Here is a 72,089-nt window from a genome sequence, read left to right as displayed (position 1 = left end):
AATATCTCAAGCAATAATTGAGATATTTGACTTTACAAAAAACTTTAATCAAAATTTCTAAGTTAAAAAGGGGCATAATTCTGCCAATATTGTAGGTAGAGTAATCCAACTTGTCAATCTGATGTACCTTGTTACTATAAATAAGTATTGTAAGTTTCAATTGAATATCTCAAGCAATAATTGAGATATTTGACTTTACAAAAAACTTTAACCAAAATTTCTAAGTTAAAAAGGGGCATAATTCTGTCAATATTGTAGGTAGAGTTATCCAACTTGTCAATCTGATGTACCTTGTTACTATAAATAAGTATTGTAAGTTTCAATTGAATATCTCAAGCAATAATTGAGATATTTGACTTTACAAAAAACTTTAACCAACGCAGACGCCGACGCGGACGCTGACGCCGACGCCGGGGCGACTACAATAGCTCTCATATTCTTCGAATAGTCGAGCTAAAAACGTTTTTGAGATTGTCTTGTATGTATTGTGTTTGTGTGTGCGTATATGCGTGTGTACTTGCCGGGTTGTCTGATTTCCCTACAAAAACTGATCATGTCATTATGAGGTTGATAGATGAAAAAAGTGCTCACGATTACATGTTCTAAACAAGAACCAATCAACTTTTTCACGTGAGTATTTTCATCTTTGATGAGGGTTTTCTTTTAACTAAGGAAATTGTTTGATTTTCAAGTCAAACGACACTTTCATAATCAGCCCTCCGTTAAATATGTCCCGAACAAGCGTTATTTTGCCAGATTGGACTTGCAGGCAGCATTTAGATTTATAATAGATGATGGTTTTCTTTTTACTGAGAAAACTGTTTGGATCAGCCCTCCGTTAAATATGTCCCAAACAAGCGTTATTTTGCCAGATTGTACTTGCTGGAAACATTTAGATTTATACAGACATTTGTAAATTTAGTGAAGATCTATAACTCAAATGACTTTCATCTTTGATTTTTCCCCTGTATCATCACAAACAAAGGTTCATTGTTTTATAGAATAGGTTTTTAATAGATAAAAAAGGATCCTGAAGATTAACAGTTCATAGTCAGTCAGTCAGTTCAAAGATTAATAAAGGACATAACTTTGCATCTTAAGAATATACGCACTTGTGATAGGGCGTCAAATCTTGACAATGAACATCTGACTGGTGCATTTGAGGAATGATGATCCAGAAAATAGTTTTAAAAATATAAAAGATGCAGTATTCATTATCTATACGAATAATCTTTCGACTAGACACGAAATTTCTTACAAGAGAGCTTTTGCAATCGAACAAAAGAAAAAGCTCTGGTAAAAATCAAGCTCTGACAGAGTTGAACATTTTAGGAATGATTCTCCTCGTATAATTCAATCAATTGAACCGTTTCAATCCGATAAAAGCGAAGGAAATTGATTCACAATACACCGAGGTCGATACTAATTTAATTTGTATCTCTAAACTATGTGTACTCAGCGTTATAGCGCAATAAACCGAATTGGGATCGAATATTTAAATGAGTTGTATAATGTATTCATAATTGACAGGTCAATAAAATCAGACTATACTGATATGGCAAGTATAAACAGTTAATTGGGTAAATATGATACAATGCTATTAAATAACAATCTATCGTTGTCATAATTAACACATTAAACCCACCCGAATGGAAGAATAATTTCAACGCAGCAATATCTAAATTGAATAGGTTACACATGTTGTGTTTCTTACTGTTGGCTCAACAAACTTTTATTCTCTCATCCCGATATACCCAAACTTTATTATGAATAGTTTCAAAAATGGAGGCTGGAGGAGTCCTTGAATTTCAGCAGGTTATGATTTTTTTTATTTCTATTACTATCTTATTATTACAATTACTATTTTGGTTTGGTTATACGTCGCACCTACACACTATAGGTTATATGACGTCTTTCCAGCTTAAATAGTGGAGGAAGACCCCAGGCGTCCCTCTTTGCATTATTTCAGGCACAATTAAAAAGAAAAATGAACTTATCATAAAGGCAGCAAATTGTAAACGAAGTCGTATTTTGACTTCCGTACAAAATATATCTTGACTTCCGTACAAAATATATCATCACTGTAACTGTACCAATTGCCAAACAGTAAGGGACCCAAAACTTCCCAAAAGATGGTTTTGATATATGGTCAATATTCATCTTCACCGAAACTCAACGGCCTTAATTGCTAATCAAAGTCCGCAAGATACTGTAGCAGGTCAGCAAGTAAAAAAGTTTTAGAAGTAAAGATAATACCATTTTAAATAGAAGAAGAAAATACAATACGTTCGTACATATATAGTTATCACATGTAACCATAATTATCATGTACATGTATATGTAACCATTATTTTGCTGTGTACATGTATATAGAACAATCAGGTTTAAGACTGTGAACGAGGAGGAATTGAAGGAAGTTAAGGCACTTGATAACAAATTGAGAAAACTATTAACAACAATAACAGAAGCAACATCAACACCAGCAACAACAACCGTTACTATGTTTAACAACATATATGTCCCTTTTTTCAAAACAACAATATTACATTGCGTATGAAAGGTCCTATATAAAAAGTAACAATATATAGTTCTGTTCTGTTTAAAACTATGAATATCTATTATGGCCATCCGTCGAAATTATCAACACAAAAACACAGAAATATCTCGGGACAATGTCAGACTTATTCTAAAATACAACAAACCATTTTCACACCGTACCAGAAATGTCAAATGAATTATTATAAATGTCAATAAAGTTCGGATCAAATTCGTAAATCACCTTAAAATTAATATTAAAATGAACTTTGTACATAACGCTGAAATCTTCCTATTTTTTCAACGTTGAACATTTTCTCACGAATAAAATATTTTGACAGCTTCGAACTTGAACTTTCCGCCGTGTTTTTTGTATATTCAAATCAAGCGCATCTCTATAATTTTTTAATCAAAACCACCAACTATAAATATAGAGAATATTTAGCAGCCGTTTACGGAATGCCGTTAGGGCCATCGCCTATGAATGTGTTGATCTAAAACGCGATAGTCGATAGTACGATGGTGAAAACGCGAAATCACGAAACTACGATGGTGAAAACGCGAAAGCACGATGATGAAAACGCGATACTACGATGATGAAAACGCGATAAACTATCGTGTTTTCACCATCGTACTGTCGCGTTTTCATCATCGTAGTTTCGTGATTTCGCGTTTTCATTTTCGTACTGTCGAGTATCGCGTTTCAGATCAAACCATTCATAGGCGATGGCCCTAACGGCATTCCGGAATGCCGTTAGGGCCATCGCCTATAAATGTGTTAATCTGAAACGCGATAGTCGGTGCGATAGTACGATGGTGAAAACGCGAAATCACGAAACTACGATGGTGAAAACGCGATAGTACGATGATGAAAACGCGATAGTACGATGATGAAATCACGACAGTACGATGATGAAAACGCGATAGTACGATGATGAAAACACGACAGTACGATGATGAAAACGCGATAGTACGATGGTGAAAACGCGATAGTACGATGGTGAAAACGCGATAGTACGATGATGAAAACACGACAGTACGATGATGAAAACGCGAAATCACGAAACTACGATGATGAAAACGCGACAGTACGATGGTGAAAACACGATAGTTTATCGCGCTTTCATCAATGTAGTATCGTACTGTCGCGTTTTCATCATCGTACTTTTGCGTGTTCATCATCGTGCTTTCGCATTTTCACCATCGTAGTTTCGTGATTTCGCGTTTTCACCATCGTTCTATCGACTATCGCGTTTCAGATCAATACATTCATAGGCAATGGCCCTAACGGCATTCCGTAGCCGTTTACCTGACTTCATCAGTTTTAAAAAAAAAAGGTACTAGCTTCTCTCAGTATTTGATTTTTTTACATTAATCTGATGGCGGCAAATTCTATCTAAGCGTCCAGTGCTGACCAAGATTAGCCGGTAAATCCGTGTCGTCTGGTCATGCTATTCTGGGACTAAATTATGTACATTGTATTTTCAAATTTTCCCTAATTTTGTCCACATTTAAAGATGGAATCGTACTGTTTTCAAGACCATCATTTCATTGCATTCGCAGTCAGATTTGACTAGCCAGGATTTAAAATTATTTGAAGAAAAAATAAACAACATTGTACCACAGTTTAAAAGGTCTTTAAATTTGCGTGAAACTTGCCACTAAAATAGTATCACATTCTTTATCAAGATACAAAACACGGTTTTAATGATAATGGCAATACAGTGGAACCTGTCTAATCCGAACTCGTCCGGACCAGATAAAAAGTTCGGATTAGAAAGGTTTCCGGATTAGAAAGGTTTCCGAATTAGAAGGTTTTTATACATGTTTTTTCATGTTATTTGCAAAATAGTTGAAGGAAAAAAAACGGGAATGCATTTGAAATTGCAATTTAGATATTTTATTTTTGCAGTCTCTTATCGTTCATTTTATTACATGTGAATACAAAAATAAAGAAATAAAAATAAATAAATAAGCAAAAATATTATGTGCTCAAGGATAAGTTAACCTACGATGTTAAACAGGAGGCCGAGACATGATTAGATATTCGTACCAGCATTTGTCAATTGTTGTTTACTCTTATCCGAGTCAGCGCCTATCCGAATTCACTGACAGTTTCCATTACTTTTCATTACTTAATCACGTATCATTGAATCCAATACAAAGGACTAAAAGATATTTCTATTGCATTATACCAAAATATTTATAGAAGCTGACGAAAAACAACCAATTAAGCAATTTTAGAAGATATCAAGGCAAGCTAAGTGTAATTTTCACACCTTCGCAGATCATACGTTTCACCCATTAATCGAGCGAAATAACACTTATCAGTTTGGTGTATGTTTACACCTGCAAGATGTGCGATTATTTGTTATTTTGAATGAAGGTGTGACATTTGGCAAAATCTGTTCGGATCCGAGAGGTAAATTTTAGAGTAAAATAAGAACAAAAATTGAAAAAATCGTCCGGAATTCGGAGTAGACAGGTTCCGGATCCGAAAGGTTTTTTACTATTAAAAATAGAACGAATAAAATCGGGACCGGACACTTCGTTCGGATAAGAAAGGATTCCGGATTAGAAGGGTTCGGATTAGCAAGGCTCCACTGTACAATTGAAGAATAAGATGGATCGCCTTTAGCTTCCGGCCACTTAAAATATGCAACAAGTTTGTGTATCCTGTAACTTAATGTAATCTCTCACTGATAGTAAAGTGTAATTTGATCCACCACGTATATCTAAATTTTGTTAAAGAAAACGAAGGCAAACATAGAAGTATTCTTCTCAAAGATTGCCGAAACTTTTCGTCTCTTTTCAGCGAACTTTTCGTTATTTCTATAGTTATTGAATGTTGGGGATAAGGTTCGTAATAAATGCGTTTCTCTTTAGAAAATGATGAATTATGCTTATATGTATATAGACTGACTAGATATATTCAATAACAACCGATCTACCTCTGACCTTTAGCTTACTGTACATAGGCAACAGATTTTATACATGCGACCAGTGCCACTCGCCATTCAGTCTTTACTTATTTTGGAGTTTACCCCCCAAAATGGATCAAATAGAAAGAATGACAAGTCCATTTATGATAATAAGCATGGAAAGGGATAAATTATACGCAAGATAGCTACGCAATCACGATGATCCCACGTGTATTGCACAAATGCTCAATAAGAAGACCCCGTTATAAGCCTCAACAATTTAGAGGGAATATGTATTTTATATTTAGCCTTGATTCTGCCATAAATTTGCCCCCATCTTAATCATTGCGACAGCTGGCATTTCACAAAATACAAAATACCGCGAACATATCATTACTATGTAACTATATTAATAACACTAATTTTGTTCAGCAATTTTCTCCTGGCACTGTTAACAGATTAGACTTTCTAAATTTACATGTAATATGTAATAATATGACTCGAACATATCGCAATAATTTATTATTATCATTAATATTATTATAATTATAATAACACTGTAGTAACTGCAGAGCCTTTTTAAACAGACGGCTATCAATTATTTATAAATGCAAGAGAAAACATATGGCGGCTTCTCTCGGCACTGGCTTTTACATTTATTAACGATGTTATACATAATATATCATTTTATTACCCCTCACTTTTTTCGTAATGCTAATTTCCCATAGGCCTCTGGGAGTTATTTTTACTGTTAATGCAAGTGTACCACGTGACTAAGAATTTTGTACTGTTACATAGGTAACAGTATTTTTTAAGAGGTCACGTGGTCTATTTCCTAAATAAAATGAAATGAAATGGCCGCCATTTTGTTCTCGATTCATTCTTATTTTCAACGTTAAACCCCGATAGGACATCAATTTCTCCTCTTGAGTCCCTATGACACTCATAAAATTTAGTTGTTTGCACCCTGGTGAGCTTTTCGCGTATAAAATATCTTTTTGCTGAATAGTCGAAAAGTGAACATCCGTTTTCAACGGAAGTAATTGCAATGTAAATAATGTGTCAAACTGGAACATACAGACGATTTAAGCATGCAACAAAGGATTATTTAACAAATTTAGTCAGTGAAACGTTACAGATGTGGTGGACATAGGATATCATCGTTATTTTGTCAAAAACCATGCTAAGAATATTCTAGAAACAGAAGGATCCGATTTCACAGATCATAACCGTGTAAATGGGTTAGTGTTTTGTTTCCTAAATAAAACCTAGCTTATTGTATGTTTATGATTTGTAGATATCATCATTTGCTTAAAGAATGAAAGAAAAAGAAAACTTCTCAAGTAGGCCTACGGTAAAGTACACTTAAAACTTAAAAGGTAAGGACAGTTTATTGTTATTCTTGGTTTATTTTTGTTACAGTTAGATTTAGTTGACAATTTCAGATCATCTCAGTATTTTTGTTCGGGGTAATAAAATAAATAACACATGGGTTTGTGAGTAACAGTAAAAATATCATCCCTCGTAAAAATACTGTTACCCTCGGCTACGCCTCGGGTAACAGTATTTTCCTCGGGATGATATTTTTACTGTTACCCACAAACCCATGTGTTATTTATATACTAGCACGTGGCAGAGATGTAGATCACTGCACATGGTATGGTACGTTCACAATTCTGTTGAAGACAACATCCTGTGAACCATTTCAGTATTTATAAGCTGAGTTACATAAGAAACCAGTAAAATACAAAAACAGGAACACGTCTATATATAGACGAAATACAAAATTCCGTATAATTTACTGAGGAACGAATTCGTATCCGCTCGTATATATCACATCAACTGTATGAGGATCTGCATTCGCCAGAAAGAAGAAATAAAATAAGTTCACAGAAAGAAAATCGTATAAATTGCGGTACCATCCGGCATCCGATTGCCGTACTAATCGGCATCCGACTGTATTTAACATTAAACGCAGTTGCTTGCATCCGATTAATAATGTACCACTTCCTACACGACCCGGCATTCGGCAGCGAAAGCCGCTGTAAAAACCGTGTCAGACTTAAATAATTCTATTAAACATTCAACAGGAAGCCAACGCAAGCAATGAAGGTAAAATGTCCGGCGATTGAGAGTTAAGACCAACGTTTAACCCAACCAGCCGAAATATTTCCAGACAAATTATGTCAACGTATGACGTCCTTCATACATTCCTGAATATATGACTGATGAAATGACTTGGTTCCAAACTATGACAATGATTCAAAGTTACAAAAATAAAATGTTAAACTTTCGGCTGGTTCAGTCCTTCATTTTATCTGCATTCAGTAATGTTGTTAGCTAGTCATATTTGAAATACATGGTATTTCATTTACACTATTATGCAGCCTGTCATAGTTGCGGTCTCTGGTCCGGGCTTCAGGGTTGCAGTCCCCCCCCCCCCACAGCTCGGTCCAAAGATACGTTTACCAGCTGGACTGGAATATATTTTTGTCAGTGGCTAAAATAAAAACACGTTTCCACGAAACCCCAGTAAAAAATAACCAATGTACGAGCATCTGAATATGACTTCTCTATCGTTATCCATTCCAAGTGACTTGATTTCTTTTTCTGGGGTTTCATAATTGTGACGGCAGGGAACGTGTTTTTATTTTTTATTTTCGCATATTATACAAAAGACAAAGAACATCAAAACACGCAGCAATCTGATACAAATCTGATAGTCTCGGTGTCGATGCTCTTTGTATTAGTTAATGCATTTTCCATTAATTATATGACGTAACAAATTCATTCAAAATTTTGATGCTTCGAGCCGTTTCAAGTGGACTTTAGTCCTTACTTTTATCATAGGTTTATTACAGTCAAATTAAGTTAGCAAATATTTGATTATTTACATAAATCCCCCTCTTTGACTGTCAATCATTAAAATATTGATTAAAATCGCGAATATTTCTGTGCTGAAATTATCTATGTCTATAGTATATAATTTTGTCCCCAATCGTAAACATTTCCGTGTTCCGCATTTCAAGAAAAAAAATTCGACCACTCGAAATTATTCAGTTAGTGCTTAATAAAAAACAAACGGGACTTTGTTTATCTTTGCTGATCAAGGAAATGCATTGTTGTTTTCTCGTTTGTGACTATAAGTGCCCGGAGGGTGTGTTTATAATATCATGCACACAAATATGTTGACACAATCACGAGTGTTTATGCAATCGTTAACATGAATTAATATCATGATATATTGTATATTTAAAAAATGCATTCTAAAGTATTAAAGGCGATTCAGCAAGTAATGAAGGATAAATACTTCACTTAAGTAGACCAAGACAGTATGTTAACACTTACATACTATCTGATATAGAACTGTAGAATACTATTTAATAAAAGTATGCTAATTTCATTCAACCCGGCGAAGGGTCAACCATTTGCATACAAGTTTAATAATTAGATACCCTTACTGACACTTTTGGCCTTTTAAGCTATCTACAAATAATTGGCTTATAATTTCTTTTATAAATAAACATATTACATATTAGCAATTGAATGCAAGACTACTTTATTCATTTTTGACAATATGCAACGTACAGTAACACGTACGATGTCTTAAGTTATTTCAATTCATTTCGAGTGTAACTATTTTTAGATGGTATCATTTTATAGTACGTGCAGATATAACATAAACATCATTTTTAGATGAAACTGAAAGTTGCATGGGTTTATATCTTTAAAGCTTGGTGTGAATAACATAACTATCATATTTCTAGTGCTGGCCTAGTCCCATATTTTTTTGGTCTATTTTGGGGTAGTCCCATATTTTTTGGTCTATTTTGGGGACATATGTTAAATTTTTAGAATAATATCAAGTTTTCAACTAAGCCTTCTATTGAAAAGTGCATGCATATCTTAATCACGTAAATACGCCGAAATCTCGTGTAAAGCTCTCAGCTGAAAGGAATTTAGAGGTAAATTGTTGACTAAACAATTCTTTTTGTGATTGTGAGATTTAAGTCCATATAAGGCGTGATAATCATACCCTGAAATGCGTGGGTCTTGTACATTGATTGCGTTCCCACTTACTGACTTAAATCATTCAAAGGAAATATTAGTAATACAAATATGCTAAGAATGTGCGTAAAAGTTTCACTAATTTAAAAATACTCGTTTCATTTTTTCCTTAACGAGGCTCTTAAAGGGAAATCGACTGTGAGAAATAAAAATATACTACTAATAAAACAGATATAATCACGAAGTGAATTAAAGAAAAACATATAGTTTTGTTATATTCGGTGTTCTTAATAAAAAGCGTGAAATCAACTTAACCGGTTGTACAAGTAAAGTTACAATGCCACCTGCCGGCAAAAAAAGATCAAGGTGTTAAAACGTTACCTGTACAAGCCGGTAGTTGTTCATAACCAGGATGAACTAAAACGTGTGATTCTGTCGACATTTTAAATTATATGAAACTAATTTACCTGACAGTGAACTGTAATTAAAATTCCGTTAAATAAAGCTTATTCTGGTAAGAATAAATACGATCCAAGTTAACGATTGCACTGGGTTAAACTATTTAAACTGCTACTATCCCAAATATGTGTATGCAGTTAATATGTCAACAGAGTGGCAATCCCTTACGAGTTGGTACAGTCATTCACGTTAGGTGGCGCTTTACTAGTGTTAAACCCGGCCAATTTAAAAAAGTGGCCAAATAAAGGAAATAAATAGAATTTTGGCAAGACTACTAGCTAGTTTGAAAAATAATTGTAAACATATTTTATTCGGTATTCGGTAAATATGTTTACTGCATGGGTCTACGCCGGGATATTAAAATGACTAAATATCGAAAATATCAAAGTCTACGCTACTGCCGGATGACTGCGATATAGTACCAACATGGCATACTTCAAGGAGAGGAGTATATGTATCTGTCAAAATTCATTTAGAAATACATATGTGGGATTTAAACCATCATAAGTTGTTCTCCGTGATCTTGCTAGTAATTGTAGGAGAGCTTTTTTAACGATCTATCCTTTGTTTTTGAAAAACCAAACTTTTTTTATACAATATCCTATATTTATTAAAGCTAATGTATTTTTGCGGATGTAAGTTATTTTGAATTTTATTATCGATTTGCGACTTTTTTAAACGATAAATCTATTTTTTTTTTTTTTTTTTTTTTATTTTAGCCCCAGATTTCATAGAAAACAATGGTGGAGGAATTGTTATGACCTACACGTCGGCGTTGGTTAACCCCTTGATGACTTTTACTCGTCATACTGATTTTGATGTCAAAAGGTCAAAGGTCATGGTCAGTGTAATAAGTAATAGTTAAACGTCAATTTTCTCAAAAAACTATTAAAGCTATTCACTTTAAACTTTGTTTGCGTGTTCACCATAGGATCATGTGATGCAATATCTAAAAGGCAGATAACCCTTAAGTTAATGCAAAGTTATATATTTGACCTTTTTGGCCCGGTTAATCTTTTTGTAAAGGTCAATTTTCTTAAAAACTAGATGTATTAAGGATATTCACTTAAACATGTAATATTTATTCACTATAAAAATCGGAATGCATTTCTTCAGGACAGATAATCCAGATGGATATTTTTGCTAAATTATCTCCCTTTTCATTTCTATTATTTTCTCTAAAACCACCACATAATGAGATATTCACTTTTTCTAGTGAACAGTTTATTTTACATAAGAACTCACATAAATATGATCGAGGTTTAAATTTTGTCCAAAATATCGGGAATAATATCGGAACTTATCAGATAGTTAACTTAGCTTATGATTGTAATATTTTTAAGTGTCTAATATACATGTGTATAATATGATTATTGATGTGTTCAATTACAATGTTAATGTTTATAATTTTTTATATATTTATTAACAAATATTGTCTTACCGAGTGCCTATACTGTATATATTTACCGGACACATATATCTACAGGTTTGTTTAGAAACACATCTTAGTGTTCCATTTTTCGAAATTAATAACCCTACAAGAAATTACTATTTCATTGTCTTTGCAACTAACATAATTATATGCAAGTTAACATGGTTTACTTCGGCCGAGTATCTTTTTTAAAATTCAAATTTCTTGTTTGATTATTAGCGCTATATCGAAACTGATGACTCTGGAATAGATTTAATCAATAATCAAGAAAAAGTGTAAACTTAAGATATCATAAATTAACACAAATAAACGTCACAAAGGTCATAATTTAGTTCACATACTGCATTTGATCTTTAGCTATATAGTAGAACTTGTAATCACATCTTGTATCAGTTGGGGATGTGGCTCAGTGGTAGAGCGTTCGCTTTGCATGTGAAAGGCCCCGGGTTCGATCCCCGGCATCTCCACTTTTTTTTCCTTTCAGTTATTTTTACTTTTTTTTCTTTTTACCGATTTAATTAAATCATTTTTCTAAAAATTAAAGTAAAGAAAAAGAAAGAAAAAAAAGAAAAAGAAAAAAAAGGTGCATGAATGTTCATGAAATTGTTTTTTTTTGTTTATCTTTTTCGTGTGATCTCTCCATACATTTGTATAATTACATTTAGTGTTGTTACAGAAACCTTATTGTTTTAGTTTTTATGCCACATTTTTATAATTAACTGGCAAAACTTGGATTGAACCCAAACATCGGTGCTTTATAGTTTCAAGACTTTTCACGTGAGAACATTTTTCTTGTCTGTCAAATCTGACTGTATATACATGTACAGTATAGATAATATTAAATGAGTGTAGGTAAAACCACGGTCTTTCAAGTCAAATTCAGTACCTTTTATAACAATAAAACCATGACCCGTTCGAAGATGTCATATAGAACTATTACTTTTTTTGTCTAACTCTTACTCATGTTCTCGAGTGTTTATTCTCTATCTGTATGACTTTCAAACTTTATACATGCGAAAAATAATAACAAAAAGCAAACAATTACTTCAGGTAGGGAAGTGAAAATTAAAAAAAGTATGTGTGATTTATTTTCAACACTCGTCTTATTAGCGGTCCATTTGTTTACAGGGGCGTATCACGTTGGGGAAGAATCTGACCCGAAGCGTCTGTGATTTTCAAGCGCATTTATTAAGCAAGGTTTTAAGTAGATAAATAATTCATCGTATGAAACATAAATGGTGAACATAGTGATCTTATAGTAAATTTATTTTTGCGGTATAAACAACTTATCTTCTTTTACTTTATACAAGGGGCAGGACGTGAAGTGGTTGCACACTTGGTTCAAGCGAGCGAATTGGTTGCAAACTTGACAAAATGGCAAACACGGCGTGATTTTTTGAAACGGGTGAACGAATTTTTGCCAGGCAAGTGGATTTCTTTGTTATTTTGAAGTTCATTAGTATATGTCTATTCCATAATGCAATATATATTCCACACTCGGTTTAAGGTTTCAGCATCCTAGATTCTGTTTTGACGAAGTTATTGAAGATATAAACTGATCATGTAGATATTTTGAAATTTGACATGTGACTGTTCTGATCGGGGTTTCTCCTAATTTATTCGAATTTGTAAGTTTTGAACTGCATTTAACAATAACAAAATATGTTTCTGTCAATGCAGTACAAATGGTTTAGTTCGCCAGTCCGAAGATAACGTTCAATACACAAAAATATCTTGTTCAAGCACATTTTGGTTGCAAACTTATACTTCTTTGACTTGCCTGGCAAAAATTCGTTCACCCGTTTCAAAAAATGACGCCGTGTTTGCCATTTTGTCAAGTTGGCAACCAATTCGCTCGCTTGAACCAAGTGTGCAACCACTTCACGTCCTGCCCCTTGTTATACATGTATAATATAACGCATTTATCTCAATACAAAGATAATAAAAATGACACGTACCTTCTTGTTGTTTTTCCAGTGTAGCAATACAACGTGACTATGACGTCATTTTCGGCATCATTTCCATTCGGAAGTTAGTATACTACGTCATCGCGCACCTGCTGAACCAATCTAAAACATGAATAATTTTCAAGCTTGAAATCTTGGTTTTTAACCCTTTTCTTGTATCATAGTTTGGAGACCTTTCTGTTGAAAATGTGGGCAATATCCCGGAATAGTCTTTTCCTTTCTTTTTTTTACCACACGTAACACCATTAAGATTTGTTTACAAGTTTAATCAGGATCATGTAGACGCTTGCTTAAAATGTTTTTGTGCACATGCGCTAAATTACCCGAAGAATGCTAGCCAATAGTGAGTGGGCTGTGTGCCGCCTACACATTAGTATTACGAAAATCATGATTTTTTTGCCTGAAAAAATTGGCGGTAAAATTTATGTGTATGAATGTTATTTAGATTTTACTTGTTGCAAACATTGCAAAAAGAGGACAAAAAAGGGATAAATAAGAAAATTACAAATCTTTACAAAATGTACAAGTTTACTCCATACCAACCATTATGTTATAATGTAATAACATTCATTCCGTAAATTTACATTTTTTAATAAAATTTGAAAAATATACATAAAAATATCTGTTTTAATTAGTAAAACATACGGAATGAACACTATTTCATTCGAAAAATAAAAAGTCTCCGGGGACTATACCGGGATTATATATAGAGACAGAAACATTTTTTATTTTTAATTTTTTAGTTTTCATAAAAATATCATTCATTCCGTAAATAAACATTTTTAAATAAAAATTGAGAAATATATATATAAATATACATCCTGTAATTGGTCGTATATACGGAATGAAGACTATTTTAGTCGAAAAAGAAAAGTCCCCGGGGACTATTCTTTCAATTGGAAATGCCGTTCAAAAATGATCCCCGGGGACTATACCGGGATTATATATAGAGAGAGACATATTTCATTTTCAAGTTTATATCACATGCTACTGAAGGGAAGTTTTCCCGGGAAGAGGGTTTTCTTCGGGGGCCTCAATATTTTATAAAATGGGGCTTGGAGATGTTTTGGGGGGACTGTTTTAATTGGTCATATACGGAATGAAGACTATTTTAGTAGAAAAAGAAAAGTCCCCGGGGACTATTCTTTCAATGGGAAATGCCGTTCAAAAATGATCCCCGGGGACTATACCGGGATTATATATATAGAGAGACATATTTCATTTTCAAGTTTATGTCACATGCTACTGAAGGGAAGTTTTCCCGGGAAGAGGGTTTTCTTCGGGGGCTTCAATATTTTATAAAATGGGGCTTGGAGATGTTTTTGGGGGACTGTTTTAATTGGTCATACATACGGAATGAACACGATTTCAGTAGAAAAAGAAAAGTCCCCGGGGACTATTCTTTCAATGGGAAATGCCGTTCAAAAATGATCCCCGGGGACTTTACCGGGATTATATATAGAGAGAGACATACATTGTATTTCTCTTTCAAGTTTATATCACATGCTACTGAAGGGAAGTTTTCCCGGGAAGAGGGTTCTCTTCGGGGGCCTCACTGTTTTATAAAATGGGGCTTGGAGATGTTTTGGGGTGACTGTTTTAATAGGTCATATACGGAATGAAGACTATTTTATTAGAAAAAGAAAAGTCCCCGGGGACTATTCTTTCAATGGGAAATGCCGTTCAAAATTTAACGTTGGCTTAACGTTTTCCTTTCTAATAGCATTGCTGGTTATTTGTAAAAATATACATTTTAAGACAAAGTATGTCTTTAAAAAAAGAACTATGTACATAAATTGAAGCAAAGAGGATCGAGTTTGACAGATGACAGCTGTTGAATTCTGGGTAAGTGAAATTTACATAACTTATTTTTAGAAGCAAGCGTCTGAGTGATCCCGATTATCACTAAAAGTGAAGTCGGACATTTGTTTACAGTAGAAGAAATAGATTAATCCCCGGGGGGACTATTCCGGGATATTGCCAAAATGTGTCAGGGTTAAATCGTATACATATACATGCACAGTGCGTTAACTGGAGTGCGGGTATTAGTTACCCGCACCCCAGAGCATGCCCATTGATTGGCTCATTTTTGCTGGGGTTTACACATCGTGACGGCAGAGAAAGGGAAAGCGACAGAAATATCATATTCAGATGTTCGTTCATTGGTTCATTTTTGCCGGGGTTTCATATTGTGACAACAGGGAACGTGTTTTTATGTTTGACTATGATGCAAAAGAGAAACCAAAGAGAAACACCAAAACACTCGGCAATCTGATTTATACTCGGGGGCTACGCCCCCTCGTACAAATCAGATAGCCTCGTGTTTCGGTGCTCTTTCTATTACTTATAGTCCGTGTGGGAGCATTCAGAGAAAAACACTTATCAAGTTTTCAGGCCTAAACCAGGCAATAAATCTATAATTTTTTTTACAATTATCTCAAGTAGAATCTACTATAGCTTCTTTGGCGCGCTACAATATTTTTATGCCACCGCAGCATCTGCGATGCGGTGGCATATAGCGATTCACCTGTGTGTGTGTGTGTGTGTGTGTGTGTGCGTGTGCGTGTGCGTGTGCGTGTGTGTTATATAGATTATATAGTGAACTTCAATAATCTTCTTGTGAAAAACCACAAGTCCAATTTCAACCAAACTTGGCAGGATTGATTCTTGTGTGAAGGGCTTCCAAAGTTGTTCAAAGAATTTCATTCCATGCAGAAATCTGGTTGCCATGGCAACCAAAAGGAATTATAAGAATAAATTTAAAAAATCTTCTTGTAAAGACCCAACAGGCCTAGAGCTTAGATATTTTGCATAAAGCATTGTCTGGTAGACCTCTACCAAGATTGTTCAAATTATAGCCCTGGGGTCAAAATCGGCCCTGCCCCGGGGGTCATTGATTTTCACTATATGTACATATAGTAAAAACTTAAAATACCTTCATGTAAAGACCCAAAAGGCCTAGAGCTTAGATATTTTGCATGAGGCATTGTCTGGTAGACCCTTACCAAGATTGTTTTAATGATAGCCCTGGGGACCCCAGGGGTCATTGATTTTCATTATGTACATAAAGTAAAAGAAAAATATTTTTGTCTGAAGGTACAAGGCATAGAGCTTTGATGTTTGCTATATAATGTCATCTATATGTCCTCTACCAAAGTTGTTCCAATTTTTCCCTTGGTGTCAAAATTGGCCCTGCCTGGGGGCAGTGATTCTCATTATGTACACATGGTAAAAAACAGAAAATAAAACAAATGTTTTCTGAATGGGAGAAAGCTACAGCTTCGATATTTGACTTGAAATGTTGTTTGGTGGACCTGTATCAAGATTGTTTTGAATTAAACCTTTTGCCTTGCCCAAGGGGAAAGTCAATAATTTCTTGTCCTTTGATGTACAGCAATGGAAGTTTGACCATGTGCACAGTTTAAGTTGTAAAATTGAACTTTGATATCAGGTGACCTAGATTTTGACAAAGTGTCTTACTGTGTTGTCCTTTGATGTAGTCATGATATTTAGGCTGTGTGATATACCTTCACCACCAAATTCACTAGACTCAAGTGCATTGATATATTCCTACACTGATCTTTTATTGAGTTAATAACAGATTTAACCACTAATCTGATAATAAGAATTAGATAGGTCAGGGATCTATGCATTATGACAATCTTCAATTGTATAGAAACAAAAAAAATCTGTTCCTACACTACTATTTAGTGTTGTACGTATTAATGCGGTGGCATAGCATTTTTTTCAAATGCAATCTTGTTTGTTTCTGTTACTAGATTCTATTTCTTATATTTAAATAAAATTGTATTTTACCTTCAAGTCTGCAAAAAAATGGTCCGAGTGGGAGCATTCAACAGGCGCGCGATGACGTAGTATCCTACCATTGAAATAGCCGTAAGTATTTTTTTATTTCTGTAGGCCTACCAATGTACGGCTTGCCGCAGTATATTGGATTTACTTTAGTAAATGAGCCGTTTTATCAAACACTATATAACCGGACTTAATTAAGTTGCAAGCTATTTTTTTTTTGTTTTCTTGCATTATTTAATCTACGCCATGATTAAAAAGTCAGGTTAAGATTCTACATCAACCGAGAGTACGCCTAAATATGTTTGATGGTGATATCTATTTGAAAGACCCTGAATTATGTTAACCATGAATAACTTTTATTTTTTATATATACGATGCACACACGGGGGAGGAAGTGTTACACGAAGGATGGAGTTCTTATGATAACTTGTTCAGGAGTTCTTGTGATAGCTGTCACAGAGTTCGTCGGAAAACATCTGTGTATACTACAAAAACACTCGTTAAAAATGGTTATTTTCATCGTTCAAAAATGAGTTTAGGTGCTAAATTAAACTTTAATGATTAAGCTTTTCTTACATCTTGCATTATGTGTCAAAAACTAATTCACAGGATTAGTTTTTGACAAATAATACAAGATGTAAGACAAGCTTAATTAATCATTAAAGTTTAATTTAGCACCTAAAACTCATTTTGGAACGATGAAAATAACCATTTTAACGAGTGTTTTTGTTGTATATACAAATGTTTTCCCACAAACTCCGTGACAGTTATCACAAGAACTCCTAAACAAGTTATCATAAGAACTCCATCCTTCGTGTAACACTTCCTCCCCCGTGTGGTGCATATCCCAAAGAAATTGGTACAGAATTTGACATCAAATACTTTCTTTTTCTTTTTCGAATCTAGCAATATATGTCTTGGAAATGATGCCGAAAATGACGTCAAGTTCACGTTGTATTGCTATACTGTTATCCGTATCACGGATTTCAAATCTGCAGACAGTGTTGAGTAAGTGTTGACGTTTGTATGATCCCCGCCCACTCCCATCACCCACCCCGTGGGAACAGAGAGAGGACGCACGATTCCCTCAAAATGCTCCCTGGTGGCGTGTTAGACATATCCCATGCTAATTTCGCGCATGTATGGAGACTCAACTGTGCTCCTCCTCTATCCCCGCAATGACTAGGGAGTAGCCGAAACATAATTCAAACTATTAACGCATCACATTATGTTCATGTGTAATTGAAAAGGCACATTAACACCACGGAAAGTAAAGAATCGGGGTCAACTCGGCCCTAAAACTAAGCACGGGTAAGTACAGGAAACCAGCGGAACATTGGCGTCAGAACAAAAACATGGTCTGTGGGCTGATTAAATTGCATTTTTCTCTGCCTGCTCAGCTCAATAGCGACAACACCCGATAACAGGAGTCGCTAACTCAACCACTGACGGGAGGCGTAATTTGTCTGAGATCAACTATGGCCATTGGCGTTGAGTGTCATGGTCATTTTTTCTCATCGCTGACTTGGAATTCATGCGGGATAAGTAGTACATGTAGGTCACTTGCGGAGAAATTAGTAAAATTTACTTGTTAGTTATGCAGGTAAGTCGGTTCGACCACCGAAATATGACTAACAAATGTGTAAAAATCAATGTGAAAACTGGAAAGCAAAAACTACATGTAAATTGTTAACTTACACTCTTAAAAATTGTGTGTCGTTACACCGGAAAAACATCTGCACAGGAAATCACACTGCTTGCTGTAACGGTTACATACAATTTTAATTATTTTTAACTATTTCTATGGACATGTCTTTCCAAGATTTTAGCAGTAATTAACTTAGCCCTAGTTTTTATTCATTGTCAAGTCAACTGCTCACAAACAAAACCATGTGTTGCAATGTAGGGCAAGTCAACATATTTGAACACTCGAACCGACAATTGTGACACCTAACACTTTACTTAAAACCAGCTGCGTTTAGGCTTTTCTGAATACAGACATACTTAACGGACAGAGCGCTCCACTTTTCTCAAAGTAGAAAATGGATACATGTATAATTCCGGGAAACTGTTTGACCGAATATTTTGCTCTTGATATTTTTGATTTTTTTCTTGAAGTGTATATCTGTGAAAGTATCAAAAAATAAAGAGAGAGATACTTTAGCAAACAATAGCTGGTTAGAACCTGGTGATGCTTCCCGAATAGGATTTGGACACAGAAAGTACGTACACCTCTTGTAATTTCAGTTAGTTCGAAGTGCAATAACTCCAAAATTAGGCACGGCAGAGTAACTGTTTATTATTTTTTTTTGCATTGCACTTCTACTCAATGAGGTCTATCTATCGACTTTGTTTCTTGTTTATACCTCCTGTATTTTCACAGTAATATCCCCGACAAAGCTCACAGTAATAAAAAAGGGCAATAACTCAAAAAATAGGCAATGCAAAGTTGCGGTTTTTGCACTGCACTTCTACTCAATGACATTTATCTAATGTTAATATATCTTATAGTTCACAGTTATGTCCCAGACAAAGTGAAAAAGGAACAAAGGGCAATAACTCCAAAATTAGACAAGGCAGAGTTACGTTTTTTTTGCATTGCATATTTTCCCAATGAGATCTATCTACCTACAAAGTGTCTTGTTCATATTTATTATACTTTCAAAGCTATATCCTGGCCAATGTTCATATCCTGGCCATTGTTCAAAGTGTAAAAATGAACTAAGGACAATTACTCTAAAATAAGGCAAGCCAGAGTTATGGATCTTGTGCACTGCACATCTACAAATTTAGCTCTAACTACCTACAAAGCTTCATGTTGATATCTCTTATAATTTTGAGATCTATCTACCTACAAGTTTCACATATCTCTTATAGTTTTAGAGTTATGTCTTGGACATTATTTTTTTAAAGGGGAGATATGGTTCTTTGGCATTGAACTCTGCCCTCTACCACTGTGTGCAGTTTATACAAATTGTATCGAAGGGTTTTCAATTTATGCTCCGGACAACACAACGCGCGGACAGATGCACAAGGTGGCAACTACATGTATATGCTCTCCCTTTGGGGAGCATAAAAATGTACCTTTATGTTAACTTTTACCCCATGAGCATATTGTGAAAAGTGGCCGTTTTCATTAAAAAGCCTCCTGTTATAAGTTCAAACTGCTATGAAACTATGAAAAATGCTTCAATACTGATGAAACTTGTTGACTAGACCATAGCCTCTGTAACAGTATGCTCAATCGTAAATTTTAATTTACCATGGCAACGGTAGACGTCTCAAAATTGCTGAAATCACTATTTTGCATTGTTTTTTGTTTTTTTCCATCAAAACTGATTTCAAAGTGCTGCAACTTCTCAATGAATTGAGATAGAGTTAAAAGCTTTTCAGCGTCGGTTACTAGTTACCCTTAGATCGTCCTGAGGCCATTTTTAGTCTGTCACATGTCCAACATTTTCTTGACGAGGAGGGGGACTACCGCCCCCTTCAAACCCTCCAGACAGAAGGGGGCACATCCCCCTTCTGGCAACCCCCTAATGTATCATTTTGGTGGTGGGCGGCGCCGAAAAAGTGGTCACTTTTTTAACAACATTTCTCAAACGAAAAACAGTATTTGTGGGCTAAATATGACATTTTTTCACTGTTTGAGGCCTCAAAAAAAGGGGGGAGGGAGCAAAAAGCCGTCAAAACACGTCTTTATGAAGGGAAAGGTTAACAAAAAGGATAACCGTGGCTAAAAAGAAGGCGTTAACAAAAATGATCACCAAGGCAAAAAAAAAATCTGAGTCAAAAAGGGGCATAACCTTTCGTATACATGATGATAATAACATAACAACATGATAATAACATGTAAACCTCATTAAGGTGCATCCACCCCAGCAATTTCAATGTTTTAGATTTATTTGTATTAAAGTCAATGACTTAGTAGGTAATGGCAATACCTCAACTTTCTTAAAGAATGCAAAAATGATTATAAAAAAGCTCTTATACAAGAAATCAAGATTGTTTTAGATTTGTTAGTACGTTCATGTATTAAATTCAATGGCTGAGCTCAACTTTCTTATCGGAAATATTAAGCCACAAAAAATGCAAAAATAAACATAAAAAGCTCTTAAACCAGGAGAAACACGACTATTTAAGCCATCCCTACATGCAACAGAATTTTGAAACTATTGGTTTGCACCCACCTTTAAATATGTTGATCTTGAAAAAATAAATTTCCTTTGTTGATTTTTTTTTTGTAAGTTTAATATTCCATGGAAAAAGTCAAGACGGGGGCACACAGTCGTGATGACTGATGAATACAAATAGCTTAAAATGAATATGTACACATGACTATAGTTATATCTAAAGCATATTTATATCTAAAACAATAGGGCTATGATTGATGGCCTTGGATCACTCACATTGCTTTCATAGCTAGAAAAGCTCACAATTCTTGTTTTTCATTGTTACTCAGTAATGAGATTACATTGGGTTTGTCATTATTTGCCAAAGCTACCTATTTAAAAAAAATGAAGATGTCTCCTACAAATTTATTCATGAAAAATATGTCAGCTCTAAACATTTTAATTTCGCACAAGAAGACTTAAATGTATTTGCCTATTCTAGTCAATATAAACTTAATGAATGACCCCCAGGACCAGGCCATTTTTGGCCCAAGGGGCTTGACATACATAAAAAACACTTTTACTATAAAAGTCTATAAACTAAGTGACCGCCAGGGCAGGACCAATTTTGACCCCAGAGGTATGAATTACCGGTATATAACTTTTGTAGAGGTCCACTTGGCAATGCTACAAGTCAAATACCTTAGCTATGGGCATTGCAGTTTCACAAAACATACTTAAATATATTTTGCGATAAAAGAGATTTTTTTATAGATTTCATTTTTAAAGTCTATTTTTAGCTCCTGTCATCTACTTATGCATCAAACTGCTACCATTTTAATAAATTTTGTAGAGAACCACTAACGATCATTCCTCTGAAATTTGGTCAAGAAGTTTATAAGATGTTGTTCAAAGAAATTTAAGAAATGGCATAGTGCAATAAAAAAAAAGCTCACCTCTGAGTATTTTGTCAGCGGAGCTAAAAAGTAGGGAAAAGGAGGGCCAAGAGAAAACGCAAAGGAAAAGTAGCAAATGTAGCGCCCACCTAAAAGTCTGTTGAAAAATATAGGTTGTTTCAGCAAGTGTAAAAAATCATATTTAGCATCAAGGTCCTTGACAAGTGATCCATATTCCTACCCATGTACCTAAATATAAAATACATGGTCCTCTTTACTTTGTTCCAGTTTGGAGTCACTTGCATTAATGGGTCAAAATATTTGTCAAGGGGATTTTTTAAAAATGTTTTTACTATACATATATCTAAGCTCTAGCCTTTGTGGTTTCAGGAGAATAATTTTTTCACTATACATATAAGGAAAACCAATGACCCCTCAAGGCAGGTCTAATTGTGTTTGCTCATTGGAAGAATGTATATGTAGTAGAGCAGAATAATTCAATTTAAAGTGGTCTTTTGACATTAAAACTGATGGCTGAAGTGATTACAGATTTGAAACCTATGTGAATACTGATGGCTGAAAATAACAAAGGGCAATAACTGCAGGGTAGGTTATCATTCTTGTGTGCTGCACTCCTCCTCAATGAGATCTATCCACCTTGAAGTTTCAAGTTGAGATAAGCTCCAGACAAAAAGTATGAAAAATAACAAAGGGCAATAACTCAAAAATTATTAAGGGTAGAGTTATCATTCTTGTGCACTGCACACCTCCTGAGTGAGATCTATCCACCCATGAAGTTTCATGTTGATATCTCAAAGGCTTTTCGAGTTATGCTCTGGACAAAAATTAAGTTTGAAAAATAACAAAGGGTAATAACTGAAAATAATGCAGGGTAGAATTATCATTATTGTGCACTGCACTCCTCAATATGATCTATCCATATAATGTGGCTACTCTATTGTTCTCTCTATTGTTCTTTTTAGCCACTCAAAAGAAAATAGCCACATAAAAGCATAACTGTATGAATGACATCAAAGAGAAAGAACAGTTACCTATTGTCCCTCTAGCCACATTATTACTGTCCCATGAGAGTGGATGGACGGATGGAAGACGGGGGATTAAAGCTTTATGCAAGGAACAATCCTGCCATGTTTCAACAACATTGGCTCAATGGTTTAGAACAAGATATTGTTTGAAACAGAAGTTGGCAATGCACAACACCAGACAGACCCAGCAAGTCACCATAACATACCACGAGGACGTCATGCTCAGTAAAAACTTTCAAGGGTAGCCAATACCTGCCATGTACTTTCAATAATTAGCCATCCATGATCACTATGATTTTACAGTTATCTCAACTGTTTGCACTAAAATAATATTGTCATAAAAATTTTCTGTAACTTATAAATGGTAATTTAAATCTATACCAAACATTATCTTATGAATAGTTTTTCCATTTGATGCCACAAACAATCTTCTAAAAAACCTAAGGTCATTATAAGATCACTAAAATAACAATTGATGAAAACTGATAAATAGGTAGACACACACACATACATTTTTGCTATGGTGTAGAATTACATAAATGCCAAGATATTAGGATTTCATTTTGTATTTTACAGTTCAAAATTCAAGACATTGGGTCTACACATCTGATACCACAAGAATGTTACATTTTTTCACAATAACAAAAGGTCATGACTCTGTCGAGTTATATAACTTTTTACAATTTTTTTTGGCAAATTTTCTTTCCATAACCGAGTGTTTTTGAAAATTTGTCACCGACAGTTATTTGGGTAGGGGGCATTTGGGTTTATCAAAGACATTCTTGTTATTTTTCTATGAAATTGAGTTCATGGTATCAAACGTGTTGTTATGGACAAGCGTTTTTCATTGACCTCTAAGTATGATCTTGACCTTTGACCTAGAGACCTGGTTCATGTGCACAACACTGCTTCTCACAGTGGTGAACATTCCTATGAAGTTTTGTTTAAACTCCTCTCAATGCGGATTAGACAAAAATTGGATGACGCCCACCTCAAGGAGGGAAACTATTATTTGTCCTGTTTTTCAAACAGGCGTATAAAAAGTCTACTGTAAATACAGATAACCTTGACTTGTGACTCCCAACAATAGACCATCCAATGAATGTTTCCTCAAAATATGAAATATCAGTCAATAAATACTGTATAAGCCAATATGTAGAAGTCACTTTTGGCAACCTTGACCTACTGAACCCTAACACAATCCAAATGAAGAAGACCATGCAAGTTATATTCCTACCAAATATGAAAGACATCAGTTAAAAAATAAATGCTGTATGAGCAATATGTAGGAATCTATTATTGTCACCCATGACCTTGGCCCCTTATTCAATCCAAAGAAAGAATACTATGCAAGTTATGTTCATACCATATATAAAATACAATAAATATCTCTCAATAAATAAAGGCTGTATGAGCAAATATGTAAAAATCTATTTGAAACACTGTTGATCCAACTGACCTCTAAGTTAACTCCATCTAAAGGAAGAAGACTTCTCCAGTTATGCTCAACAAAATATAAAAGACATTTGTAGATAAAGGTTTCACTTGGAAAAGTGTAAACATTTATTGTTGGCATTGGTGATTTTGATCTTGACCTGAATGACTCCTAATTAAACTGGAAGTAAGAAGACCTACCTAGACATGAAACATAAAAGACATTTTAAAAATAAAGGCTGTATCTGGAAACATGTAAAAATTTATTGTTTACATCATTTACCTTGACCCCAGTGACCCTTTACTCCACAGTTAAGAGTATCATTAAAGTGTCCTACCAAATATGGAAGATATCATTAAATAAATGAAGTAATTAGAAGAAATTTAAGATAAAATCAATTTGCCAGAAAAGGTCAACCATACTAGGCACTATTTTGTGATGAACAGGAAAATAACTGGGAACTAGAAATGTGTTGTCACGCCACGGATGCCCACGCATGCAACCAAAGTTTCAGATGTTATAATATTTAGTTCCAAATTTGTTTGCACAAATTATATTTTCAAAGCCCTTAATATTCAATGTTAACACAAACCATTTTTATACAAAGTTCAAGGCACTGAAACTATTCAGTGTTAACCTATTGTAAATTGCATATTGCATATTTGAAGCCAAAATAATGGCTACATACATTTCCACAAAAGTATGAGTGCTGAAACTGAAAATTCAAAATTCATTTCCAACATTCAAGAAAGATAACTTTGTTCAAAATCATTGAGCTACGACCAAATTCAAACTTGAACTTCTTATTTCTAAGATGTATCTATATGTTAAATTTGAGTTGAATGTGTACAACCATTGGGGAGATAATGAACGGAAACTTTAAATTTCTGATTTTTTTTTCAAAGTTCAAGAGGGATAACTCTGTCAGCTATCATCAAACTATGACCAAATTCTAAATAGACCAATGCATTCTTATGACATATCCATATCTTTAATATGAGTTGAATATGTACAACTGTTGGGGAGATATTGAATGTGAACTGAAAATTTCCTTCTTTTTTTCAAAGTGAAAGGGACATAACTCTGTCAAAAATCATTGAACCATGACCAAATTCAAACTTGACCCGCTCATTCCTTTGATGTATCCTAATTTAAAATTTGAGTTGAATATGTAACACTGTTTGGGAGATAATGAACAGAAACTGAAAATTTCATATTATTTTCAAGGTGATAGGGGCATTACTCTGCCAAAAATCATTGAACCATGACAAAATTCAAACTTGGCCTGCGCATTCTTTTAACGTACTATATGTCAAGGTTGAGTTGAATGTGTAATACTGTTGGGGAGATAATGAACGGAAACTGAAAATTTCATATTATTTTCAAAGTTAAAGGGACATAACTCTGCCAAAAATCAATGAACCATGACCAAATTCAAATTTGACCTGCTCATTCCACTGACGTATTTATAAGTGACGTTTGAGTTGAATGGGTAATACCTTTGGGAAGATAATGAATGGAAACTGAAAATTTCATATTATTTTCATGGTATAAGGGGCATAACTCTGCCAAAAATCTTCGAACCATGACAAAATTCGAGCTTGATCTGTATTTTCTCATGACATATCCAAATGTCAAGTTTGAGTTAAATGTGTAATAGTGTTGGGGAGATAATGAACGGAAATTGAAAATTTCATATTATTTTAAAAGTAAAAGGGGCATAACTCTGCCAAAACATGGAACCATGACCAAATTCAAACTTGACCTGTATTTTCTCATGACATATCCATAAGTTTGAGTTAATGTGTAATACCATTGGGGAGATAATGAATGGAAACTGAAAATTTCATATTATTTTCAAAGTTAAAGGGGCATTACTCTGCCAAAAATAATTGAACCATGACCAAATTCGAACTTGACCTTATTTTCTTATGACATATCCATATGTGAAGTTTGAGTTGAATGTGTAACACCATTGGGGAGATAATGAATGGAAACTGAAAATTTCATATTATTTTCAAAGTTAAAGGGGCATTACTCTGCCAAAAATTATCGAACCATGACCAAATTTGAACTTGACCTGTATTTTCTCATGACATATCCATATGCCAAATTTGAGTTGAATGTGTGCAACTGTTACTAAGATAATAAACGGAAACTGATGATGACGGAATGACAGAATGACAGAACAGGGTAACACTATATGCCCAGCCATTATATGGTTGGGGCATATAAATGGGTGGCACAGTTATCTTACTTGGCAATATCATATACTTTTTTTTTGATAATTGTGGAATTTATAAACCATTAGTACAGAAAGAACTTTAAGATATATTCAACTTGACAGGTGACCACACAAGAATCATTCCCGTGTAGTTTGGATGATATCTAGTCATTGGTTTCAGAGAGGTTGTTTCAAGAAATTGTTGATAACAAACGACAGACCTGAGTGGGATCACAATAACTCTCCATGAGCATGTTGTGCTCAAGTAAGCTTCTAACAAACTAGGAAAGCAAGAAATTGAATTTCATCAATAATTTGAGCCGCATCACAAAAAAACCAACATAATGGGTTTGTGACCAGCATGGATCCAGACCAGCCTGTGCAACCGCACAGTCTGATCAGGATCCATGCTGTTCGCTTACCAACCCAATTACAAGTTGAGAAACTCTTAGCGAACAGCATGGATCCTGATCAGACTGCGCTGATGCGCAGGCTGGTCTGGATCCATGCTGGTCCCAAACCCATTATGTTGGTTTTGTCATGACGCGGCTCATTTTATCATTCATCTTCAAGTCACATTAAGAACTGTACAATCTTTTACCAACATTTGCATAACAATAATTATTCTAAATCCTGTCTTTCAATACAGGGTTTAAAAATTACATTTTCTTCACATCTAAATCCTCTTTAATACTAAACATATAAGAATATAATACACAAATTTTCATTAGTTCAAAACATTTTTTTTTTTATATACTGATAAATTAGCATCCCCAACTGGTCAAAACATATATATATATATACTTAGAACCTTCTTCAAGTTAACATCACGACTACTATACTGAACTATTTTTTCTACGCCGAATATAACCAACAGTTACTTCAAAGGCAGGCCTCCAAAAATATTCAATTTCACATTTGACAGCCAGAATAAATCAGACTATTTGAAAAATCATAACTGACTCAAATCATCTCCCCGTTTCCGATGTTTTAAATGAGCTTCAATAATTCGTCCATACTCTTCTCTATTTAACAGATCGTACGCAAGTGACAGCAACTGCCGAATTGTGGTATGGAAAGTTTCCCCGCCGTAACAGAACAAATCAATTCCAAGTTCGAGACCTTCACCATAGTCACACTCATCATTAGCGAATTGAATAAGTGTTATTATCTCCTGTAGTGGCTCAAAGTTTTTGTCCCGCTCTGCATCGGTTTTACTATCTGCAATCTTTTTAAACATTCTTTTCAGATCGGCTGAAATCGGAAATAAAATGAGACTAAGTGTTAAGAAAAGGAGGTTTTGTGTAAACATATAGATTTGCAAAAAAGAAAAAGAGTTTGCTTATATAATAAACTCAGCCTGGCATCCTTTTTTTTCTGTTTCACAATATTTTACACTAGTATTGATTAAATTTGTTTGTTTGTTTGGGTTTTACGTCACACCGACACAGTATAGGTCATTTGGCGACGGTCCAGTTTTACTGGTGGAGGAAGACCTCAGGTGCCCTTCCGTGCATTATTTCAGGCACGAACTGGCACCTGAATAGAACCACCGACGTTTCGTAAGCTAGCTGGATAGCTTCCTCACATGAAAGAATCCAAAGTCCCTGTCGGGATTCTAACCCACAGCAGGTTTGAGGATTGATTAAATAGCAACAAGAAAAGTTTGTAAAATATGCCTTTTATCTTCTTCAGCATGTCAGGAAGTTGCATGCAATGTTGCTTGGAAACTGTTTTGGCATGTGACCTTGACCTCTGAACCCTTTACCCAAAAATCAGTAAGTGTCATCTACTGGTGAAGTCTATGAAGTTTTAGGGTAATGGGCCCATGCTTTTCTCGACTTAGTTTATATCAGGGACAATATGGGACGGATGGACATGTGACCAAATTGGGATAAAAGGACTATACTATTGTTATTTTATTTTGTTTACTAGAGGGCCATTGGCCCCTTCCTCTATAGTAACGGAATGAAGTCTATCGTTCTCTTTTGTTCTGTTTACAGTTAGATAGCCCCATATCCCTATTTGGTAGTGCGGCCAGACCAATTAAGAAACATCATGCTGCAAAAAGACAATATATCCTCTGTTCTTCGAAGGGGGACATAATAAGATGATGAGAGACTAATCCAGGTGTTCACTGTTTCAGCAATGATTTTTATTTAACTAGAAAAGTAGCACTATTAAACAAAATTTAATTTATTACTAAATCCATGGTAGCCTCTTTGAAGGTTTTTGATCAGACAGGACTGCAAATTATTTTTTGAGACATTTATACCATTGATGTTGGTCTATACCAAAAATTTGTATGCAAAGTTTCATATCATTCTCTCACTTTGTTTTTGCATAATAAGCATGTCAATGCTTTAAACTCAAATTAGGCTACAATGGCACCTTTTTTTCTATTTTGTCTTTTTTTACATTTTTCATTTTAAGTGTCCAAGTTGCTCTATTTAAAGTTTTAAAAAAAATCATCTGGGAAGGCCTCTATTGTATAAAGTTAAAAAAAAAAAACAACCCTGGAACCTCTCTGGAGCTCCTTTATTATTTAAATGTATGAATGTACCTACTTAACAATCATGGCTAAGGACAGCAATTGTAAGCCTATCAGGCTTTTGTCATATTATTATTATTATTATTATATACCACATTTCTATAGCACTCTTTTCATAAATAATAAATGTTCAAGAGTGCTTTACATAAATCCGATAAAACATAATCATATATATATATATAAGACATAATGTACAACATTAATTAAGTAAACCTATTAAACAATAATGATAATCTAAAACCAGTAAAGGATGGTAAGAAATACAGACACATTTAGTTTAAAATCATGGCACAATTAAAATTAACACTGATAATATAGCAAAAGTAGTACATGTATGATGATTTATGAACTAACGTCCAAAGAACTTTATGAAATAATGTGTTTTGAGAGCTCTCTTAAAACATGGCAAGGTATTACAGTCTCTAACGTCAGGTGGTAACGCGTTCCATAATTTCGCTGCGGCTGTCTGGAAGCACCTGTCACCATATCGTACTGTCCGAGATTTAGGCACAACTAATGTCATTGAGTTATTCTGGGACCTCAGATTTCTGACTGGGATGTACACGTCTATCATGTCTTTCATATAGGCTGGTGATTGATCGATGAGGGATTTATATGTATAAGTCAAAATTTTATGTTCGACCCGATACTCTACCGGAAGCCAGTGAAGTTCACGTAAGATAGGTGTTATGTGGTCATATTTGAGTGTTTTGGTCACAATTCTAGCTGCTGTATTTTGAACATGTTGTAACTTGGTCATTGACTGCTTAGAGACTCCATATAACAGTGCATTACAGTAGTCTAACCTAGAAGTAACAAGTGAATTTACTAGAGATTTGGTTGCTTTAACAGTAAGATAGGGTCTGATGTGACCGATTTGTCTTAATTGTGCATAACAGTTCCTACAGACATTATTTACATGTTGTTCCATCCTCATGTTCGAGTCAAGAAATGCACCAAGATTGCGCACACTAGATGATTGGCTAATTTTCGAACCGTCGACTGTTACTGTAACATCTGAAACAGGTTGTGCGTTATGTTCAGATGAGAAGATGATCAACTCTGTTTTATCGCCGTTTAGCTTCAGCATGTTGGCATTCATCCAACTTACAATATCTTCAAGACATCTTTCAATACGGTTTATATTCTCTTGAATTGAAATATTAGTCACTGGTTTGAAGGATAGATAGAGTTGTGAGTCATCTGCGAAGAAATGGTTGTTTAGATCATGTTTACGGCAGATTTCTCCGACAGGTTTCGTATACATCACATAGCTCTTGGGTCCCAGGACAGACCCTTGAGGTACACTGTACTCCATGTGGACTGGCTGTGATAGTTTGTTGTTTATGCATACAGTCTGGTATCGGTCGGTCAGGTATGACGTCATCCATGCGAGTGGCTTGCCTGTAATTCCAAAGTGTCGTTCAAGGCGGCGAAGGAGCGTTCCGTGATCAATTGTATCAAAAGCAGCAGACAAATCAAGCATCACGAGAATAGTCACATTGTTATTATCCAAAGACCGTAGAATGTCATTTTGAACTTTTAACAATGCAGTCTCGGGCGAATGGAACTTGCGATAAGCAGATTGGTTGACCTCGTGTAGATTATTTGTCTTCAGATGGATCTCAAGTCGTACGTCAACGACCTTTTCCAAGATTTTAGACAGGAATGGCAAGTTAGACACAGGCCTATAGTTTTTCAGTTCGTTAGGATCTAGATTTGGTTTCTTTAGAAGTGGTCTTATTCGTGAGTGTTTGAACATTTTTGGTACATAAGCAGCATCCAAGGACACGTTTATAAAACTGGTTATCACTGGTGTTAGTTCATCTAGGCATTCTTTTAACAGCCATGTTGGAATGGGATCTAACTCACAGGATTTGGTGGCTGATTTTTTAATCAATGCTTTCACTTCTTGCTCTGTGGTTGGAGCAAACACAGTATATTTGACACCCGTATATTCAGTTTCCATATCTACATTATCCGGTACCGATTGTGTTTGAGAACGTATGTTATTCCTTATTCTTTCAATCTTTCCGATAAAGAAGTCACTGAATTTCTGGGCAAGGCGCTCTGAAGATGAATCAAATGGTAGAATCACTTCATTTGTATCTCCAAGTAGACCTTTGGTAATCTTAGATAGACTTTTATGATCATTGCCACAAGACTCTATTTTACTTGTATAGTATTCTACACGAGCTTGTTTTAACATCTTGTTAACACTAGAACAGTGTGTTCTGTAGATCTGATGGTCTATTGTAAGTTTAGTTTTCCGTTCCAGTTTGCGTTTTTCATTCTTGGCTTCGTGGAGTTGCTCTTTATACCACAGACAAGCAGGTCTCAAATGTAATAGTCTTGTTAATCATCGGAGCATGTTTATCCAAAATAGAGGTTAGACTGTCTGTCTGAATACTCCATCATAAAACCATCTATGTCAGAAGGGATACACTCTTTGTTGAAGAACTCCGTTTTCCGAATCAACGTCAAGATATTTCCAATAGAATCAGAGAGTCCAGGATCTACGACCTCTATGTTTGATACAATGTTGTATGTTTACCTTGATAGCACTACGTCCAAAGTATGACCTGCAACATGGGTTGGTTCTTGTACATGCTGATGCATACCACATGCATCAAGGTTACTTGTAAATTTTCTCGTATCATTGTTGTCTGGTATATCTAGATGAAGGTTCAGATCGCCTACTATGATTGCAGAATTGTCAACTGTAGCGTACTTAGTTAAGAAAAGGGGCCACTCATGATCAAGGAAAGTGTTTGTATTCAAGCCGTTCTGTTTAGAAGGAGGTGGTCTGTATATTACCGCTAGCCTCAGAGAGTACCGCCCAATAACTACATTACAATCCATGAACTCAAATTGTGAGAATTCCTTGCTTTGACTTGACGACTCAGTGGTGACTTGTATAGAAGCTTTATGGATGATAGCTACACCACCACCTCGCCTACCAACACGCGGGACATGTTGTCATAAAATTAATGCAGGACCAGAAAGGTCTGCAGAATGAAGCAGTGACATTGGACTATGCTCATAGTTCCTAATTCTTCAAAATATAGTCCTTAATATTCTATTATCTCTCTCATAACTATGCAATTACTTTGTTTCCTAAAAGCCCAGGAGCAGAGGAGAAGATTTTTTATGAAACAATGTACTTTCACTATATATTTAACAGAGCCCCGCCCTAGCACCAGAACCCCAGACCCTGGGGTCATGAATTTCACAATTTTTGGTAGGGAGCTCAATGCTTATTACAATCATGCCAACAGTTTGACTGCTTGATTCCCAAGTAAAAAAGATTTTCAAAGATTGCATCAATTTTTAAGGTTTAAAATTGCTCCAAAAAGGTAAAGGCTAATTATGAAGATGTTTTATCGAGTATGAAATCACTGCTTGATTATTTTGAATGCATTAAATTGTCAAAAAAAAAAAGGCACAAACCCTTCAATAGGAGATTCCAGCTTACATGCAAAATTACAACCAAAAATTTTTAAGTCAAAGAGAGACATTATTATGGAAAAAAGCAAATCGAGTTTTGGGCCTAGTGCCAATCATGTTAAATAATCACAGAAAAGTAGTGTGTAAAGTTTCAATCTATTCCCTTCAGTAGTTATGGAGATACCAGCTTACACGCAAAAACTTAACAACAGGGTCGCTGACAAATGGGTGACTGCATTAGCTCGAATATTCAGCAAAATAGTTAAGCAATAGGCCACCAGAGTTTACTCAGGTAACCTAAATAAGAGGAAAAGATCCATTCCGGATCACCTCCATCTATCTTACCAGGTGTTTCCGGTACTTCTCGATAACCGACTTCATTTTCGTCAACTGGCACGACAATTCCACATCTGTGAAAACTTTTACACACAACTTTCTTCTCTCGTTCCTTTATTCGCTTAGATTTCAATTCTAATGTTTGCTTATTCTTCTTGGCACATGATTGAAGTCTCTCTGATAATTCTTTCAACTTAGTTTTATCGCCTGCACTGACTTCTTTAGATTTTAGTTTATCATCAATGTAGGCACTGAAATCGTAGAACAAAATGATCTATAGATATACAGTTTGTATATCATCTATAGAGCCTATATTCAGTTATTTACATATTTATAAGCAAACATATTTACAGCAATAAGTAAAAAGATTTCTTTTTTTTTATTTATCTATTTTTTTCCCCCTTTATCCTGAAATAAGCTTCAATTTTGCTGTTATTGACTATTTTATATTTTTTTTGCTTTTTTCTGACATGCGGTTAATTCTGAAAAAGAACCTTTTATGTCTATATGGACTGGATAAATAAATCATCGATCCTAATTAAGTTTTCCTAGAATAACTCTCCTAATATTTTACAACAAATTTATGATTTCTGTAACCTATAAAAGCCTTTAAAGCAGCTATCATAAGTTCATATGTAGTTTTTATGTTGTTCTTGTTATTTCTAGGTGTATGTGTGAGAGTGGGTGTGTCTGTGTATGGGTGGGGGGGGGGGAAATTTATCTGAGGTCATATGGCAATTTTCCAGCTTAACTGGCAGCTGCCCATCCATACACTATTACAGGCATGGATGGGCACCTGACTTTAGAACCATCAATGTTCCTAAACTGGCTGGGTATCTTCCTTACATATCAAAATCCAAAGTCATTAACAGGAAAAGCGGGAACCGAAACACACAGCCATGAGGAGCAAGTGATTTGAGGTCAATTACCTTAACAACTCTGCCACAGATGCCCCTAAATATTAATTGAATTGTTTTGCATGGGCAGATTCAGTTACTACCAGAAGACTTATGGTTAAGTTATATAATTATCAGTGTGATTTTAAACTTTAAGACTGCTGTTCATTTCTTTGTCATTTTAAACTTTAAGACTGCTGTTCATTTCTTTGTCATGCAGACAGCAAGAAGGAACATCTGGAATGCATCCATTTTTCTTCTTTAGGAACAATAAACATGATTGTGTCTTATACTATAATAATCATGGATTTAGAGCATGTTTGCCTATAACTGCACTAAATGTGAAGTAATTTGATATATTGTAGATACAATGCAGTGATTTTTTTACCTCTGCATCCTTAGTCCAGGACTCATCGAATTTGCTGTGGATGCAAAGTTTCAAATAATGTGCATCTTTTGGATGCATACTTTTTCTAAGTAGGGAGTCCTGTCTGATAGGAATTTGGTAATAAATACCAAATTGTGTTCAAGTTATGTCAATCATATTCTAGGTCTGCAATTCTTCTACAGATAAGAAATAATAATGTGCTATACTATAGATAAGCATAAAAATATTCAGGAAAATGAAGTTTTGATTAATCTCAAACTTAATTAATGGAAATAAACTTATAAAATTTATTATACAGTTTTGAACAATTTCAGTATCAGAAGCATTTTAATTAATGTAGAAATCAAGTTCATTTTTTCTTCATTCCATTGTTAATATACCTTTCATATCACTAAAGCATTAAGCCTTGTAACTTGAATTTATCGGCTAAATTTTGGGACTCGTAGATTTATAGCCCAGCAAGTCCTAGGACCCACACTGATGAGTTTGTAAAAAAAATCACTGTAAGTGAAGGGAAATGTTAACAGTGGTGACTTCCATACAAAATCTCTTTTCTAGATAAACACTGGTGCATTTTGTTCTCATAGGCATCAAGTCAAATCTATAGTGTCCCAGTCACATATATATATGGTGACTTTTCAGTTTTGGAAAAAGGGCACCGTAGTAGAACCACTGACCTCCTATATGCTAGCTGGATAGTTTCCTCACATGAAAGAATCCTATGGGGGATAACTCTCATATTAGGCAAGATAGAGTTACTGTTCTTGCACTCTGCACTTCCTACCAATATGCTATGTCAGTGAATTAACTTTGAAGAACATCACTCCAGTACTTTTAACAGTAATGCTTCAAAACGTTTTTCAATTAAATCAAATAAAGGGGAGGAACTCTAAAAGAAAGCAAAGCAGAGTTATTGTACCTACACACTGAACTTTCACCAAATGTATTCTGTCGAAAAAAAAAAACCCTCTAGTATTTTTGGAGTTATGCTCCAGACATTGTTTTACAAGTAATTCTGATAAAGGGAAACAACACAAAATGTAGGCAGGTATAGTTATTGTATGAAGTTATCCAAATATTGTCCTCTCCTGTATAAAGAGAAATGACATACCTTACAGCTGCAAACAAATTGTCTCCCTTGATAGAAATTTTACAGTCAGTCTTTGCTGAGTTAGCTCCCACTAATGCTGGCATTTCTTTAGGGTCATCCCTGAAAAGCATTACAAAAAGTTTTTTTTTATTAAAGTGACATAAAGTGTAGGGTCATGTTGTGCTTATTAGTTTACATAATCTCAAATACCAATGATTTGTACATAAAAAGATCTCTAATTGAAAGTTTGGACCTTGTCAAGGCAACTTTATTTTAAAATAATGATCCCTAGAGCAGTAATTTTTTTTGTTTGAAAATGAAAAAAAAGTGCAAGAGCCACCATCAAGCTGGGGCTATGCTCCACTTTTTCTTATTTCAAAATCCAAACACATCAGAGGAAGAACACAGTTCATTTAGAAATAAAACAAGAGGTGTCATGCAATAGTGGCAGATGCTACCAATAAGTGCAGAGAGGTATTATGTGAAGAAGAGAGAATAAAAGTAACATAATTTTTTAACATGCTCCTGTGAAATGAAGTGCTATATATAGCAACATTACCACTTTGACCTCTTGACCTTGCATCTTGTACGGACAGACAGTGTGACTTTAATATGTTGCCCTTTGGGGCGTAAAATTTATGACCAATATAGTAATGAATGACACGAATGCAGAAATGCTTCAAAACCTTTATTTTTTTTAAAAAAAGGTAGAGCTTGAATTGCCTAGAATTAAGGACAAAAAGCTATATAAAAATGTTTTTATGAATATAAAAATTGCACAATTTCTGTTATTTTTTTGTGAACTGATAAGAAATACAATATTCATTGTTTTTTTCCCTATTTGATTTATATTGCAAAGGAACTATTTCAGATGATATTTTATGTGACATTTTTTAAAATTGTATCATGATATTTATGATCAAAAAATGAAAAGAATATTATATAATTTATGCAATTTCCATAAAAACAAGGGTAACCGTAAACTATGCGGTTAGCTAAGGACAATTTATGCCTGAAAAACAACATTCTTGAGAGCCTTAAGGGAGATTGAAATGTACTAAAAAAGCATTTTTTCGTCCGACTTTACTTATTCTTGAAAGTCTGACTTACTTATTGAGTGTATACCTGGTAAAAATTTCTTTTAAGTAAAGTGTAAAAAATCAAAGTACTGAATGCACTAATGCCCAGTACTAAAATGAGGTCAGCTACAGCTACAATCTCAGCAATTCAAGCCTAAATGCAAGAATGAAAAAGTTTTGCATTTCAGATGAATTTCTGGAATAAAAAGTGATCACAATGTATTTTATGAATGCCACCCAGTATCACATTCTTGTTTTTTCCCCCAACAAATAAAGAGCAATAGTTCATTCTTATCACTATTAGATTGTAAAAGTCTTACACTGGTTTCCCGTACAGAACAGACAAAAACTTGGCTTTAAGAAGCTGTAGAACTTGTCTTTAGGGTTGCTGTAGAATAACTTGGCTTAAGGGTAGCTGTAGAATAACTTGGCTATAGGGTAGCTGTAGAATAACTTGGCTTTAAGGCAACTGTAGAATAACTTGGCTATAGGGTAGCTGTAGAATAACTTGGCTTTAAGGTAACTGTAGACTAACTTGGCTATAGGGTAGCTGTAAAATTTGCTTGGCTTTAAGGTAGCTGTAGAATAATTTGGTTTTGAGGTAGCTGTAGAATAACTTGCTTTAAGGTGACTGTAGTAAGAAGAACTTGCTTTAAGGCTTTGATATTTTAGTCAATGTTAGTAAACAGTTATGCTGAAGACCAAGTATTACAATAGGCAACAGTAGCCAGAATAAGATTTCCTTTCCTGCATGTTGCATATAGATTACAGAAAGTGCTTTTTTATCTATGCTTCTATGAAGCATGTGATCATACATTTTACTTGTTGCAGCATGACAGAGTGGCTTTACATGTCAGAATATGAAGTACTGAAGAGTGATTGACCAGTTAATATTCCTTCAATGCTACTTTGCAGCATGTTGCAGCTACTTTGTAGCAGGAGAGGGAAAAAAAACATCAACACGCCAATATGCTGGGTGTTTTATTTATTTCCAAGGGCCATAACTCACCTAAAAATTATTCAACCAGAAAACCCAACCTTATCATGACTCTTACCTCAGTTTAACCCTCATAGACCTTGACTCTCCCTCTCCATAACAATACTTTTATTTTCTTTGTTTATTACATTTTTTCAGGTATATTTATAATGTGCCATATTCCTTACACTGTTTGTAAATGTGACAGTCAAGTACAATAATTGTAAATTACAGTTATGCATCACACAAGTTGAAAATTGAAAATGTTTTACTAAGTCAAGGGCAATAACTCTACACATACTGAATAAATCAACAAGCAAACCCCTGTTCATAACTACACATGCTGACCAGCATTCCTGTAAAGTTTTATGACTCTAGGTCAAATACTTTTTGAGCTAAACACTATAAAAAGAGGGCCATGATAGCTCTGGAGTCACTCACCTTTATATTGGCCCCCTGGAGCGGGGCCAGTTTAAACCCCAGGGCTTTTATTTGAACAAACTTGGTAGACACTCATTAGAAGATGTTTCCTGCTAAACATCTAAGGTCTAGCTCGTTGGTTTTTTTAAAAGAAGACTTTTTAAGTTTTCTACAAATACTGGATAAATCCACAAGCGAAACCCAAGGTACAAAACTAAATAATTATGCTGAGCAACCTTTCCGTAAGGTTTAATGACTCTATGAAAATACCCAGGTGCACAACTACACATGCTGATCAACAAACTGTAAAGTTTAATGACTTTAGGTCAAATACTTTTTTAGTTACGTGCGACACAAAAAAAGAACGGACGGACAAGGGTAAATCTAAATGCCCGCCACTAAAGTGGGGGCACAAAAATTATTAATGCCCTTACAATATATTATTATAATGACATGAAGTAAGTTAATACATAAGATTTATTAATGTATGAATGTCAATTATACAGCATTTTTATATTTAATTATCCGCCATTCTACACTATTTCACATGAAAATTACATATTGCAGGATTAAAGACACAAGACTGAAGTGATTATTTTTTATCTCCATTAGGAAGATTTTATCTTTGGAGTAATTTAAGTAACCAATAGGACTATAATTCCTAAGTGCAACTTCACATGTTGATCAACATTCTCTAAATTTGTTGACTCTAGCACTAGCGCTTTTTAAGTTACATGTGACAACATTGTGGAATGGATGCACAGACAAAGGCAAATCTAAATCACCCCCCCCCCCATCTTCCTAAAAACCTTGATTTGTTGTGTTGGTCCAACAATATTTTGTGACAAAATACTATGGCTTATCAGACTAATTGTCTGACACTTTTCTCCAACTTTCCAGGAAGAGTGCAAAATATTAAGTCAGCACAACATTAGTTTTGATTTCAAACATGTAGGAAAAAATCTTTAATTGTTTCAATCTCTACTGCTTAAATGAGGAAATAAACTTTAAACTAGAAATGTGTCCATAGGACACTGATGCCCCCACACGCCACTGTTCTGTCAATCTTATGACTCTAGGTCAAATATTTTTTGGACTACATGTGCCACAAGTTGAAAACTAAAAATCAACAAACGGCCATAATTCTGTTAAATTTGGTCGCAGCAAAATATCCTTCCTTTACTACCATCTACACATTAAGGTTGTTAATCCCTGGAAGTTTAAGCAAAATCTGCCATCCGGTTTAAGAGGAGTTGCGTTCACAAAATTTCTACATAGTATATAGTGAAAAAAATCAACAAAGGGCCATAATTCTGTAAAATTTGGTCGCAGCGAAAATTCCTTCCTTTACTGCCATCTACACATTAAGGTTGTTCATCCCTGTAAGTTTAAGCAAAATCTGCCATCCGGTTTAAGAGGAGTTGCGATCACAAAATTTCTACATAGTATCTAGTGAAAAAATCAACAAAGGGCCATAATTCTGTAAAATTTGGTCGCAGCGAAAATTCCTTCCTTTACTACCATCTACACATTAAGTTTGTTCATCCCTGTAAGTTTAAGCAAAATCTGCCATCCGGTTTAAGAGGAGTTGCATTCACAAAATTTCTACATAGTTATCTAGTGAAAAAATCAACAAAGGGCCATAATTCTGTTAAATTTGGTCGCAGCAAAAATTCCTTCCTTTACTACCATCTACACATTAAGGTTGTTCATCCCTGTAAGTTTAAGCAAAATCTGCCATCCGGTTTAAGAGGAGTTGCGTTCACAAGATTTCGGGACGTACGGACGGACTGACTGACGGACGGACTGACGGACGGACTGACGGACGGACTGACGGACGGACGGACGGACAAGTGCAACGCTATATGCTCCCACATTGTGGGGGCATAAAAATCAACAAACGGCCATAATTCTGTTAAATTTGGTCGCAGTAAAAATTCCTTCCTTTACTACCATCTACACATTAAGGTTGTTCATCCCTGGAAGTTTGAGCAAAATCTGCCATCCTGTTTAAAATGAGTTGCGTTCACAAAATTTCTACATAGTATATAGTGAAAAAATCAACAAAGGGCCATAATTCTGTTAAATTTGGTCGCAGCAAAAATTCCTTCCTTTACTACCATCTACACATTAAGGTTGTTCATCCCTGGAAGTTTAAGCAAAATCTGCCATCCGGTTTAAGAGGAGTTGCGTTCACAAAATTTCTACATAGTATATAGTGAAAAAATCAACAAAGGGCCATAATTCTGTTAAATTTGGTCGCAGCAAAAATTCCTTCCTTTACTACCATCTACACATTAAGGTTATTCATCCCTGGAAGTTTAAGCAAAATCTGCCATCCGGTTTAAGATGAGTTGCGTTCACAAGATTTCTACATAGTATATAGTGAAAAAATCAACAAAGGGCCATAATTCTGTTAAATTTGGTCGCAGCAAAAATTCCTTCCTTTACTACCATCTACACATTAAGGTTGTTCATCCCTGGAAGTTTAAGCAAAATCTGCCTTCCGGTTTAAGAGGAGTTGCGTTCACAAGATTTCGGGACGTACGGACAGACGGACGGACGGACAGACGTACGGCGTGACGGACACTCGGACGGACAAGTGCAACGCTATATGCTCCCACTCTGTGGGGGCATAAAAATAACTTAAAAGATATAGATTATTAAAATTGTTTTGTATCCTAACTTTTTAATTAATAGATTCAATATAATATTGTTAATGTCTTGTGGTTGCCATATTGGGAATATCTCGACAAAACATCCTAAATTTTACACTTATCTGGTTAACCAGCATATTGAATAAATCAGTTTCTCGAAGGTTATACATCCAGGAAGTAATACAACAAAGCAGTTTTTAATGGTTGCCACTTATACCCATAAATCACTGCAAGGCATAAATTTTTTTTTTTTTAATTTGCAATGAATAAATTTTCATCAATATTATATTTCTTGTATCCAAAATTAATCTGCAACCAAACAAATAGCATCACATAAATAAAATTTAAAAATGCATTAAAAAAAAATAAACCCAAGGGCATTCTTGAACATGATTGCTGGTACTTACAAAAGCACCTGAGATGATAAAATAATGTAAAAATAAGGAAGAACAATTTAAATCTTAAAATGTTTATGGATACAATTAGTTTTGTTGAAAAATACAAAGGTAACATATTTATCACTAGCTTTGACGTGTTTGTTTCTAACGAATATAACAAAACAAGACACAGAGGCGGAGAAATATCAAAGAAAATGTCAAATTTTTACTTGGAAACCAAAATAGTATTTCAATTGACTGCTTTTCAGAAATAGTTTTAAATCTTGTTACAATTCAGATGCTTTTAAAGGGTCCATCATGTTTGTTAACAAAATCATAGAACAATCACTGTCACAATATACAGTTGAACTTCTTTCGCTTAAACTCGGAGGGCCTGTGCAAATTTGTTCAAGTGATCGGTAGTTTGAGCGTACCGAGGTTGAACAATAATTACATAGAACATAGGCTTAAGGTTTTCCAGCTTATATCGGTCAAATGATAAATACTTTAATTAAACTGTTTTTTAGTACATCTGTTTGTTGAATACATCATATTAAGAATTATTATCCTATTGAAAACACTATTAACGGTGCACGGTGTTAATCTATATTAATGAATATTGTAATTGGTTGAGTTCAATCGGGCGATCATTATCTAAACTGTGAACAATGTTCAAGTTTGTTATGGGATGAATTTTATTTTAAACAATGAATCCATAAAATATTAAAAAACAACATTTTACAGCAGCATCTATTTGTAGTCATTTACTAAAATAAACACACGTAAAAGTATCATTCTATAAATAGGTTACAGTTCAAGTAACATGAACCACAGTTGTAATTAAAGCCGTCCAGGTAAACGTCATTTACTTATTTATTTACTTTGGGCATTACAGGAGTTACTTTCTTTTTATCGTTACTAAAGACTGCAAATAAACAATTGTATCATAACAAACAAATGGGTAAAACACCTTTTATTTTGTACCAATTAACCATAATTGCCTTTGTCACGATCACGAGGTGTTAAAAACATGTGTCGCCGACTGTCAATTATTTAGAACATGTCGACCCGCAACTTTTGTTGTCTGTTTGAGTTCGACCGAAAAGGTGTGATTTACACTATATTTCTGCCGAAGGGACCGGATATCAGGTTCGAGAGTTCGAGCGATGGGTGTTCAAGCGATCCGAGGTAGAACAGTATATATTATATAGGAATTTTGCCAGGACTGGGCGATGAGTTCAAGCGAAGGGAGGTATGTGAGCGATCTGAGTTCGAGCGAACGAAGTTTAACTGTACTACAAGACTTGTGTTTTTCCTCCCAACACTTTTGCACATGGATTCAGGGGACCTTTGAAGTATGAACATTAGCACAACAATCAATACCAATATTTTTGAATATATGCTATTTCATTACTGTTAAAATATACAATCTTATAGTTTAATATCTTTGTTTTTTATGCTTTTAAGTTATTGTCAATTTTGTCACTTACTTACTTACTTACTTACTACAATTTTACAATATTAATGATTTTTTAGAAAAGATACTCTTTCAGCTTTGTGAATGGGGGCCCTATTTCAGCCCAAAAACTGTGTGAAAAATAACAAGAGGGCCATGATGACCCTGAGGTCGCTCACCTGTATAGAGGACCCCTGGAGCTGGGCCAGTTTAAACCCCAGGGCTTTTATTTACACAAACTTGGAAGACACCCATTAGAAGATGTTTCATGATCTAGCTCTAGCTCATTGGGTTTTTTCAAAGAAGATTTTTTATGTTCTTACTATACACACATAAGGAAAATCAATGATATCGGGGCGGGGCCAATTATGACCCCAGAGCTTTTATTTGAACAAACTTTGTAGACACTTACTAGAAGATGTTTCATGCTTTATATCTAAACTCTAGCTATTTGGGTTTTTTCATAGAAGATTTTTTAAGTTTTTGCTATACACATATAAGGAAAAAAAATGACCCCCGGGCCAATTTTGACCCCAGGGCATTTATTTGATCAAACTTGGTAGACACCCATTTGAACATGTTTCATGCCAAATATCTTAGCTCTAGCTCTTTGAGTTCTTTAAAAGAAGATTTTTAAGTTTTTACTATATGCATAAAGGGAAAATCAATGACCCCCTGGGACGGGCCAAATTTTGACCCCAGGGCTTTTATTTGATCAAACTTGGTAGACACTCATTAGAAGATGTTTCATGCTAAATATCTTAGCTCTAGCTCTTTGAGTTCTTTAAAAGAAGATTTTTTAAGTTTCTACTATATGCATATAGGGAAAATCAATGACCCCTGGTGCGGGCCAAATTTTGACCCCATGGCTTTTATTTGCACAAACTTGGTAGACACTCACTAGAAGATGCTTCATGCCAAATATCTAAGATCTACCTCTTGGGTTTTTAAAAGAAGATTTTTAAAGTTTTTTCTTTCGGTTGCCATGGCAACCAGAGTTCTGCATGGAATTAAATTCTTTGAACAATTTTTAAAGGTGACCACCAAAGGAACATTCCTGTGAAGTTTGGATGAAATTGGCTAATTGGTTTATGAGTTGCATTTAAATTAAAAGTTTACAGACGGACGACGGACAAAAAGCGATCACAAAAGCTCACCTGTCACTTTGTGACAGGTGAGCTAAAAACAATAACAGAAACACTAAATTAATATATAAATTCATTTATGTGAATCCCTTTAAAGTTTCAAAATAATATTTTTTTATCAAGCCCATTCATATTGCAAAGCAGTACAATTATCGTAAATGAAATGTCTTGAAATATTACTATGATTCAAATAGACACGGTCCATTTAGACACGGTCACAACTGAGAACTTGACAATTTTTGGTACTTCTAAATAAATCACTTGCTGATACCAAAATTATTGTATACTACCTACATAATACATGGTAGAACTTCTGTAAAATTCCTTACAAGTCTTTCCCTTAAAAAAAGGCTCCACATGCTTTTTAAAATGGAAAAAAGCTACTCATCAAAGTGCTGTACTCATGAGTAAATTGATTATTTTATTCAAATCCATCAGAATCCATTTATTTAACAGTAAACACAACAAGAGCTGTCACTGGCTACGGGAAGCTCAACTAATAAATTACTGGACGCAGTAAGGAAGAAAAAACTACGAAAGAACAAGAGCAGGTAGAACCGGATGATGCTCCCCGAATAGGTTTTTTATACAGGAAAGTATACCTTTTGTATTGTCAGAGTTATGTCACAGACAAAGTTAAAAGTAAAAAACAAACCCTAATGTTGTTTGCGATACGTCATCTCAATATGGTGATCATTTCTGTGAAATACTTGTAAAATCCAACTTCAAATAACCAAGTTAATAGCCGGACACGATTGTGCTGCAAGGTCATGCTGTGACCTTGACCTTCAAAGTAGCGACCCAAACGTTGCGTGCAGCACGTTCTCTCAATATGGTGATCATTTCTGTGAAATAGTTGTAAAATCAGACTTCAAATAACAAAGTAATGGCCCGGACTCTATTTTGCTGCAAGGTCAGGCTGTGACCTTGACCTTCAAGGTAGCGACCCAAATGTTGAGCATCATACGCCGCCTCAATATGGTGATCATTTCTGTGAAATAGTTGTAAAATCCAACTTCAAATAACAAAGTGATGGGCGGGACACCAATTCCTGACATACATACTAAAGGACTGACCGATGGACGGACAGACAACCCGACGACTATATTCTCCCCCGAAATTTTTTCGGGGAGCATAAAAATCAATTATGCATAATTATGTATTAAGTTATAGCATTTGTTAACATAAATTCCAAGTTCAAGGGGGAATAATTCTGAATATAGTCATGCTAGAGTTATGAACCTTGTCACACAATATGTGTGTAATGATAAGAAATATATTTGAAGTTTGAAGCAGATACCTTAAAAAGAAAGAAGTTTTAATATTTCTTAAAGAAAATCCTAAGTTCAAAGAGAGATAAATCTGAGACTATTGCTTCATGAGTTATGAAGTTTGTCACTCACATAAGATTTAATTGATGATAAGGAATAAGTATTTGAAGTTTGAGGTAGATACCTTTAAAACTAAAGTAATATTATAAAAATAACATTTTTTAAGTAAAAAAATCTAAGTTTATGGGGAGATAATTCTTGCAATATTGGTGCTAGAGTTTTGAATCTTGACATATAAAATGTGAATGATGAAAAGGAACATAAATTTGAAGTTTATTTCAATATAAACAAGCAACAAAATCATGTTCAAATACTGTGAACACAATTATGACCTAACTTTTGCTGTTCAAATACTGGCCTCAAACATACTTGGCATAAAAATATAAACTAGTACTGGCAGTTGGTGGAAAATGTAGCGAAAAAATTGTTCCAATGCCCGTCTTTCTTCTAAGGGCCACAGATAAAGTTGATTCAATAGTCCACAATTTGCCACTCTATTTGCCATAGCAAACTCTGCCACATAGCGGCAGATTAATGGGAAGGGAGATAATTACTGTGTGTACAGTTACATGACCATATTTTCTGCTGATAAAGATAACTTAACCTCAAATAGCATTACTGACCTGCCCTTGCTAAAACAGTGGTCGCCATAATAATTCTACATATAAAATGACTTTTTATTAACATGAATGATTCAAATGAACCAATTCATACTTCAGTACAAGCTTCTTATCTAAAATTTTCTAATTTTTAACAGAAGATAAGCAAGACAACAACAGTTCGTTATCAGAAAAATCTAGCAAACTCGGTGAGATAGATTCATATTTGACATATTTTTGAATAAGGTCACATTGAAAACAGCTATATATTGAGGCTTTTATCTGGTGACATAATGTAATCTAAAGGTGATATTAACTAAACAATGGTTTCTTCACCACTCAACTACTCTAACAATGGTTTCTTTATGACTCAACCACCCTTTATACAATGTATTTCTTTACGAGTCAACTACTACAACAATGATTCTTTACCACTCAACTACTCTAACAATGGTTTCCTTATGCATCAAGCACGCTAACAATGTTTTCTTTTACTACTCAACTACCCTAACAATAGTTTATTTATGACTCAACTACCTTAGCAATGGTTTCTTTATGAATCAACCACCCTAGCAATGGTTTCTTTATGGCTCAACCACCCATGCAATGGTTTTTTTATGGCTCAACCACCCTAGCAATGGTTTCTCTATGACTCTTTTACCATAACAGTGGTTTCTTTATGACAGAGATTTTCTTTACCACTCAACATTTGCCCAAATATAGGGATATTAACCTCTTACTTGCACCACTGACCTGCCCTTGTATAATCTAAGATAATTCTAAATTGGTAAAAACATATGAGGGGGACGGTTTAAGAGTTTGTTTTCTAATTTAATCATAGAAATAGACATTTCATACACATACTACTTTCGAATGTTTTTCACAAGTCCAACAGTTACTGCAATGAGCTCCTCAAAGATGGTTTAGAACAACTAAGCAAGTAAAGGCCTGTATGTATGTACACATATATAAGGGTTCAAGTTTGTCCTGCCTATAACTCTGCTATGAATGATAGCCAGATTTCCTAAAAATTAAATATCCACACATGATTGCCTGAAAATGATAGTGAGCTGCACACAATATTTAAATCAACATTTTAAAGGAGAGAGTATACGCTGAGGGCTGAAGGTAAAAATCTGGACATATTTTGCATGCCTGTGCTTACAGCGCCCTCCATCCAATTTGGGGGAATAAGGTTGCTACACTTAGCAGGGAGAATGTCAGTGGATGGGGGAAATTTTTCATTTTTTTTTGGTCAATTATCAATTAACAACCACTTATCGACTTAAATATCATTGTTTTATTGCGATATAGTTTGACTTTTTATTGTGAAACATTTTGAGAACGAAAGTCTTCCTGTGCAGACCTACACAACCTGAGGCTAAACAAAAACAGAATAAATTTTCAATTTTTACTACAAATAGTCAAGCTACGTAATTACTGTTTAACATTGATGTAAAGCATCGCTGAGTCAAATCTATAATCTATAAGTTTTTAACATAATAAGCAATTCTACTTTGCACCGATTTGAAAAAAATTGCCACAAACAGAAAATTTAGAACGCTTTTTCACCAACCCTCATTACAACTTCTTATAAGTCCAAAGCCTTTGTGTAGCCACATTTCATTAAGCGATAAAGAAGTCAAACTTTAGGTAAACATTTATTTAAAAATTTTATTTAAAGAAATCATTTTTTTTATCATTTAAACTTAATTTTGCATAGCAGTGGTACAAGGTATCAAAGCACAATAGTGTATAAGTAGAATTTTCTTATTCAATTATTGTTAAAGCTTTTACATTTCATGATGGATTACTTAATACAAATCTGTTCTATCACAAGATGTCACTGCAGCAATGCTTAATTGATACATTATTTAATTAATGAACTCTTTGCCTGCTAGCTGCAACTAATTCTACATCTGAAACCAGTGCAGTTTGCACTTACTTGCTTTCTGATTAAGGTCAGTCAGTACTAGTCACTATTCAGGAAGTACATATTTTGAAATTTTTTGTTTTGTTCAGATTGAAAGGTAGACAAGTCCATTTAAGATATCAGGTATTGGTTAGGGTATTACACAAGTTTACTACAATCAATAACTTCTATTCCCTACAGGCATCATGAAGTACGAGCTCCTGCTGACCGTTCTTGCACTGGCATCTACGTATGCCTTCTCTATCCACATGGGCAACATTGAAGAGAAACTCCGCCTTTTGAACCCATCTTTAATGATGATGGAACAACTTTTCAACCTCCAAGACGAGAACCAGTGTCTTGAGAAGATGTTTTGCTTACTGGAGACAGAGATGGCAGACGTCATAAATAACCCTTTGAAACACTACTCTCGAGTATTTACCAACATTCATAATGACATTGATCCAATAGCCTTCAAGGAACTAAAGGCCCTGCTATCGAAGTATCCTCATATTTCAAAAATGGTGCACTCAATGTCGCTCGGTCAAGTCGCTGGGGAGAGTAAAGTTTGTCAAGAAAACTACAAGTCATGCCAAACTGATAAAACCCAACTGCTCCAATTTGCTGCACTGATGGGAGATGATCTTGTTGATAAATATATTCCGGGTCAACACGACTACCGCAAAAGAAATGGAGATGACGTCTGCAAAGGGGTGAAAATTGGTTGCAGCCTTGCTGGGGGTGGATGTGCGGCATGTGCTTTATTAACGGAAGGAGCATGTGCAGCCATCTGTGTGCCTGCACTCGGTGGTACTTGTGCTGGTATAAAATTGGGCTGTATCTTTGGTTAATGTCTGTCTTGTACCCAACAAAAATGCAATAAAAATATGCATTACTGCCAATGCTTTTATTCATTACTTTGATGCAATAATATAATATATTATATTCAAATTTTTTTCAGTCATTAAGAAAAATGAGAATGTCCACAGCAGCTTATATTTTATATAAATGACCTTGAACTTTAAACCAACTAACCTCAACAACAGAGGTCATCTATAAGTGATGATTAACTTCTACATAAAATATTAAGATTGAAGGCCAAAGCCCTCTCTGGTTATTGGTAGGACTAATGATTCTGGACTTTTCCTAGCCAGTTGGAAAATACTACCTAGTCCCGTCCGAGCAAAAATTGCCTTATTGAGAAAACTATTTAATTTTCAATTTTCTTAATCCACTGTGTATGGTACAAAAAAGTCTATGTACCTTTTTGACAGTATTTTGAATTGTGCAATATTGTTTATTTTAACCACCAACAATTGCAAATGAAGCATAACAAATGAAATCTTAGAATGACAAGCAATTATCATAGTATTGCAAGCAATCCATAAGTCCCCTACCGGTTAGAATCCCAGCAACATTCTGATGGGCCATTGGCCATTCAATTTTACAAGTGAATGAATGACATGAATGAACTTAAATCTTTCGAGTTCAAGTTTGTCTATATCACAGTAATGTGTTCAGTTTCCCTGCCTAGTAAGGAAAATATGTTTATATAACCTTGTCAAATTATTACGATGTGGGTTTTTAAAGTATCCTATAATGATTGAAGAAGTTGGAGTAAAAAATACCAATTTCTCAGAAAAAATCTAAGTTCAAGGGGGACATAATTCTGGAAATAGTCTTGCTAGAGTATTTAACCTTCTCAAAAATGTTGAGTGATAATAAGAAACATATATATGAAGTTTGAAGTAAATACATTAGGAAATAAAGAAGTTATTTAAAAAAGACATTTTTTTTTTCATAAAAATTCTAAGTTCAAGGGAGGTAATTCTGATAATTTTTGTGCTAGAGTTGTAAACCTTGTCACATATGATGTGGTTGATGACCAGAACTTATATTTAAAGTTTGAAGTAAACACTTTAAGAAATAAAGAACTTATAGTGAAAAAGCTGAAAAATTTAAATCAGAAATCTTGAAATTCAGGCTATTTGTTGCCATAGTAACCAGAATTTTCAACATAAGAAGAAAAGAAAAAGATGTGCATAATCTCCAGACGGCCATCTACCCATATTTCAAGTTTTCATAAAAATATTTTCAGTACTTTTTGAGTTATCACTGGATCCAGTTTTATGTGTTAAATTTGCCATATTTTCAGACTATTTGTTGCCATAGCAACCAGAATTTTCAACATAGGAACAAAAGAAAAACATGTGCATAATCTCCATACTGCCATCTATCCATATATCAAGTTTCATAAAAATATTTTCAGTACTTTTTGCGTTATCGCGGGATCCAGTTTTGTAGACAGACTGACTGACGGACGTTCTAACAGGAGAGTAATAATGTGGCTACTCTATTGTTCTCTCTATTGTTCTTTTTAGCCTCACAAAAGAAAATAGCCACATAAAAGCATTACGGAATGAATGACATCAAAGAGAAAGAACAGTTACCTATTGTCCCTCTAGCCACATAATTACTCTCCTGCGAGTGCGGACTGACAGACGGACGGACGTTCTAACAGGAGAGTAATTATGTGGCTACTCTATTGTTCTCTCTATTGTTCTTTTTAGCCACACAAAAGAAAATAGCCACATAAAAGCATTACGGAATGAATGACATCAAAGAGAAAGAACAGTTACCTATTGTCCCTCTAGCCACATAATTACTCTCCTGTGAGTGCGGACAGACAGACGGACGGACAGATGGACGGAGGAGGGTAAACCTAAATCCCCTCTGGTTAAACCGGTAGGGGACTAAAAATGCAAGAAAAATCAAACAACAAATTGTTGAGACTCAATAAATGTAAATATTTGTGCATTACAATACCAGGGCCGGCAAAATCTCAGAAAATTGTACTTGTCCACGGACAAGTAACCTAAGAAATTTACTTGTCCGTACTCAATGTTCACTTGTCCGTATTTATATTTAATATTTACTGCAAATGTCAATAAAAAGAGCAATATGATTATGAACTTTCTTTCAATTTTATTAAACATTCTATGCCATATGTTTAATAATATAATATATTATGATTGTAATATAATATATTTATAAAATGTTAACGGCAGTAGATTAAAGTAGAACGACAGTGATGGACAAATTGTGTATATTTTACTGGAAGGAGCATTGGTCTTTTGCCAGCACTTTTTCAGTTTTCCTTGCACCCAAATTGCTCTAAAATATTATCTTCATTGTTTTGCACTCTGGTATTATTTCTTATTTATTCACTCCTTTTTCTATTCATCTATATAATATTCATTTCAATGATTTGAATCCTTTTAAAAAATCATATGTACTCTTGAGTTAGATTTGTCAAATTGATGACATCTGGCTTTTTTTAACGATATAATTATGATTGCCACAGAATGTAATATCATATACGTACGTATATACGCTTGGTTGCAGCGGATGAATTGTGAAAATTTTGACATCATTACCATCGGCAACGATAAAACTGACATGTATACATTAACACCAGTATTAGACATTCAAAAACAAAGGCATTTTCACAAGAAATCTTTACATAAAATAAATTATAAAATGACTTTGTCCACATAAATTCAAGCAGTCAAATTGCCGATATGAGCGTAAATATTACCAAATGACCTGGAAAAGCTATACAATGTATTTAAATTTCATTCTACACAGCGGTATTTCAAAGACAATTGTTGCGAGATTGATGCTGTGTCCGATGATCTAAACAATAAATGCGATTGAAAAGACCACAGCTTCCAATTCAATTTTATGGCAGAACCCCGTTGCTACCGAAAATATTTTATTGCAGAGGCTAAGTTGGCAGTCATAAACCAAAACAAACATATACCCTCAATAATTAGTTAATTGCCGCGCGCATGCAGTAACTGCATGACGTAAGGAAAACCCCAAGCTTGGTTGGTCGCTATTTATGTAAACACTTAAAATAGTAACACCCTAATATGCACGGAATGCCCTCATGACAGACACCACACTTCACACGCTAGTTTTCGTATTAAATGTGTGATTTTCCTTCTGATTTAGATCTATTAGAAAAGAACTAGATTTTTTTCTTCAGAATTCCTCTTTTAGCCGCAGAAATTTACTTGTCCACGGACAAGTAAACTGCATAATTTTACTTGCCCGGACCTACAATTTTACGACTCGGGCAACTCGGACAATTGATTTTGCCGGCCCTGAATACCAGGATAAACTGGCAAATTAATCAGTTTTGGATATTGGGAATTTCAAATTAATAGATATTTTTTTTTTAAAGTCATGACTTACCTTCACATCAATTCTTAGGATGGTAGGCTGTTGCATTCTTTAGTCAATGGTTGGACAAGCTTATAGTGTTTAAGGCCATGTTGACTTTAACCTTTGACCTCAAAATCAATAGGGGTCATGCACTAGTCATAATAACCTCCACACCAAATCTAGGGACTGTAGGCCAAAGAGGTCAATAATGATCAACGCTCTTCTTTTAATGTTTAAGGGGAATATTTCAAAAAATAGGGGAAGTCATATCATCACTAAGGTTTCAAAGCAATATCCTAAACGGTGTATAAAAACTTGGTGGTCAGAAATCATAATTAAAAGTAGTAAAAGAAGTACTGTCATCTTAAAATTTACAAGATATTATGCCCGCAAGCCGTGGTGATATCAAACACAATTTGATAAAGTTTCAAAGTAATGGTGAAAAGTCAGGACATGCAAACACCATTAAGATAATGAAAGGGGCAAAATAGACTTACTCCCCGGATAAGAAAATTTTGGGTTTTCCCAGCTTAATCCAGCAGTACAAACAAACTTTTACAGTTGCAGTTTTTGAAAATTTAAATAAGCATACGAGACTGAATTATCTATTGTAAAGGGTAGCACACCTTGAAGCTATTACAGTAAAAATTTGTTTGTACTGGGGGATTACCTTGTAAAATCCCTTATTGCCGAATTCAGGATAACAACTATTCCGTAAAAATTCACAATATGGTTATATACTCTTGCAATCAGGAAAAAATTATAATTCGGGAAAAAAACTGTTTTTTTCAAACCCAAAAGGGAAATTTTTAAAAATTTTGGCACTTAAAGTTCATCTTTAAATTTACCTAAAATTTACCCAAAAGTTTGAAATTGCGTTTTTTCCCCTTTAAATCCAAATAACGGGTTTTGGAACCCGGGGAGGATCATAATGACCCGCCATTTAAAGGGCAGGAAAATTGGGTTCTTTTCCCCAAGGGGACGTTTTCTGGCACACCTTTCGTGCTTGCCAGCTTAGGATGTCAAAATGGCCCCAAACAAGTTGAAGACCAACAAGATCCTTCAATGCATCTATAATCAAAGTATCATGATATGGTTAAGTAGTTACATTAAACCTAAATGTTTGCCCGCTTGTCTCAATACCAAGAGCATAGGACTAGTAATCAAGTGTTAGCTTGCTGATCCTCAGGCAAGGCAAATTTCCTCTGTGGATCATCTTCGATCATTTGTCACCTTATGACCCACTGCTGATTCAGAAATCATGTGGAATTAGTTGTCAGTAAATTGTAGAGAACTTGGTAAATAGAAATTGAATATCCAGGAAAGCTGATTTAAAAAAGGACCCAACTTTGCCAAAATGTTATAACAAGAGGCCATGAATGGCCCTGAGGTCGTCGCTCACCTGTATATAGGGCCCCCCCACCCCCCCCCCCCCAAATTTTTACCCAAGGGCTTTTATTTGTTTATTTGAACAGACTTGGTAGACACCCATAAGAAGATGTTTCATGCTAAACATCTAAGTTCTAAGCTCACTGGGTTTTTTTTAAAAAAAGATTTTTTTAAAGTTTTTTACTTATACACATATAGTTAAAAACAATGACACCCCTGGGGCAGGGCCAGTTTTGACCCCAGGGCTTTTATTTGAACAAACTTTGTAGATATTTACTTAAAGATGTTTCATGCTTAATATCTAAACTCTAGCTATTTGGGTTTTTTCAAAGAAGATTTTAAAGTTTTTGCTATACACATATAAGGAAAATCAATGACCCCGCCAACCCCGGGCGGGGCCAATTTTGACCCCAGGGCTTTTATTTGAACAAACTTGGTAGACACCCATTAGAACATGTTTGATGCTAAATATCTTAGCTCTAGCTCTTTGAGTTCTTTAAAAGAAGATTTTTTAAGTTTTTACTATATGCATATAGGGAAAATCAATTACCCCCTGGGGCAGGGCCAATTTTGACCCCAGGGCTTTTATTTGAACAAACTTGGTAGACACTCATTAGAAGATGTTTCATGCTAAATATCTTAGCTCTAGCTCTTTGGGTTCTTTAAAAGAAGATTTTTTAAGTTTTTTACTATACACATATAGGGAAAATCTATAGACCCCCCTGGGGCGGGGTCAATTTTTGACCCCAGGGCTTTTATTTTGAACAAACTTGGTAGGACACTCACTAGAAGATGTTTCATGCTTAATATCTTAGCTCTAGCTCTTTGGGTTCTTTAAAAGAAGATTTTTTAAGTTTTTACTATATATATGCATATAGGGAAAATCAATGACTCCCTGGGGCAGGGCCAATTTTGACCCCAGGGCTTTTATTTGAACAAACTTGGTAGACATTCACTAGAAGATGTTTCATGCTTAATATCTAAGCTCTAGCTCTTACGGTTCTTTAAAAGAAGATTTTTTAAGTTTTTACTATATGCATATAGGGAAAATCAATGACCCCCTGGGGCGGGGCCAATTTTGACCCCAGGGCTTTTATTTGAACAAACTTGGTAGACACTCATTAAAAGATGTTTCATGCTAAATATCTTAGCTCTAGCTCTTATGGTTCTTTAAAAGAAGATTTTTTAAGTTTTTACTATATGCATATAGGGAAAATCAATGACCCCCCGGGTGGGGCCAATTTTGACCACAGGGCTTTAATTTGAACAAACTTGGTAGACACTCACTAGAAGATGTTTAATGCTTAATATCTTAGCTCTAGCTCTTTGGGTTCTTTAAAAGAAGATTTTTTAAGTTTTTAATATATGCATATAGGGAAAATCAATGACCCCCTGGGGCAGGGCCAATTTTGACCCCAGGGCTTTTATTTGAACAAACTTTGTAGACACTCACTAGAAGATGTTTCATGCCAAATATCTAAGCTCTAGCTCTTAGGGTTGTTTAAAAGAAGATATTTAAAGATTTTTCTTTCGTTGTCATGGCAACCAGAGTTCTGCATGGAATTAAATTCTTTGAACAATTTTTAAAGGTGACCACCAAAGGAACATTCCTGTGATGTTTGGATGAAATTGGCTCAGTGGTTTATGAGGAGATGTCATTTAAAGCAAAAGTTTACGGACGCCGGACGGACGGACGCCGGATAGACGGACGGACGCCGGACGAAAAGCGATCACAAAAGCTTACCCTGTCACTTTGTGACAGGTGAGCTAACAAGAGCTGTCACAGGAGACAGCGAAGCTCGACTAATGAAATACTGGACGCAGTTAGGAGGACAAAACTATGAAAGAAAAATCAATTATGTATAATTATGTATTAAGTTATAGTAAAACAAGCAATTATCATAGTATTGCAAGCAATCCATAAGTCCCCTACCGGTAAGAGCCCAAGCAACATTCTGAAGGGCCATTCACTTATGTTTCTATTTTAAGTAAATTTGTTGAAAAAGTTCTTTAAAAGTGATCACAGTGAACAGACAGACAGACAGACTGAAGGACAGTCTAAAGTTATTTTTTAAACATCCCTGTTATCAAAATATAACATTTTAAAAGCAAAATTAAAAAAAAAAGGAGATAACGATGTCATACATGATGTGAGTGTAACAAAGAACAATTAGTAATGAAGGTATGAATATTGAATATTTATTTTGAAATTGAAGTAAATGAAAGTTAAAAGAACAAATAGGAAAAATTAAAAGTTTAAGGAGGAGATAATTCTGGAAATATGGATGCTAGATTTATAAACCTTGTCATATTATAATGATGTGGGAGTTTGAAGAAAATTCTATCATGATTGAAGAAGTTGGAGTAAAAATTACCAATTTCTCAAAAAAAAGTCTAAGTTCAAAAGGGCATAATTCTGGAAATAGTCTTGCTAGAGTATTGAACACTCACAAATGTTGAGTGATAATAAGAAACATTTATATGAAGTTTGAAGTAGATACGTTCAGAAAAAAAGAAGTTATTAAAAAAAATAATGTTTTTTTTTCATGAAAATTTTAAGTTCAAGGGAGGTAATTCTAATAAATTTTGTACTAGAGTTGTAAAACTTTGTCACATATGATGTGGTTGATGACTAGCAACTTATTTTTAAAGTTTGAAGAAAATACCTTAAGAAATAAAGAACTTATAGTGAAAAAACTTAAAAAACTAGAATCAGAAATCTTGAAATTCAGTCTATTTGTTGCCATAGCAACCAGAATTTTCAACACAGGAAGATAAGAAAAGGATGTGCATAATTTCCATACTGCCATCTACCCATATGTCAAGTTTCATAAAAATATTTTCAATACTTTTTGCGTTATCACTGGATCCAGGTTATGTGTAAAATCTGCCATATTTTCAGTCTATTTGTTGCCATAGCAACCAGAATTTTCAGCATAGGAAAAAAAGAAAAAGACGTGCATAATCTCCATACTGCCATCTATCCATATATCAAGTTTCATAAAAAAATTTTCAGTACTTTTTGCGTTATCGCCGGATCCAGGTTATGTGTAAAATTTGCCATATTTTCAGTCTATTTGTTGCCATAGCAACCAGAATTTTCAACATAGGAAGAAAAGAAAAAGACGTGCATAATCTCCATACTGCCATCTATCCATATACCAAGTTTCATTAAAATATTTTCAGTACTTTTTGTGTTATCGTGGGATCCAGTTTTGTGGACGGACGGACTGACGGACGGACAGACGGACAGACAGACAGACGGACAGACAGACGGAGGGTAAACCTAAAGTCCCCTCCGGTAAACCGGTAGGGGACTAAACATAATATTTGTTAACATAAATTCCAAGATCAAGGGGAATAATTCTAGAAATAGTCATGCTAGAGTTATGGACCTTGTCACACAACATTTGTGTAATGATAAGAAATATATATTTGAAGTTTGAAGTAGATACCTTAAAAAGAAAAGAAGTTATTATATTTCTTAAAGAAAATCCTAAGTTCAAAGAGAGATAAATCTGTAAATATTGCATCAAGAGATATGAACATTGTCACATAAAATGTAATTGTTGATAAGGAATAAGTATTTGAAATTTGAGGTAGATACCTTTAAAAATAAAAAAGTTATAATAAAAAATAACATTTTTCTAGTAATAAAAATCTAAGTTTATGGGGAGATAATTCTTGCAATATTGGTGCTAGAGTTATGAACCTTGTCACATAAGATGTGGATGATGATAACGTAAACATATTTGAAGTATGAAGTTGATCCCTTTAGAAATAAATAAATAACAGAAAAAAAAAAAAAAAAAATTATGGAAAATTCTAAGTTCAAAGGGAGATAAATCTGAAAATATTGGTGCTAGAGTTATGAACCTTGTCACATAAGATGGGGATGATGATAATGTAAATACATTTGAAGTATGAGGTTGATCCCTTAAGAAATAAAGAAGAATCAGTAAGAAATAGTACTTTTTGAGGAAAATTCTAAGTTCAAGGGGAGATAAATCTGAAACTATTGGTGCTAGAGTTATGAACCTTGTCACATAAGATGGGGATGATGAACAGGTACATATATTTGAAGTATGAGGTTGATCCCTTAAGAAATAAGGAAGTAACAGTAAAAAATAGTATTTTTTAAGGAAAATTCTAAGTTCAAGGGGAGATAAATCTGAAAATATTGGTGCTAGAGTTATAAACCTTGTCACATATGATGTGGTTGATGATAAGGAACATATATTTGAAGTTTGAAGTTGATACCTTAAGAAATGACAAAGTTATAGTGAAAAATATTTTACTGCACCAAAACTTTAATCTAAAATCTGGACGCGGACGCCGAGCTGGGGCGAGTAGGACAGCTCTCCATATACTTCGTATAGTCGAGCTAAAAATGTGTTAAAATAAATGTAAACAAGAATGTCGAACGACACATATACCCCCCTTTCTAGCCATTGACTCACATAATTGGTAATTTTATAACAGAAACTTGCCAAAAATGGGTACATGGAAGTGTTCAATTATGGAAAAATCAAGGGAAACCATTTTGACATTTAAGGCCCATGTGACATTTACCTTTGACCTAATGACCCCAAAATCAATAGAGGTCATCTTCTACTAATGACCAATAACTAGGTGAAATATGAAGACTTTGTGATGAATACTTTTCAAGATAATCAGCGGAAACCATTTTGACATTCAAGGCCCCTGTGACCTTGACCTTTGACCTAGTGACCCCAAAATCAATAGGGGTCATCTACTAGTTATGACCAATCACTATGTGAAATATGAAGACTTTGTGATGATTACTTTTCAAGATAATCAGCAGAAACCATTTTGACATTTTAAGGTCACTGTGACCTTGACCTTTGACCTAGTGACCTCAAAATCAATAGGGGTCATCTACTAGTGATGACCAATCACTATGTGAAATATGAAGACTTTTTGATACATACTTTTCAAGATAATCAGCGGAAACCATTTTTAAATTTTAAGGTCCCTGTGACCTTGACCTTTGACCTAGTGACCCCAAAATCAACAGGAGTCATCTACTAGTGATGACCAAACACTATGTGAAATATGAAGACTTTGTGATACATACTTTTCAATATAATCAGCCGAAACCATTTTGACATTTAAGGCCCATGTGACCTTGACCTTTGACCTAGTGACCCCAAAATCAATAGGGGTCATCTACTAGTGATGACCAATCACTGTGTGAAATATTAAGACTTTGTGATAAATTTGTTTGTTTGTTTGTTTAATTCATTTTACGCCTTTTTCAACAGTATTTCAGTCATATAGGCGGGTAGTTTCCTAACCATCGTTCCTGGAGAGTTACACCAGTACTAGACTACCTTCCTCCGCGCTAAACTACCAAAGCATCTCCGGGGATCGAACCCACACCAGAGACGTAACTGGATTAGAAGTCATCGACTCTAACCCCTCGACCACGGAGGCGGTTGTTTGTGATAAATACTTTTCAATACTTTTCAAGATAATCAGCGGAAACGATTTGGACATTTAAGGTCCCTGTGACCTTGACCTTTGACCTAGTGACCCCAAAATCAATAGGGGTCATCTACTAGTTATGACCAATCACTGTGTGAATTATGAAGACTTTGTGATACATACTTTTCAAGATAATCAGCGGAAACCATTTTGATATTTAAGGTCCCTGTGACCTTGACCTTTGACCTAGTGACCCCAAAATCAATAGGGGTCATCTACTAGTTATGACCAATCACTATGTGAAATATGAAGACTTTGTGATAAATACTTTTCAAGATAATCAGCGGAAACCATGTGGTCTACCGACGGACAGACCGACCGACAGACAGACCGACATTAGCAAAACAATATATCCCCCTTCAAACGGACCGACAGACAGACCGACATTAGCAAAACAATATACCCCCTCTTCTTCAAAGGGGGGCATAAAAACATTAAAGTCCCACAATTTACTAAGATGGCATATACTTACCAGTGATTGCAAGGTGTACATGTTTATCAATGATTAACAAAGGTCAGTCTTTGGTACTTATTTACATCAGCGCAAACATACAGGAAGAATCACACACAAAACAAGAGGGCCATGATGGCCCTGAAGTGGCTCACCTGTATATAGGCCCCCTGAGCGGGGCCAGTTTAAACCCCAGGGCTTTTATTTGAACAAACTTGGTAGACACCCATTTGAAAATGTTTCATGCTAAACATCTAAGGTCTAGCTGGTCAAGTTTTTTCTTTTCACATATAGTTAAAAACAATGACACACCTGGGGCAGGGCCAGTTTTGACCCATTAAAGGCTTTTATTTGAACAATCTTTGTAGACACTTACTAGAAAATGTTTCATGCTTAATATCTAAACTCTAGCTATTCGGGTTTTTTCAAAGAAGATTTTTAAGGTTTTGCTATACACATATAAGGAAAATCAATGTCCCCTGGGGCGGGGCCAATTTTGACCCCAGGGCTTTTATTTGAACAAACTTTGTAGACACTCACTAGAAGATGCTTCGTGCTTAATATCTAAACTCTAGCTATTGTTTTTTTTTCAAAGAAGATTTTTTAAGTTTTTCCTATACACATATAAGGCAAATCAATCATCCCCGGGGCGGGGCCAATTTTGACCCTAGGGCTCTTATTTGAACAAACTTGGTAGACATCCATTAGAACATGTTTCATGCTAAATATCTTAGCTCTAGCTCTTTGAGTTCTTAAAAAGGAGATTTTTTAAGTTTTTACTATATGCATATAGAGAAAATCAATGACCCCCTGGGGCGGGCCAATTTTGACCCCAGGGCTTTTATTAGAACAAACTTGGTAGACATCCATTAGAAAATGTTTCATGCTAAAAATCTTAGATCTAGCTCTTTTGGTTCTTTAAAAGAAGATTTTTTTAAGTGTTTACTATATGCATATAGGGAAAATCAATGACCCCCTGGGGCGGGGCCAATTTTGACCCCAGGGCTTTTATTTGAACAAACTTAGTAGACACCAATTAGGGGATGTTTCATGCTAAATAACTTAGCTCTAGGTCTTTGGGTTCTTTAAAAGAAGATTTTTTAAGTTTTTACTACAGTCAACACTGTATTAAGAGACCACTCAAGGGACTGCCAGAAAGTGGTCTCTTAATAAAGTGGTCTCTCAATAGAATTCTGGAAAATTCGAGACTTTTTTATATTACAAGTCATAGATATAATTACATCTTTTTTTATAAAACCAAAACTGTCCAATATTATGTATGTATTACAATGTACAGTTTCATAATTACATTTATGCCTTTTTAAAACAAGAGGGCCATGATGGCCCTGGGGTCGCTCACCTGTACATAGGCCCCCAGGGCGGGGCCAGTTTAAAACAAAGGGCTTTTACTTAAACAAACTTGGAAGACACCCATTAGAAGATGTTTCATGATGTTAAGTTTTTACTATACACAAATAATGAAAAACAATGACTTTTGCCCCCCCCGCCCTCCCCCTGGCAGGGCCAATTTTAACCCAAGGGCTTTTATTTGAACAAACTTGGTAGACATCCATTAGAACATGTTTCATGCTAAATATTTTAGCTCTAGCTCTTTGGGTTCTTTAAAAGAAGATTTTTAAGTTTTTAATTACTATATGCAATATAGGGAAAATCAATGACCCCCTAGGGCGGGGCCAATTTTGACCCCAGGGCTTTTATTTGAACAAACTTGGTAAACTACCATTAGAACATGTTTGATGCTAAATATCTAAGCTCTAGCTCTTTGGGTTCTTTAATAGAAGATTTTTAAGTTTTTACTCTATGTATATAGGGAAAATCAATGACCCCTGGGGCGGGGCCAATTTTAACCCCAGGGCTTTTATTTGAACAAATTTGGTAGACACCCATTAGAAGATGTTTCATGCTAAATATCTTAGCTCTAGCTCTTTGGGTTCTTTAAAAGAAGATTTTTAAGTATTTACTACATGTATATAGGGAAAATCAATGACCCCTGGGGCTGGGCCAATTTTGACCCCAGGGCTTTTATTTGAACAAACTTGGTAGACACTCATTAGAAGATGTTTCATGCTTAATATCTTAGCTCTAGCTCTTAGGGTTCTTTAATAGAAGATTTTTAAGTTTTTACTACATGTAGCCTGGGTCTCCACGGTACCAGTGTACATATTTTATACTAGGTGTTTTTCATATAAAAATTTATTGACTTGAAAAAAAGAAGGAATAAACAACTTCATTAACATTTAATCCTCTTAAAATTACATTACAGAGTTCTGTTACTCTGAAATTCTCGCTCATTGTGAATGTAAACAATGGTCGACCATTTTGTATGACGTAGTTAAACAGACTTTATGCTACCGGTGCACTGGTAAAGATGTTATTTTTATGGAAAGCCATTGCAGTTTTAATAGCAAAAATATCATTTTAGCATTCTTGTATTCATATCTGAAAAAAAAAAAAACGCGTTAAAACAACATAAAAACGTGTGTTTCAATAATTTACTGTTCATCTTTAATGACTCCCAAGGGATCTCTGTTTTAGAACCTTTTCCTCCCAATTACAGGTGTATATTATACCATGTGGCTGGATTCAAAAATTCCCCTTCACTTAATTTTAGTGTTGTTGTGATTGTCTGGTCCTTTTGTATCATTGAATCAATTTTATTTCTATATGATGAAGATAAAATATCAATATGGTACTTTACACAGGCTCCCTTAAAAGACTGAATGAAACTGACTTTTTAATTTTCATAAACTATTTTATATGCACTAATGGCTTTCCATAGATTAATTTTTTCCCGCCAAAAATGATGTCAAAAGGTCAAGTGACATGTACTGGAGGTTGAATGACTCAGCACCTGTCATTTTTTATTTTCTTGGAAAAAAAATGTGTTTTGTAGAGAGACTAATTTATGCAATGGAAAAATAGGATAGTAAAATAAAAATAAGGTAGGATATGTGAAATATTTCCTTCAGAAACTCATGAAAATGTTTAAAAACTTTGAAATAGCCTATATTACTGGGAGCAGGTCAATATAAACACTCGGTAGGTGGTGTTGAGAAAAATATCGCGAGATTTGTGAGTATACCGGTACCGTGGAGTCACCGGTCTCATGGGGTTCGAGAATATATAGGGAAAATCAATGACCCCTGGGGCTGGGCCAATTTTGACCCCAGGGCTTTTATTTGAACAAACTTGGTAGACATCCATTAGAACATGTTTCATGCCAATATCTTAGCTCTAGCTCTTTGGGTTCTTTAAGAGAAATTTTTTTAAGTTTTTACTATATGCATATAGGGAAAATCAAAGACCCCCTGGGGCGGGGCCAATTTTGACCCCAGGGCTTTTATTTGAACAAACTTGGTAGACACCCATTAGAAGATGTTTCATGCTAAATATCTTAGCTCTAGCTCTTTTGGTTCTTTAAAAGAAATGTTTTTAAGTTTTTACTATATGCATATAGGGAAAATCAATGACCCCCTGGGGCGGGGCCAATTTTGACCCCAGGGCTTTTATTTGAACAAACTTGGTAGACACCTATTAGAACATGTTTGATGCTCAATATCTTAGCCATAGCTCTTTGAGTTCTTTAAAAGAAGATTTTTTAAGTTTTTACTATATGCATATAGGGAAATTCAATGACCCCCCGGGGCCGGGCCAATTTTGACCCCAGGGCTTTTATTTGAACAAACTTGGTAGACACTCACTAGAAGATGTTTCATGCCAAATATCTAAGCTCTAGCTCTTTGAGTTTTTTAGAAGAAGATATTTAAAGTTTTATCTTTTGGTTGCCATGGCAACCAGAGTTCTGCATGGAATTAAATTCTTTGAACAATTTTCAAAGGTGACCACCAAAGAAACATTCCTGTGAAGTTTGGATGAAATTGGCTTATTGGTTTATGAGGAGATGTCATTTAAAGTAAAAGTTTATGGACGACGGACGGATGGTTGCCGGACGAAAAGTGATCACAAAAGCTCACCCTGTCACTTTGTGACAGTTGAGCTAAAAAACAACACCTTGAATAAGAATGGGCTGGCTGTAATCAAATTTAAAAAGGGTAAACAAGGTTTTAGTACCTGATGGATTATCAGCCTTTTCTGACTTGCAGAAGTCCCAAAACTGGTAAAAGTCTTCTGGCATTTCCACGAGGAACTTCTGTTTAATATTTTCTCTGACATTTTCAGGTGATGCTGGAGGTTCTTCATCTACTTCTTCACTGTCATCACTCTCTGCTCTATGTGATTCATTTCCACTATCTACAATTGAAATTAACCCTTACTATGCCAAGTAACTGAAATAAACATATCCATCTTTCAAGCTGAACAAAACCATTCATCATTTAAGGCTATATATCAAAATATGTTTCCAAATAGGACTAAATACGGTACAGTTAGAACAGATGGCACAGATGTGCTCGTAAATCTTGGTGACTTAACACTTATGTATTACCTCAAGAGCAAGCATCAACACGTACCAAACACAAAAAGACCGATAATCCAGATTATTCCTGATCTATATCTGCAGTTTAGCAATAATAAGCATTTCACTTGTTTTCCTTGTTAAGGGAATTTCACTGCACAAACAAACAGTAGTGTCAATATTCACTATCACCTATGAAAAACTTTCTTTATATATAGAAAAGTGCTTATTTCAAATTAATAAAGCACTCAAAGATCACTATTACTCATTTGAGAAATGACATTTTATATATTCTTACCATCGTGTATATCATTCCCCTTGTCTGTTTCACTTTCATCAACCTCAGGCTCTTCATCACTAACTTCATGAACCTTCTGTTTGTCTTCCTTCTTCTTACCAAAGAAATCATCTAATGTCTTTCCTTTACCCTTTGCTGTAGTCTCAGTTTTTCTTTTCTTCAACTTCGGTTCATCTCCCTGAAGAAGAAAACAAGACATTCAACAACCACAGAACAAAAAACAAAAAAAAACTAATTTACTAAACAAAGGGTTTTTGAAGCTGTCCATGTTTGATGGTTGTCAGGTTTTGGTGGTCTCCTATCAGTACCATACACTGTTCGAATCATTCTACTTAATAGGCAATTTGACAAAATAAAATTTAAGTTACAAGGGGCATAACTCCTTAAATTTGCATTCAGAATCATATGCCCTTTGTCTCACATCTTATCTTTTGTCCTACCTTTACTTTTTTATGGGGGGGGGGGGGCTTTTGTCTATGTGGAAATTTCATGGGGGGGCTTTTGTCCACCTTGTCATTTTTAGAAGGGGGGGCTTTCGTCCGGGGGGGCTTTTGTCCTACACTAGAGTTTGAGATTACACATCTTCTGATAACTTGAAATGATCGTAATGACAGCTTTATTTCCTTCAAGAGTAATCAATTCCCTACCATTTGGTACCAAAATATTGAAAATTGGTGAAAAAATGTTGAAGTTATGGAGTTCATATTAAGATGAGTGCTGAAAATTGAGCGGCGAGTTGCATACCTTTACTAAATATATATGTATCAATTTTTTATTTTTTGTAGGAAATGAAGGTTATTGAATTAAAAGCATAAACCAAATATTAAAACATGTTTCAAATGAAAAATACTGTATTTTACATGGTTTTGAGAGGTAGGAGGGCTGTAGAGTGGGTGTGGGGGTGAGGGGGGATGCGGGGGTAGTGACCAATCAACGCGCCGAACACCTATGGAAGTGTCTGGAGGGTGAAGTGTCTTGCTACCATTATCTGATTGGAGTTCGCGCCGAAGCGCGGCGCCCTTATGGAATGAAATTAGATTTTGTGAATGGGCGACAGCAACTTCTCGAGCCTTTTAGTCAGTCATAATAAAAGCCGATCATTCCGATCGGTGATTAAAAAAAATGTCTCGATATGTACAAACAATGAATAGCGAACTGGAGAATTTCGCAATGCATAAAATAACCTTTTCCGTCTCTTCGTTTTTTTGTTGTTTTTTTTTTTTTTTATTTATCATTTTGTAGTACACAGTGGGTTATTATGGTATGTTAAAATAGAATGATGAGTTGATGACCTAAATATTCCGAAAATCTATTTATAGAGGGATGTACTGCTATTGGTAATTCCCGGTCTCTCCCGGTCTATTTTGACCGGGATTTACTAGTGAATCACACGTTTATTGTCCGGTCTCTCCCGGTTTTGGAGTAGATGTTTGATATCGTTACAGAACAGACCAACTATTTTACAGATAAATAAGTTTTTTTTTCCAAAATGAATGTTTGTCACATCAACAACAACAATAGCATGTTTCATTTTATCTATATGAGATAAAAACAATAAATATGTGCAATAATTGAGAAAAAGGTACATTTTATGGTATTAATGTGACACTATCAACTTTGAAACATTTTATTTAATTTGTTATTCGTGTTTAGTAAAGATGCCGAGGAATTATTCAAAGTTACAAATTAGATTTTATGAATTATTCAATTGATTGATAATTTAAAAAATGATAAAGTAAAATACAAATGTACATGTACATTGTTTAAGAATAAACAATATTATATATTGAAAGATTAAGCATAATTTACTGACTTTTTCCAGTTAAGTTTTGACTTATAATCGTCGGTCAATATGACAATTGAATTCTTAAAATTTATTTTACAATTTTGATAAAAAAAAAAGAGTAGTAAACGTAAAAACTCAATATTAAAATAGCACATAAAACACAAAAAGAGAGGAAAACAATATTCATAAAATCTGTATTTTTTATATTAACATAGATATTACAATTATTGTATAATAAACAATTATACTCAACATGATCAACATGATCAACATGGTAATATATCCAGTGTCATATTTTTACTAAGTGTGAACAGATACCTTAAGAGAGGGTCTTCGCTAATAGCGATAACATAATAAGAGACAATTCCACAAGTGTGGTGTTGATCATGCGTTACACAGTGTTGCATCTAGGCCGCGCGATTGCGCGATTTGCGCATTTTTTATGCAGATCGCGCATTTTCTTGAAGTCAGTGCGCGCCAAGTCGCGCATCTAACAATCTTTTCAACTTAATTCTTTTTATCTTCATCGTATCGTAATGTTTGTTTTCATTCGTGGTTATGACTAAAATACGTACTAAATCGCGTGTAGCAGCCGACTAAGTCATCTCGCGTGTGTTTTGTAGTATTCGTCAATATTTTATTTTTTCTACTTCCGTTTTTGAGCGACGATAGCTGTCAAAAATGCCTGAATGTAAAATAAATGAACTCTATTCGGTATGTCATATTGTTAGGTCAATGTATGTCCCCCACATTTTTTTCAAATCCCCCACATTTTTCAATTGAGTGGGGGACAATCCCCCATAATTTTGAAATTCTAGATGCAACACTGGTTACACATATGCATTATAAATGATGGTATACATGTATATCCGTTGCTTTTAATAATCACGATCATAAAGAAATAACAAGTAATATTCTAATCTCTAGCATGCCAATCAAAGTTCATAATGAACAATGTCTTTCGTCCGTTCATTCTGGTAAAATCAAATTAACCATTGAAAAGTTTATCAGAATATCTTGTCATCATAGGTCTACTAGTTCATCTTCACTTTCTGCATTTCTTGCTTGGACGCCCTTTGATGCAAAGCATCAATGCTTTTCTTGTTATAGCGAGTTCGACGAGCTGGCCCAAAGGGCCTGCTCTCAAAGCGAGCTTTACGGTAACGCGAGTACCTGCTAAGTGATGGTTTTGAAAACTTTCGTCCAAAGTACCGAATTGGACACATCGCAACCTTTCGATAAAAACTGAGGAATTCTGACTGAAAACGGAGGTGTAGACTGGTCACCCGCGCACGTCTATGGGAACCATAATTGGACAGGGAACCAGAATAACGGAAGCTGTGTATAAAATATTGAATGATAAAATGAAAATCGAAGGCGCCATTTTGTTTGAAGTCTGATACATAAAAACAATTTTTTGTCGAATTTTGTTGTGAAAACTATCTAGAATGAAAGAAAATGGTCTGACAAAGAAAATGAATCCGAACACCAATATCTTTTATTCAGTCGTTAACGCTGTACAGACGTTTAAAGTATTGTTTACGTGACGTCACAATGTAGCGCCAAACAGCACGTGCAAAACAAACAAATCAAGTACGCTGTTTTACATATATTTCACTTTAAATAATCTTTATTTCGCTTGAAAAATATAGAGTGAAATAAAATAAACAAAGTTTTATTAACGTTTTCAAAACTCGTTACTCATTTCACGACAGGGGCGGAGCCATATTTAACACAGTACGTGTGACGTCACACGCACTCGTTACTGCATTTGAAATAAAAATGAGCGATTATTTCATACTATTTCACGTAAAAAGTACATCGAGCTCGCTTTGAGGCTTTGCCTTTTTCATATTAATTTGTTAGGACTTAAGTTATGAGTTTTATGATTACATGCATGTATGTCGATCAAAAGCTATACATAGCTTACGTTTTGTGAAACGTTATATATGCATACGGACAATAAACTATGATAAATAAATTTTGATTTGATTTGATCTGTTGATTTGGTCAACACAAACTGTCTTTTTCTGGCGGGAAAATAAACAATCAGCTAAATATTATAATCACAATGACATCTTTATAAATGGATGTAAAAAGATACCTCATCATCATTTCTGTTTGGGTGACTAAATTGCTGGAGATGTTGTGGGTTTTTCCTGTAACATTTACCACCAAATTTGCAAGGGGTTTTTGGATTTTTTGTTGCCATTTTCCTCCTTGTTGAAGAGCATCATAAAATGCGAAATATTTTTTTTCGCGAAAATGCACAAAGTCATAAAGCAAGAGGACCATGATGGCCATCAATCGTTCACCTGAGTAGATATTCAAATAAACAAAATCGCATTATAAATACCACAGGTGTTCGGCGCGTTGATTGGTCACGTCACCAAAATAAGTGTATTAATAAGTGAAGGTTTGCAACTCGCCGCTTATATTTTTAGCACTCATCCCCCCCCCCCCTAATTTCACCAGTGATTATAAGACATTGGTTGAAAATCAATTATACAAATTTCAATATGCAGGGGTTGGTGTATAAAAAGAATTAATTTGTTGAATTGATACCTTTTCATATTATTATATACGTTATATAGTCTTTACACAAAGTATATTTAAATTGAACATTACTTTTAGATGTTGACTATAGATTTTTTAAAAGTTTTTATTTTTAGCTCTGGCGACAATTTTGGTCGGCAGACCGAAACCATTTGAGCAAATTTTATAGAAGTCTATCCAACGACCATTTATGTATATTGCATCAAAATCGAGCCAATGGTTTCAAAGCAGGAGATGTAGATAAAGATTTTTAGCTATTGCAGCTATTTTATTCAGCACACCAGAACAATATAAGCAACTTTAGTAAAGGATTGGCCAATGATCATTTCTACACAGTTTAATCAAAATCTATGGACGGTTTAGGACAAAATGATTTTTTAAAAAAAATTCTATTTTTGCTCTGAATTAAAAGGCCATCTTTTTCAGCAGACCGGATCGAACCATTTGAGCAATTTATTCTAGATGACTCTCCATGGATCATCCCATTTTAGTTTCATAAAAATAAACTGAAAAGTTAAGTTATGTTAAAGTTATTATTTAAAAGTGTTTTAATTTTTAGCTCTGGTGGCCATCTTGTTCAGCAGATCAGAACCATTTATGAAAAAAAAATCTAAGGAGCATTCCTGTAATGTTTCAACTTACCACATAACTAAGGAATAAGATCTCATTTAAATGTTTTTCTATTGTTAGCATTGGCAGCCATCTTGTTCAACAGACCGGAACTATTTGAGCTATTTCTAATAATCATTCTGTAAAGTTTCATCAAATTCTACAAAATAATTAAGGAAGAGGTGCCGTTTAAATGTTTTTCTATTTTGAGTTCGATGGCCATCTAGATCCATTTGAACGTTTTCTAGAGGGAGGGGACTATCCAAGGATCATACCTGTTTGGTTTCATCACTACTAGTGAGCGGGTAAGAAGGAAATTTCGTATAAGTAAAAATGATAATAACGGATGATGGACGACAAGTTGTCTAAAATCCATTTATCTCTTTATTCTGCCAACCCATCTGGCAAGTTTCATAAGCAGGAATAGTGCATGCTTTAAAAAAAACATTATCAGGAAAATTCAAACCGAAAACTAGAAAACTTCAAGGATTGTGGGTCCGAGGAAGAGATTGTAGTGATGTAGACCACAGTGTCATTTGCAAAGAAGCGAATTTCAAGCTTGGAGACTTCTGCTAATGTCAAGGCGAAATAGATCTGTCTGTTGCCTGCTTAGATTACATGTAGCTTGTCTGTGCTGTCCCCTTTTATATTTTTGTAAACAGCGCATTGGTCCAGTCAGAGGAAAACCAGAAGTAAGTGATTTTTGGAAAGGATTGTGACAATGTCTGTGATTTTCATGTCTCAGTTCTTTAAGATCTACTGTCAGTCTTTGCAGGTGTTTCAGTACCCCATTCTTGTAGACAGATATATCGTCCATTTGGAAATATCAACACTATTATTTATTTTATTTATTTATCTATTTCATTTATTTATTTATTTTATTTATTTATTAGTTTTATTTTTTATGGGGGAGGGGGTGTCAAGATAAAAGAGTTTATATAAGGCAAGTTTGCTTAAGAGACAGTGGGGAGGTACTGCAAAACACTGAATGGGCATGTCTGTTCAGTAAATTGGCCTTTTATTGTTTGATTTAAGATAGTCTGTTTATTTTATCTTTAAGGGTTGTACACTTCAGGAGTCTTGTTTAAAATATTTTAAGTGGGAGTACACATTTTTTGTAGAAAATTTGTCATCGGATCATTGTCATCAAGTTTTAACATGTTTTTACACATTTTAATTTCAGTTTTTTTTATTTTTGCCTCAGTTCAAGATTTGATTTACAAGTATTACATATTTTTGTTATAGATGGTCGCTTTTCGTCAAAAAGTTTTAACCATAGAATAGAATAGAATAGAATAATTTTATTTCACCAATCAAGGGTCATACTATATGACATATATAATCACAAGCATAAAACATAAGGCATGTAACAAAATATATCAACCAACAAATTGTGTATTGTATGGTAGAAATGAAGACAATAAAGTAACTAAAGCTTAATTCGTATTATTGGAAAAACAAATAACACAGGCATAGTAATGTTAAAATAAGAAGTAAATAAATAAAACAGTATTAAAAAAAAACACACTAATTACTCATTCGATATTCAAGTACAATAATATACATTCAATGGTCTGACAAATTTTTATTACTAATAGTACTACCTAACATAAGATTTCTTTTATTATAAATTTCGAGTAGGTATTTAGAAAAGACATTCAAGACTCTAGGGTCTTCCGAGGACATTAACCAAACAAATTTCTGCTTATTATTCAACATACAAAAGTTCTTATTTGATATTTCAATTTGTCTAAATAGTAGTTCTCTATTACTATCAAATTTTGTACAACACATGGAAAAATGAATTTCATCTTCTACAAGATTGGAAGAGCAACAGTTACAATACCTTTGATTTACTGGGATCTTTTTATATCTGCCTGTTTCTATATTCAATCTGTGTCTACTTACTCTAAACTTGGTGAAGAAAGTTCTTATATCTTTGTCCTTAATATGTCTAAAGTACACTTCTCTACAAAACCTTTGCTTAAACAAAGAGTATGTTCTAAGTTTCCCTTGCAGTACCTGAGATATTCAAACACCATTTGGTTTGGTACATTTTCACTAACTTGAGTTTAACAACATTTACTAAGTTCTTATTGGTTAAACCAGCATCAGATATACCTAAATGCTTAAAACAATGTTGTACACAAGAAACCCAGCAAACTTTATTATCCGTAAATAATGTTTGACTTTTAATAAAGGCAGCAGATTGTAATTTGCTAACATTTCCACTTAGCAGTCTTTGATAAAACTTAACATAACTACATATTACATCAATAAATAGTGGATACCGTCCTAGTTCACCGCATACTGCCTCATTTGATGTTTTTTTGTGTACACCCAGAATATATTTTAAAAATTTCACATGCATCTTATTACAGGACATATTTCCAAAGGATTTCAACAACACATAATCTGTTTTTTTAACAATAGAACTACTAATATTTGGTATACCCCAAATCTCACTACCATACAGAAGAATGGGTTTAATAGTATGATCAAAAAGATGGATGATAGTATCAACATTTTGGTGTAGCTGACCAAAAATCTTACTAATCTTAAAACTTGCTTTCAGTGCTCTTTTATAAAGATCATCTTGGCAGTAACTGAAAGTACCAGATGATGCAAAAATAATTCCGAGATATTTATAACTTTTAACATGAATTACTTCAGTTCCCTTAAAGTAGAATTTCTCACTAGAAAGCCTTCCACTTTTACAAAAGGTCAAAATACTTGTCTTTTTAAGATTTACTATAAGACCATTATTGTCACAAAATGTTGATAACTTATTTAAACAATTCTGTAAACCTTTTGGTGTAGTTGACAACAATAACAAATCATCTGCATACAACAAACAACTAATTTTTACATCATTTAGACACACTTGGTCATCACTACTATCAAATACAGCTGGCAAGTCATTAATAAACATCTTAAAAAGATTTGGACTAAGATTGTCCCCTTGACGCACCCCCATCTGGTGAGAGAATGTTTCTGTTAACTTATTACCAACTTTTATGTGCATCACATTTGAGCAAAACATGTTTTAACAACGTTGAAAAAAGGTCCAGATATACCAGTATTACATAGTTTATACAAAAGAAGGGAGTGAATAACATTATCAAATGCCTTTGCAAAATCAACAAAACATGTATATAATTTAGCTCCCTTGCTGAAAAATTAATCTATCAATGTTTTCACTAAAAACAGATGTTCTGGAATTGGGTTGAAACCCAATCTGTGCTTCATTAATAATACCATTATCTATAAATTTTTGTAATCTATTATTCATTATACAATTAAATACCTTTGATAGACA

General features: G+C 34.6%; 2 protein-coding genes and 1 non-coding gene across 3 annotated transcripts; 2 read left to right on the top strand and 1 right to left on the bottom strand.

The window, feature by feature from the left end:
* Positions 1-11,750: 11,750 nt before the first annotated feature.
* Trnaa-ugc (transfer RNA alanine (anticodon UGC)) lies at positions 11,751-11,822 on the top strand. Its single transcript has one exon. It is a non-coding gene; the product is annotated as a tRNA-Ala (tRNA).
* Positions 11,823-27,774: 15,952 nt separating this feature from the next.
* On the bottom strand, positions 27,775-67,865 carry LOC132716747 (histone PARylation factor 1-like). Its single transcript, XM_060700080.1, has 7 exons — positions 67,710-67,865; positions 63,820-63,997; positions 63,179-63,358; positions 52,736-52,809; positions 35,578-35,726; positions 33,192-33,433; positions 27,775-28,102 (listed from the first exon to the last, which is right to left on the bottom strand). The coding sequence occupies exons 1-7, from the start codon at positions 67,815-67,817 to the stop codon at positions 27,801-27,803; spliced, it is 1,233 nt and encodes a 410-aa protein (XP_060556063.1). The 5' UTR covers positions 67,818-67,865; the 3' UTR covers positions 27,775-27,800.
* Positions 47,122-48,410, top strand: LOC132716775 (uncharacterized). The gene is made up of 2 exons (XM_060700114.1): positions 47,122-47,249; positions 47,710-48,410. Exon 2 carries the CDS (start codon positions 47,715-47,717, stop codon positions 48,357-48,359), a length of 645 nt encoding a protein of 214 aa, XP_060556097.1. The 5' UTR covers positions 47,122-47,249; positions 47,710-47,714; the 3' UTR covers positions 48,360-48,410.
* Positions 67,866-72,089: the final 4,224 nt, after the last annotated feature.

Source organism: Ruditapes philippinarum, unplaced genomic scaffold (genome assembly GCF_026571515.1).
Source record: "Ruditapes philippinarum isolate M1 unplaced genomic scaffold, ASM2657151v2 ctg2031_1_1_1_1, whole genome shotgun sequence".
Lineage (NCBI taxonomy): Eukaryota > Metazoa > Mollusca > Bivalvia > Venerida > Veneridae > Ruditapes > Ruditapes philippinarum.
Note: the sequence above shows the minus strand (reverse complement) of the source record. Positions and strands in the feature narration are given on the sequence as shown.

What these genes read in the sequence shown, in the direction of transcription:
- LOC132716775 (XM_060700114.1), top strand. Translation starts at nt 47,715, where the DNA reads ATGAAGTACGAGCTCCTGCTGACCGTTCTTGCACTGGCATCTACGTAT.
- LOC132716747 (XM_060700080.1), bottom strand. Translation starts at nt 67,817, where the DNA reads ATGGCAACAAAAAATCCAAAAACCCCTTGCAAATTTGGTGGTAAATGT. An exon ending in GGGGAATGATATACACGATG is followed by an intron (nt 63,359 to 63,819) that starts GTAAGAATATAT and finishes TTTCAATTGTAG; the next exon opens with ATAGTGGAAATGAATCACAT. An exon ending in AAAGGCTGATAATCCATCAG is followed by an intron (nt 52,810 to 63,178) that starts GTACTAAAACCT and finishes CTTTGATTATAG; the next exon opens with ATGCATTGAAGGATCTTGTT.